Raw genomic sequence first — 57,758 nt, 5'->3', positions numbered from 1 at the left:
ATGTTGAAGGACCAGTTAGTCCCTTCCCCCGTTACAAGATAAGATCAAATATTATTTAACCATTTCCGACAGATGTTCTCTAACCTATTCTTAGAAACCTCTTCAGCTTCTCAAGGCAACCTGCTCCATTAACTCAATTTTTATGGAAAGACAGCAGTTCTAGACAGCTGATAGTTCTTGTTGGCATCCTTATTCCTCTTGGTCTACATCTTTTCTAAATAATATTTCCCACAGACAGACTCAGGTTTTGCAGGTGAGGCTTTACTTGTGCTGATTTGAGGTGAGTTATTTACTTTCTGCATCTTACTTATTACGTGTCAATGTGGTGTTTATATTTTGGCATCAGTAGGGCACCACTGGCACATGGCGGGATTGAAACCTGCCAGAGCTCCCAGAAAACATACTCCTTCTCCAAAAGAGAGTGAATTAACTGTGAATAAATACATCATATAGTTCTAATAGCACATTACCAAGGGGGCCTTCCCTTTCCAGAGCTTTGAAAACCTTATGTAGCAGACTAATTTGGATAGCAGGAATCGTGGTGAAATTTAGGTCCTTCTGTTTGGACTGAAATGGTTTAATGGGGACAAATATCACATCCCTGTGCTGAGTTCACTGCCTGAAGCCCCGGATGTGCATGGAGGAACTGGTCCACAGTGACTGGTCCTGTGCAGTCAGAGATGACCCCTTCCCTCTGAGAAGCCGGTGTTTGTGTCGTGTGTTTACCAGTGAGCAGGGCTATTGGCAACGTTCACGTGCAAGATTATCAGTTAGGTTGTACTAGGAAAGCTAAACCACCCCAAGTCCACAGATTGTTTTGTTCCATGTTGGGAATGTGTTTGCTGGGAGTGGCATGGCTTCTCGTGCTGTCTTAACCAGTTTTTATTTATTAATATTATTTGAAACAAAATAATTTGATAAAACTAGTGGAATTGTTTTATTTAAACTGTTTTACCATTGAAAAACAGGCATTTTCACTGCATGCATTTTCTTTCTGGAAAGAAAAAAAAAAGGTGTTTTTTAAAATTTCCTCTTCAGTTCATGCACTGAAATTATTTAGTTTGGACCTTGCATTCCACTTTTCTGGGAAACAGTGCAACAGTGTTTCTTTCAGCCGGGCCCAGGGAGTGGTGGTGAATGGAGCTACATCCAGCTGGTGCCTGGTCACAGGTGGTGTTCCCCAGGGCTCGGTGTTGGGGCCAGTCCTGTTCCGTATCTTTATCAGTGATCTGGATGACAGGATCGAGTGCCAACTCACCAAGTTCACAGGTGACCCCCAGCTGGGGGGAGCGTTGATCTGCGGGAGGGCAGGAGGCTCTGCAGGGGGGTCTGGGCAGGCTGGAGCAATGGGCCCAGGCCAGTTGTGTGAGGGTCAACCAGGCTCAGTGCCGGGTCCTGCCCGTGGGTCACACCAGCCCCTGCAGCGCTGCGGGCTGGGGGCAGGGGGCTGGGAACTGCCTGGGGGGAAAGGGCCTGGGGGGGCTGGTCGGCAGCCGGCTGGGCATGAGCCCCCCGTGTGCCCAGGTGGCCAAGGAGGCCAGCAGCATCCTGGCTGGTGCCGGGAACAGCGTGGCCAGCAGGGCCAGGGCAGTGCTGTCCCCCTGCACTGGGCACTGGCGAGGCCGCCCCTCGACTCCTGTGTTCAGGTTGGGCCCCTCACTGCCAGGGGGACGCAGAGGGGCTGCAGCGTGTCCAGAGACGGGCAGGGGGCTGGTGCCGGGGCTGGGGCACAAGGCTGGTGGGGAGCGGCTGGGGGAACTGGGGGGGGTCAGCCTGGAGAGGAGGAGGCTCGGGGGCACCTTGTGGCTCCCTGCAGCTGTCTGACAGGAGGGTGTAGGCAGGGGGGTCGGTCTCTTCTCCCAGGTGACAAGTGACAGGGCAAGAGGAGACGGCCTCAGTCTGTGCCGGGGAGGTTTAGGTTGGGTGTTGGGAAAAACTTCTCCACTGACAGGGTGGTGAAGCACTGGGACAGGCTGCCTGGGAGGTGGTGGAATCACCATCCCTGGAGATATTTGAAAAAACGCATGAATGTAGAGCTTAGTGACATGGTTTATTGGTAGACCTGGCAGTTCTGGGTTAATGGATGGACTTGACAGTTTTTCCCAATTTAAATGATTCTATGATTCTACACTCCTGTACTTTTCTGGTTCCCCAGGTTCCTCAGCTGAATTATATCTCCTGTGATATGATTCCTGCAATATGACTGTCTCTCTTCATCATGATGGTTGATGGTGGTATTTATGGATTGATAAACTTCTATGTAGGAAACAGCTGAAGTCCAGCTTCAGGGTTTTAAGGCAAGTGTTTCAGGGTTCAACTTCTCTGCCAATGAAAAGCTGTTGTTTTCCTCCAGAGAATATGAAATTATACTGATTTAGTTACATTATGCTGAAAAAAAGTTGGGCCTTGAGCAGCTCTAGGCTGTGCTGAGGACTTGAGAAACGTCTGTTTGCAGCAGGGAAGGTGGGATATGCCCTGCTATGATGGCACTTGCTCCTTACCAAGGAAACACTTAAATGTGCTGCTTGAAGACATCTCCAGGCACCCAGTTCTTGGAGGCACCCTGCCTTTGCAGGGAATGGGGGTCTTTGGACCTACACCTGGATGTGGGAATGATTTGGTATCCATGAGAGTGCAAAACCCTGTCTGTGTCCTCTATCAGGTCTTTCTAGAACTAGACCAAATGCCTCAAGCACAGTAGTAGTGCTTCATTCCCCCTTCCCCTTGGTAGCTGCATTCTCCCTGCAGGTCCCTGCTGGGCTCACAGTTGTGCTGTAATTAATTGGTGGTACCACTCATCAAGCTCAAAGGGCTGCAGGGGTTTCCTGTGGCAGGGGGAAGAGAGTGCAGAGGGGTGGGAGGCAAGCTTGCTGCCAGCCTTCTTTAGCCACAAGTGAAGAGTTAAAGCTCATTGGCCTTTGTGTAGCAGTGGTAGGCAAGTAACCAGTAATTTCAATCTACTTGCTAACAGGTAAATGAAACTCTGCAAGGACATTGTTGTTTTAGTGCTTGAACAGGCATTTGACATGTGGTGAAGTGGCAGGTGAGTGTTGCTAAGGTGGAGACCTAGATATCGTTTAAGGGAAAATATGCCTGGCAGGGAAAGAGAAGAAATCTGTAGCAAAAGCATCTTGCAGTGACCCAAGAGCATCCATTCACACCATGGCAAAGGGTATGGAGGACCTCTGCAAGCAGCCCCTGGCCAATTTGTTGCTTGCCTTAGGGCAGGAGAGGACTGTGTGCAGGGGGACTGTGCATCCAGGACATATCTGCCTGTGCCAACTACAAGGGCCTGGGCAGGGGCTCACACAGCCTTTCCCTGCTGTTTAATCATGAGCTCATGTCTCACACTCTCAAGGACACCAGCAAGTTTAGTGTGTAGCATGAACCAGGGACAGTTTTTGCTAGACCAAAGATGTGGCCACCCTCTTTCTGAGGGACAATAACTGAACATGAGCTTTTCTGTGTTTCTTGCTCCCAGGACACCATTTCTTCCCTGAAGAAAATGGGGATCAAATGAAAGTGTGGGATTCAGAAGACACAGCAGCCAGCTTCTGAGCTACGATGGGCCACACAGCCACTGCAGGTGTCTGAGGGACATGCACAATGTCCTCTCCTGCAGCATCTCATCAGTTGTGCTCCAGAGAAGGAGTAGCTCATCCGTGACCACAGACTGTTGTGTGTCCCCTTGAACAGCTGGATGTGTGTCCATCACATCCAATCTGGGTCACAGGGCTGTGTCAAATCTGACAGGCAATAAGAGGAGAAGGAATTTGTGTCTGTGGCCACATGGTTGAACACCTGGGAGACTGAGAAAAGGGGGCAGCTGGAAATGGCTGGCAGCACAGTTCAAATGGGTCCTGAGGAAAGACAGTGGAAGACCTGGACAGGTGACAAACCTTTCTGGGACTTACCTTTGAGGTGACCAAAGAAGGGTACTCTTGCTGTTCATGTCAACATCTGCTTTCCTGCGTCTCCCCTGAGACTCTGTCCTGGCCTGTCTTAATATCAGTTTCTCCCATGCCAGCACATTTCCATGATCTCCTTTCAGCTTCTGCGAGGCAAACATATAGCAGTGAAAATGTTTTCCCCATTTCTAAAGAAAAGACAATTACGAGGATAAATGTGATCTTTTCCATTGCCTAGTAAAGACTGACTTTTGCATGATAGAGTTATGGATACCCAAATGAAAGGGGGACAATACAGTATGCAGTAGATTAGAGGCAAGATTTCTTAACCTAGCAGTACTACTCAGTTATTTGAATAGTTGCATCTCTACACAATATAAAGGAACAACACTCATCACCTTCCTTCCTACAGCTGGTACAGTCTAGAGTTTTGAAAGTGTCTGCCTGAAGTTGTGTCCCCAAGCCCCCTGTTCAGCCATCTGAATAAGCTGTCTGATTTTCAGACATTCTGAGCCTTTTACAATTCCCACGTGATTCTGCTAACAGAAAATCTTGGCCTCCAAGCCTTGCTGTTAAGTTAAGCAGCGCCAGGTCTGGCTGTGATTATTAGAGCTGAGAAAAACTTCCATTTGTATTTCACTGCATGCCAGGCAGAGCTGGCCGGTGTCCCAAGCAGACCTGTGTGAGATTGCCTTTTCAAGCAGATTTGTGCAGCTGTGCTCAAAACAAAAAAACCCAAAATGTGGCCCCACATATAAAAATGCCGTGATAGGACTCCTATAATTCCAGTGTTGATGCAAAGCAGTTCTGAAACTGGTGTAGGTACCAGCACTGGAAGTGGTGAAACAAGCAGGGGTGGGAAAGGCTGCTAGGAAATGTCCATCTGAGGAATTTGAGATGTTCTGAGAAGTGGATTTAAATTTGCTGAGGTTTCAATTCATGAGATGGAAGAATAAGTCCTGTTTCAACACATGTTTCTAGTTTGTATACTAAAATGCTTTGCTTCGATTTTTTTTAATATCAAACATTTTAAAACTGTGTTATATCGTATGATACAAAACACAAACACTCCCTTTTTGTCAAAATGAAATATTCATAGGCTTGAGACAAGGTTTCTCTTCATAAAATAAATTTAGAAGGCTTTTTCCAGCTTCAAATGAACCAACCAGGAAAATCTTTAAATATTCTACAGAACAGAATTTTCTTCCTCCAGACATATGTCAGCAGCTGCTGCAGCTGGTGTGTCTGCCTGGATCAAAGGGACTGAGAAGGGGTGGTGAGACAGCATAGCATTCATCCAGCATATGATAGCGAGTGCAAGGGTTAGTGCCTGGAATAATGATGTCATCATATGAATTATAGAAAATCATCGGAGTCAAGGGAGACTTTTGTGTCCCTTTCTGGTTTGGAGAATATGTACTTTGCAGACTGGCTGTGGAAATATTGAAGTACGAGTTACAGTCAAGTCAAACCTTTACATTTCAATGGGAGTTTTGTACTAATCAGGAATAAAGGGCTTAAAAGTTAGACTGATATTTCTGCAGATCTGCTCTACTTGTATGCAGAGACTTGGATATTTGACTCACTAAATGGGATACTTGGCAACAACAGTGGCTTTTAGGATGACACTGTTCTTCTTGTGCTCTGTTTTTTTAAGGAATATTAAGATGTCAAGGTTATTTCAAAACAATTGAGAATTTCCCACCTCCCGGCTGGCTTAGTTTGAACATGGGCAGTGAGTTCATGTGACTTTGAACTTGTGTTGCTCTCCTTCCTCAGCTTTAGTTCTTTAATGATGTCTTTTTGTTGATCCATTGCCTGTGAGTGCAGAGATAACCTCTCTTTTTTCTTGTAGCTCAAGTCATCCATGAGCACAATATGGCCTGTACGATTCAGCTGTCTGACTATTAGAGCTCTCTGAGTTTGGAAATGAAGTTTTCCAAGCCCACCAAGTTCCAGATGGTAAAAGCATGTTCAATGGTAAAAGCAGTTGAGAAATTACAAATTACAGCCCTGATGCTTGAAAGAGAACTAAAATTGTTGCTGTTTACCTTAACGTGCCATGTTAGAGTTTACGGCAGTTCAGCAGTGTATAAGGAGTCATATAGCTGTGCCTGCAGCTGGGGTAGGAACCTCCAAAAGATAGTGGGATACACAGAGGGGGCAGGCAGGCAGGTCAGCTCTCCCGTACTTGTCATAAGCCTGTCACTGAGTCAGAGCCCTCACCCCAGCTGAAGTCATAAAAGCTTTTGTGTGTCTCTGGCAATCAGACACACAATGCAAATGTGGGTGTCAACCACTGGTGTTGCAAACCGCACTTCCTTGAACAGCCGTAGTGAACAACATGGGGTGAGCCACAGGCGCTGATTTTTATGAAGCAACATAAAAAGCTTTGCTTCCAGGACCCATTTATCAGTTTGGTTTATGTATGTAACTGCCCAATACTTTGCGAAGTATCTTTTACTAGAAAAACACAATTTTAAACAAAATGTGGTCATTTTTGATAGCAAAACTCTGTAGGTGTAATTCTCTGGGAGTGGGTTCTTTGGAAAGTGAAGGGAATGTTATTGCTGTCTGGAGTTATCTAATGGGAGGGTATGAGTGAGCCAGGCAACTCCCCTCGAAGGTGTGCACTGGTAGGACAAGAGGCAACAGACATAAGCTGGAGCATTAGATAAAAAGAAAAACGTTTTCATCAGTGGGTGAACAAATCTTGGAGCAGGGGCCAGAGATCTAAGGAATCTCCATGCTTGGGTGTCTTCAACACTTGGCTGGAAAAGTGCCTGAGCAACCTCCTCTCACCTGCTTGGAGCAGGGTGTTGAACTGGGCGGCCTCTACTTGGGTGTCATTCCCAGAATGATTATTTTTAATGATTCTATGAATGTAGCTAGCTGAAACCCACAAGCATTCCTCCAAGAAAAGCAGATTCCTAAGGAAAAAGTATCTAAAGATGAAGTTACAGATAACAGCTGACATTTCCCACCATGAAGAGTAAGAGTGGTCCTGCCCTTCTCACTCACATCTCTGCTCCTGGATCTGTTTTGCCCTCTCCATCATGTTTGTTCTGGTGCTCATCAGGCCTTTCCTGGGGCCACGCTGGCCCAGTGTTAGGAGAGGTGGCGCAGGCTCAGGGCAAGTCAGGTCTGGCAGAGCAAAGGTGGTCACAGTGTTGCAGCAGGTGGGATGTAGCAGAGAGGGAGCGTTCTCCTTCCTTTCAGCCATGGTGACCTGTTTGATCAGCTCAAGACAATGCATACAAATGCGCTCTGGTGAAGCATCCATGATGCAGGAAGTTTGGAAAAGAAAAGGCACAGCACTTTCAGTTACAGCAGCATACATCATTACCGCGATGCAACTCCACATTTATTGGGTGATCATCCCTAAACAACTCACAGCAAATCTTGGGAGCCCTACATACCGGTGTGCTCACAACACAGGCACTAGAATATATTTTACAGACTTTTCCAGCGAGCTGAGCCAGAGGAGCCCTGCAGGGACCTGGGCCATCCTAGACCTGTGGTTGCCATCTAGCGGGCTCGCTCTTCGTGCAAGCTCAGGCGCGGCCGGAGCCTCCTGGAGCGGCTTGCTGGGGACGGCTGTGCCCTCCGTCCTTTCCTGCCTTTGCTGGACAGCAAATCCTGCCCCATCTCCTCCGTGCTGTGTGTGTCCCTGCTGTGCTCTGTCCCACCAGCGTTCGCAGATGGAGCTGTGGCTGCCATCCCACTGCCCAGCTCTGTTGCTGGTAACCGAATGAGTCCCAGGGCACAGCGGGGCTTGTTCAAGAGGAGCCCAGGAGGACACAGGCTCACCCTTGTGCCGGGATGCGTGACCAAGGTGTCCCCTCACTGCATGACCAAAGATAGTGTACTTATCCCCTGTGACATGAGGCTATTGGAGAGAACAGATTTGGGAGGTCTCTTGCTCAGGGAAGGTGACACAGGGCATTTTCTGAGCAGAGCACGAAGCAGGGGCAGTACCTACAACGAAGGAGACCAGCTACACTCTGCTGGGGTGCGACACTGTTTTGCAAGCTCCTGCTTTATTGCTTTGCAAACTGCCGTGTGGGTGGTTGCCTCCAGAGATACAGGGCCGCTCTCCTCTGGCAGCAGCAGGATGGCAGGAGCCCGGACATGGCCTCTGCTAGGTCAGGCTCCCTGAGAGACCGCAGCTTTTCCACAGGGTGGCTTCCCACCATAATGAACGATGTATTTAGCCGGAACCAGAGCTCTGCCCTGAAGGCAGTGATGGGAACTGCTGGTCAGGTATGGACCTGGACTTCCCACCACGTGCTGGGGGAGCGAAAAGCCTGCCCGGGCATGGGCGCAGGGACTGGGCTCATGATCCACTACACATCCCCTTGTGTGGTATGTGTGGCATGGCTTGAGGATGAAACTGCCTTATTTCAGTCTGACCTGTAAAATTAATTGAGGCTGCTTGTCCTTCTGTGGCATCGATGGCTGAAGTCTTCCCTTCAGGAGAGGACACAGGGGTAAGAAGTTACTAAGGGAAGCTGGGGAGAGGTCCCCAGAGCCGTAAGAAGCCCTCCCAGGCTCGACCGTAAGGCAAGAGCCACACTCACATGCCAGCTGTGGTCCAGCCAAAGCTCTGCCACCCACCTCCCCACTTCCAGGCATCACTAGAGGGAGATGGAGTACTGTCTTGTGGCACTGCCCAGACGCTCCTTAAGCTCCCTTTCCACGCCTTTTCTTTCTGCTTGATATTATTGCTGGAAATACGACTTGGCAGTGTATGCTGGATTTACTGGGCCCTCTGCACCTTCTGCTGGGACCCTGGGGGCTGCCCCTGCCGACACCAGGGGCACAGAGCCCTGTGGTGGCAGCCTGCACCAAGGTGAATGCACCCAGCCTGTAAAGCGGCCAGGAGGCAGCGCCTGCACCAGGGTCTGCACTGGGTATGTCAGAGGACAGGAGAAAGAAGAGTTTGCTGTGGGGCGCTTGGCCCACTGTAAAGGAAAATCAGCAAGAGGTCCCACCAAGCAGAACTGGAAGTGATTTGCAGGAAGAAGGCAGGGTTTGAAGAAAGGAATCTGTTTTTACTGAGCAATATTTTTAGAAATACGGCCAGGAGTGACCATCCTTTCCATGCACCACAGATAGTCTAGATCTCAGGTTAAAGCGGTGGGTGGCTGGGAGCTTAGTGAAGGCAGGGGAAGGACAGTAGGTGGTGGCAGCCACTGCTGCCTGGTCACATCAGACAAAAACGGACCATCAGGCAGAGCTGGGACCCACCTCGCAGAACTTTGAAGGTTAAGTGTCTAGAAAAAGCTGTCTCATCTCCTAGTGCAAACAACAGATGAAGACACCCACATAAGGCAGCTCACCTTCTCCTGGGACTGACATCTGAGATAAATGGTGTGATTCATTCTCTTGACTTGTTTCTATTGGCTACAGAAGCCTATGTACCTCACCTAGAAAAGCTACTTCATTGCTGGCTTCTGTGGGATGGACCAAGCACAGCTTTTAATTGGATCTGCTGTGCATCTTCACCCATTCCAGCCAACCTGTTTCTCCTTCATCAAGCATAAACAAATCCATCTTCCAGCAGGATGCCTGCCAGGCATATCAAGGGCTGCGCAATGCAGTACTTTGCACAGCTTTTCTAATTTCTGGTTTGAATTCACCTGGTTTTAGGTTCTAGTCACAAGTTCTTGCAATGTGTTTCTCTCTTGGTGTTTTCTCCCTGTGAATTTATTTAATCACTATATTCAAATGCCTTCTCAATTTACATTTGGATAAAGAAGTAAAGGAAGAGGTTCTTTAAGGCATTTTGAATAATTTCATTACTCTTACTTTCTCTAGATTTTTTTGAAATATTTATAAAACATTGCCAGCAGAACAGTTTGCCTGGTTTTGGAGCTAGACTCATCAGTGCTAGATACAGGACCAAAATGACCTTCCTGATCACATATGTTCATCCCTTGGGTACAAATTCAGTTTTGCCACATCATGCCGGGACCTTTTGCTGAGCTGTTGAACAGCTATGACTGTTGTGTTGTTTCACTGCCAGAGGTTCCTAGGACAGAATCCATAGCATATGGCTGATATTTCTGTCTACACCTTTGTAAATTTGCTTTGGTTGTGTTAGAAATACAGTTTTACAGATACTTCCAAGATAAATACAGTAGCACTGGACATTTTGTCTCGGAATTTTCTATTTGATGAAATAAGGGCTTTTGGGAAAGGTTCATACTGTGTCTTCTCTATTTCACTTTCTATGTCTCCTTTATTTCTGCATTACATTTACCACCTCCTCCTGCCTTTCCTCAGGACAGATGTATGGATACAGATGAAGCCCTGTCTCTTGAACATTTGTTTCCTAGTCTTTGTCATGCGGATTGTATTCCCAATTCAAAACTCAAGCAAGCTGGAGTGTTTGCACTCTGAAATATGTATGCCACATTGTATGAGAAGATTATAGCAAACAGCATGAAACCCAATTATCATGCTGTTGTCAGCAGTTATTTTTATTTGGTACATTATACTTTTAAATTTATGTCACTACTGGTGTAACACCACAATCTTATGAATTGCTACAAATTCTATTTGAGACATTCTTCTGTTTCCTTCAAACTTTATTTTAGAGAAAATAAGATATGCCAGTCCCAGGATGGGAAGTGGCAGATGCATAGGGACTGAGGGACTTATAGCACTGGTTTTTATCAGCAGATAAATCAATTCTCTTTTTTAAATTTGATTTATCCACTTGTCAAATAATAGTGACTGCAGTGCCACACTGCGGTAGGTTATAAAATGATTTGAGACCTATGGACAGAAAGCACATTTATAAACAGGGACTTATGACTAGAAAGAAACAATTTGCATTATTTCAGCTAAGAACATGCACATAAAGGGTTGGCAAAATGCATGCAGTTCTCCTCATATTGCCATCACAGTCCTGGGCCAAAAAGTCCCTTTCTGCAGAGCAGCAGCACTGGATGAAGAGGAGTGCTACTGTCTGTGGAACAGTTGGCTCTGCTCCAAGGACCGCATCAACTGGGGATGCTCCAGGCTGGCTGGCAGCATATGAGAGTGACCTTCCTTCACAAGGCTGTTTGGCCTGGCCAGAGAAGCCTTGTGCTGTCCTCTGAGAGTGTCACTTCTGCCCCTTTAGGTCCACCAAACTTCTCACAACCTCCCCCTTCAGCAGGGTTGGGCTGCCTGCCCTGCCTGGCTGTGTCCCTGCCCTGCTGGCAGCCATCCTTCCTGCAGTCAAACCAAACATCTCATCACTAGAAATCATTGCCTTGGAGACCCGAAAAGCTACTCCCAGCTTTCTCAGGCACCATTTGAAAGGCTGAGGCACTAGAAGCCAACACTTTTCCAGCTCCAGGCAGCCAACCTGGCTAAATAGAGCCCTCCATCCTTCCCTGATGAGAGTGCTGCACTGGGTGCTACAGCCTCCCAGAGCTCTCTGCTAAGTAGCTGGTGTTGCCCTGCATGGTCTCTCCCACCTCCTCCCCCCCAAGATAGCCTGAGCTTCTCCATTATGTCTTTCAACAAACGATCAGCTATGGAATTGCCAGATTGGGTCATTAGGCGGGGGTGGGGGTCGGGGAGCAGGCGGTAGTGGGGGGGGTGGTGGCATGGGGGAAAGGAAAATAGGGAAAAGATAAAGAAAAATGAAAAAAGGGAAAGGAAAATAAAAAAGGAAAAATAAAAAGGAAAAAAGGGGGAAAAAAAGAAGAAACCTCAGTGTTTCCTCAGTGTGAAGGAGTGGAAAGCCAGGGGAAAGCTGTGTACTTTGGAGTGGCTGTGCTCCCCCAACAGTGGCAGCTAGGCAGAGACTGATGGAGGTTATATGCCACATGCACAGCTTTGCTCGTGGTGTCAGGATGCATGACTGAACTGTGGGCAGAAGGGAAAAGGGAAGAAAGATTATTGTCTTGACCCCTCCTCCTCATGCGCACTGTTTGGATTGTTACTGGTGGTGTGATGAACCCCTTAGAAAATTCTGACATTCCCCTTCTCCCTTTTTCTAAGAAGAAAATGAAGATGAGAAAATTCATGCAGCCATAATATTTCATTCATGTTTCTCCAAATTCTTGTGGAAAATCGAGAAAAATATGTAGTTAACATGGAATCAGTGCCTCAGAGCTACAGGTCCTGCATCTTCTGTGAGTGCCCCTGGCTGAGTGTGACATTTGGAGCAACATAAAATCTGAGAAATGGGAATGCTTCTGCTGAGAGTTCTCAGATGATACTCACTGTAGCACAGGACGTTGTATTTCACAGATGCGGCCAGATCCGTTCTAAGCTTGTCCATTCAAGCTCCTCCCCAGCTGCTCAAAATGCCTGAAAGACAATGAGCCATGTGTGCACCTACATGCAGGTCAAGCCCATCACCCGCTCCTGCAGCTCCCTCATGTTCATCCTCCAGAATCACTGAGAGTCATCCTCGCATCTGCTTCTCTTTCTGGGATACCTGTGACCCCCTTGCTTCCCACCTTGTGACAGGGCCGAGGCAGGGACACCCTGTCATGCTTTGCTGGTGGCACTGCTCTCCTCCATGTGTGTCCCCCATTCCCGCCTCTGTCCCGTATTAGGGTCTCTTCATGCCACTGGATTGGTTTTCCTGCAACTCCAGTTCTCCCCTTCTCAGCTCGTACTGTGTCACTGGTTGCATTTATCCTCTGCTGTGTGCCCAAGGGCCATCCTGTATCCTTCACACCTTTTTCCACCTTTAGCTCCCTGTCTGTCAGGACTGCATGCTACAGAAATCCAGTCTGGTTCATGCTTTAAGACACTCTGAAACTCAGAGATGGTTGTATCCAGGGATCTGATCACTGAAGATCATTTGTGAAACTGAGATCCTATCTGCAATATTAGACATGTCCAAATTCAGAGGACCTTAAGACATTTTCTTAGTTTTGCTCATGCCTGCCTTGAGTTAAGACTCTTGAGGAATAGCTATATGTGCATGTGATCATGCTGGCACATTCAGAGAGATGCTGGCAAGTCACTGACCACAAGCAAACTCTGCCCTTGCCAGGAGGGCCTGAAGCACTGGCCAGGCTGAAACAAGGGGGCCACAGCTGAGACAACCAGAGTTGCTTCACTGTCTGCTTATTTCACCTGTTTGCAGGGCCATGGAACTGAGGGCGTGTTGCATGCTAATACACTGTAGTACACTGGAAAGGTAGCTGAAGCATATAGTCAGATTTTTCCTCCTAATGGAAACAAGGAACCCAAGTGTCACTAATCAATCATCCTAATTTCAGGCAGTACTGTGACGGATCCAAAAAGAAGAAGAAGAATTAGAATAAATGCCTCTTTGCCAGGAGGAATCTCCATGGAGATGAGAAGGTATGGGACACATCTGGCCTCAAATACCCAGTATCGATCTGGGTATACATCTGTATACATTTTGGATAGCAGCAGCCGGCGTGTGCAGACCCATCACCTTCAAAGTAACCGGCCTGTGTATGTCTGTCACAGTGTAATTTCATCCCCTGGGTCTGATCTCTGCTCAGCTTGCAAAGCAAACCAGGGGAACCATGACTGCAGGTCATTGTGTTTCTCTCCGAACCTGCCTACCTTTGGCAACATCCACCTAAGCAGCTTCAAATACTTGCCAGAGGTTGTGGAGCATCGGTGGACATGTTGCAATTACAAGAGAGAGCCACAGGTAGTTTTTCTCGGGTTGGACCAAGCCCCGCATTAGGCTCTTCTCCAGACATCTTCTTTGAAGCACAACACCTTCTCATGTTGGGCAAAGGCAGGGTTGGTTGGCTGAGGTCCTTGTAAGCCTCCCTGCTGCGCCTGCAGAAATGAGTCACCCATATGGCTCCTTCTGATCCCCGACTGTACAGCTGGTGCTCCCCCAAAACCCCAGGATGTCTGCTTCACCCCTGCTGAGCCCCCCCAGTGCTCGTGGCTGGGATGAATGCTTCAGCCCTTTCCATGGGAGCCAGCTGAAGGTGGCCTGCTTGGCTCTTTTCCTGTTGTATGTGGTGTCTGCATCACCCTTGTGCCCCAACACATGCTGTTTCAGATGTTTTCATGGACTGCAGCATCTTCTGCTTGTTTCTCCCACCAGAAATCCAAGTCATGCCCCAGCCAGGCAGTGCTCGTGGCCTGCCCAGTACTGACACTTACATCCTGCTAATCACAAGATTAACCCATGGGTTAAGAACCCATAAAGTAAAATACCTACATGCATTGAGTATAAACTGGCCCTATGATGTGAAAAGTGGTCTTCTGCTAGCAGTTAACTTGTATGGAGGATGTCATGTGCCCTATATTTGTATGGATTTGCTTCTATTATTTTCAACACATATGCACATACTGAGTTTTGGCTCCATCTCTTAGGCAGCCCTTATGATTCACCATCACTACATTTAGTAGACCTCTGTGAACAAACTAACATTTCAAGATTCCAGGGAACAAAAAGCTATTCTATAGCCTTCATTCACAATTAGGCTTGTGCTGGATTCTTGCAATTTTGAAGTGACTTTTGACTTGAACTCTGCCTCATGTGATGCACAAAATGACTACAGGAAAAGGACTGTAAACTAACATAACTCATTATTTATAAGACAGTAGTCGTGTGTCTTATCTACATATCTCTGATCTAGGGAGTTGCTATTTCTTAGAGCCTTTGCCATAGCAAGGGAGAAACACTGCTGAGTATTATTCAATATTATTGTGTATGAACAGTGAGTTATTCTCCAATATTTTCATAACATAAGCCTGTTCCAAGTACCAACTGGAATATCCAGAAGAGTGCTCTTAAGCGATGGCTCTAAATTCCCCATTGGCACTGCATTTCAAAGTGGCAGCTACAACCTCCTCAGTCTCACATGCGTTTCTCATATCATCCGAAACACGTGTATTTGTACAGCGCCTGGCATGACTCCAAGGAATCTGTTGCGATTTATCAAGTGAATATCCTGCGTTTGGAAATTGTCTGCCTACTTACCTACACAATGGGCTCCTCTGCTACATGAACCCCCCTTGAGACAGCTCCTTTCCCAAGTCTCCCCCAGCCTCTCCTCCTGTTCCTTTTTTATGCTCCCGCACATCAGTGTTTCCAGCCATGCACCTCCGTATTCCCACACAACTTTTTTGGGAACAGCAGGTAACACTATCTGCTGAGCCATTCGCCCTTTGCTGCTTGCATGTGTGGTGCTAGAGAAACTTATCTTCATTTCACAAGGAAAAGCCCATTTATTTTTCTAGATGTGTTATGACACATGGGTGAGTGATGCTGAGGTTAGTTAAATTCCTGTTGAATTTGCAACTTCAGTTTAAGCAAGAAAAACCTTGCCTTCTGTCATGGTACTTTTGGTAACAGGCCTACAATCCTTGTATAAGTTATACTTCATTTTATATACTACACTAATTACCTAACTGATACTCCAGGAGGAGTTTTCACTAACCCAGCCCACATAAAGCTCTGACTAAATGAGTCCTGTGGCCTTTCCCCCAAAAGCTCACCGTTCCCAGGCAAACCCACTCCCAGTGTTCCTCTCCTTCCCCAGAAACCTTTACAAACACATGGCTCAACCCCGTTAAATAGTTGTTATGGTTTTATTTATGCTGCAGAAGTGAATGCCAGTGTGGCAGGACCCAGGCTGGGTACTGGTGTCACCCTCAGCTGCAGCCATGGTGCCAGCAACATGGGACATCCCTGTGGTATTCCCAGACTGGGGGCTGGGGGAGGTGAGGAAGTCTCCCTCTTCTTCAATGCCAGCAGACAGAAGCAGGGTCCATCCAGGTTCCACCTGCTGCAGAGATGGAAAAACATAGGAAAAATGCTTCTTACAGCTTTCAGGATTTCTCCCGCTTTCAGATTACCTGGCACATCTCAGTGAGTGGGAGGCAGCACCCCAGCAACCGCTGCAGGGTGGGCAGGGCACGCGTGCTGACACCCAGCAAAGCAGACATGTCAGCCAAGCGTGGGCAAGGCAAGGTCTGCGGTGGGAGCCTGAGACACAAAGGAGAGGGCAACAATTTGTAGGAGAGGCTTTCACTGAAGAAATAACCTTGTGGGTTTTTTTGAAAGGAGAGCTTCGCCTCTCAGCTGTTTGTAAGGTCAGCAGCAGCAGGTTCAGTGGGACTCCTGTTTGGGAGGTAACAGCAATTAGGCTTGGAGTTAATGATGATAAGTGAGGATGTTTACAGCTGTGCAGGCTGACTGCCCCACTCTGCTCCTGTATTCAGGTGAGTGCATCTGTGGCAATGTCAATCTGCGTTAGACATATCCCTGAGTTATTAGTGCGGCCCTATCAAGAAAGAAGGCACGTCTGTTCTTGCTTATAACAAGTCATGATTTCCAGCTTCTCTTCACAGGTGTAGGGAGCTACTTTCTCAAAACAGAAGCTCACAGATGAGCCTGGAGTTAACAATTTTATCTAAAAAACGGGGCTGCATGTATAATAAGTCTAAAGCATTTGTCCATACAGATGCATAGGACAGACATTGGTGCTGCTCTCAGCCAGCCTAAGTGACGTGAATCCCAGTCCCTGTATGTATTTCACTATGAGGGTAGCACCAAGGTCTTCTATGTTGTACTTTTTATTTCTTGACCATGGTACTGAGATGTTTAGCGCTCTCTTTCACGGGGCTGCTCCATGGGCTTGTAGCTCCTTCTAAGCTTGTCTTAACGGCTGTTAAGTTACTGTGTTGATGGATGGTGGAGGTGGGTCTTGCAGGGGTCTGAAGGTCAGTTTGAACTAGCAAGGTAGGTGTAGCCACAGCGGTTCCTTGCAGCACCCAGACTGCCCCAGGGAGAGAGATGGTTCTTCCACCAGCCACTCTTCAAGACTATTCAAAATTTTCAAAACTGTTTCATCAAACATTTCTGATGCTGATTTTCTGCTGTGACTGTGTGCGAAAGCTGCAGGGGAGGTACCTTTGTATCAGCAGAGAGACACACAAGGGGAAGAATGGTTCTTGTTAACAACCTTCCCCTTACGAGTGTGGATGAAAGACTCTTGTAGTACAAAAAGGATACAAAGTCAAAGGACCAAAAATATAACAGGTGTGAACTTGCAGATAGCTCCCCTTTCAGCCAAATTTCGCTCTCAGTTCCTCCTTATACTACTTCAGGTACTGCAATGCCATCAGTTTGAGTATTACTTGGGGTTTTTTATTTTGTTTGCATGAAGGTCTTTGACTTTGGTACGTAGCTATAGGTCTCATCACACCAGGACATTGAACATAAATGTAGGGAACAAGTAGCCAGCGGCTTGGACTCCATAATACAAGAAAATTCTTGGACATGGAAATCAAGAATATAATTATTTCCCCTTAAGAATGCATTCCTATTGCTTTGTAGAATAATTTTTATATTTACTTCCAGGACATAAATAATGTGTTAGCTCTGGATATACATGGTGAAGTGTGTGCACCCGAATTTAAGTACTGAAAAGGATTGCACTTGGACTAGTATGACAGGTTTCTCTCCAACAGCAAACGTTCTAGATATTTTCAGAGATACCAGTGCTTTGGAGAATGTGCTGGAGCTTCAGTTTGTAGTGTTTGGGCAGGACGATTGGAGCTGCTCTGGCTGCCAAGAGGAACAACATTTGCTCAGGCTGAGCTCGCAGCTGTCGTTGGTCTCTTGGGACTCCTTGAAGCCAGGCTGTGGTTTGCCTTGCTGGCAGTCACACTGACATGGAGGCGAGCCATGCTGAGTGACCAGAGATGAAAAGGTGTTGGCCCATACTGCAGAGAAAAAGACTTTGAAACATGCAGACAGTGCGGGTAAGTGTCCTGTCAGCTACAAGCAAGAACACAACTAGATGTCTACCTTTGCTTCTTTGTTTTGAGGGTTATTTTGGAAAACAGATTTCTTCTGTTGGATCTAACCAACATTTCCCACAGGGCTGGGGAAAGTGGAAGGTAAGTGGTGGAAAGAAATGGTGCAGTCAAACTGCAAACAATGTCCAAAGAAAGAAACTAGAGACAAGGTTGGAAGCTTCCCTCAGACTACTCTTTCTCCCACTCCTCACCCTTGGCTCAGAAGAACCTGAACACACAGTGGCAGATCCCCGAGGTGTGCCATGCTGGCCAGAAAGCATTGGTAGTATTGAAGAAGGTGGAGTTGTTGCATTCAGCCTACTGCCACTTCAGGTTTCTGTGTTCAGGGCGAAACAAGGTCAAGTTCACCTGTTACCACACTTAGTTAAAATAATGGGGATTTGGAGGGTTATGCAAGTGTCATGTGGTACCTGAGCCCCCAGCTAAAAGCCACCTGTGAAGCAGGGGTTGCACCCAGGTTTTTGCAATCTTCCACGTCCTAGACATACAATATTACCTGGGCATCTTTGCCAGCTTGTGAGCTCGGAATTGCTCTCCCCAGCAGTGATGTGATCTCTGCTTTATTCAGCATGTAAAATTCAGCCTTTGTGGCCTTGCTGGTTTCAACACTATGCTGTTGCACCCAGGACTCCTCCATGGAGCCTTCTGTGCTCTTTCCTGGCCTGGTGCCTCCTTCTGCAGGTCAGCCTCACTTGAACTTGTTCTTCAGATGTTTCCTGCTGCAACAGAGCACCTTCAACTGTAGCCTCCCATACTGCAGAGCTGAGGCCACACCACTACAGACTGAAGTATTTCCTTTTTTGTCTTTCTCTGAGCTACTCTTTATTTTATCTGACCATAAAAAACAGAATAGACAAAAGTAAAACACTGATGTATATACTTACTTTCTGCATTTTCCCAGATCTCACAGAGGAAGCAGCAGTGCTCCTATATAATGCACTTTTGACAGTGATGTCCTAACTTTGCATTTACTGTTTTTTCCTCCAGCAGCAGTTGCTGCCCTGATTTAGATGTGGATAAGTTAGGACGGTGTTGCTGAGCTGTGTCCCGTCTGCTGCAGTGGCCAAAGTTAGTGAGAGGAAGCCCCATCCACACCTGGCTTTGCCACAGAAAGTAATTCATGCACCGAGAGGTCTGATAAAGGAAGAAGAGCATAGTCAGAGGGTTTGATGAATTCCTCAACTTTTACCATCAGTTTTAATGCAACTGACTAGAAAATGTATTCACGTCCAAATTCTTGCTCTCGCCTGTGCTCGTCAAGTGGTACAGACATTCTGAATCGTTATTGCTAATTTCAGACATCCCCCACCTGTTCTGTCTGCATGGGAAGATATCCTCAAACAACTTTGACAAGTATTTTTTCCATCAAAGCCTGTAATGTAATTGATGTTGAAACATTTTGGGAAACAGGTCTGATATTGGACAAAAATCTCAGCATGCAAAGCGCAAACTAAGTAACCTAGTGTAGTGCTGAAATACAGACAAAGAACAAAGAAAGTAATTTTTAGTTTCACTGTGCTCTTTAGTTTACTGTTTCTGCCTTTTTGAATCTTCATTTTCCCCTTCTTTTTAAATATCTTCCCACTTTTTTCAGTGGGATGGCAATAGAAACCATTCCAAAAAAGTAGAAAGGAAACCACATTCTTTTTTCCTTTTTCTTCACATTTTAAAACTTGAAGTGAAAACTGGGACTTGATGTGAAACAAATGTCAGTTTTATTCTGATATTTTATGTAAAGAAACCAAACACTTGAGTGTGAGGAAAGAGGAGGCGAGGGGAAGAAGTCACATTTTCCGTCAGTCACCCTTAAGGTATCTCGACCATAACACTGATGGCCAATTTTCCAAACACAACTTCGAAGTAAAGCAGAACAGCAGCTGCCAGTCTCCTCTGACTCTTTCAGCACCCTCCTTTGATCACTCAGAACAGAGTAATTTATTTTCCTCACCTCATTTTCAAAACTCAGACAAAGGAAACCATGAGTGTTTGGCCTGTGCAAGGGAATAGGCAAGGGCTGCAATGGGAAGGGTGCAGCTCCCAGTCGTTCTCCGATGTGCGATGGGGACCTGGCGGCCCTGTGGTCATTGTCACCAAGCACTGAGGCTGGGCACTGGGAAGCACAGGACTGATGCAGCACTTTTGTCCTGAGTGCTGCTGCTCTGCCCTGCAGACGTGTGGATAGCACTTAACATTAGATATAACGTTACCCTACTGCCTGCAAATAAGCACACTCCTTGACATGCAAGTAACAATCAAACCTGAAGATTCTAAATAACTTGGACTGTAAGACCCTCTTTACAGCAGACCTGTTGAGATAAAATGCCCTCTTTTCCAATTTTGGTTGTGTGAGCATGCAGAGCTTGCCCATCTCGCCTTGGCTCCAGCCATCAGCACTAGCTGGGCTCCACAGGAGGAGTTCTCACAGCTAAGAGTGAGCTGCAAAAGCTAGACAAACAGCAGTGTTTGCCCCTTAAGCTGTGGACAAGGACTCCCGCCTCCGAGAAGGAACTGTGAAATGATGAACGGCACAAGTGTAACAGTCCAAAGCTCCCCGTTCAGATTTCTGCCATGGTTTGCCCACGTCTGCTGCTGAGCCTAGACCCTCTTTCATATATTGGCTCACACTGCCCTGAGGAAAGTGGAGAGAAATTTTCCACTGTTGCTATCAGGGTTCAGCCATAGCAATGTGAGAGCCCTACTGTGAGACAGCTTCCAGCTGGTAGCAGGGCTTTCACCACAGTGTCATCTAATCCTTCTGGGAGCAAGCATCAGACAAGCCGTCCAGAGAAATCCAGCGTCTCAACCAACCATATAATAATGGGTGGTGCTACTTGGATAAGATGCATCCTGAGAAATATACTCAAGATGACATTTAGGGATCAGACTAAACCTAGAAAGTATTTTCCATCCCTAGTGGTTATAATTTTATGAAGATCATTCTTACAGTGCAAGGCTGCTGGAGAAATGCAAAATCAGCACTGTTTTTACCGGGTTTTTAAAAAGCCTTATTGATTGGACATCGGTTTTATAAAATGAAAAACCAGATGTGATTCAGCATTACATGTCCAATGGATCCGGTTAAATTATTCCAGTCTAAACCCTCCTTGAAAATAAACATTTTCTTCCTCATTTAATTTCTGTTGCATATGGTTCATTTCTCCTAATCATCATTTGGGCAGACAAAAAGCTGCTGTGATTGACAGCACAGAGAGCAACAGATGGTGCTGTTTCTGTTCAAGTGAGACCTTGAGAAATAAGCCTATTCAGTGGCATTACTTTAACTTTACCTCTTTAAAGTCACTTTTTTGTGATGAACTGTAAGAAGACTCAGTCAAGCACTCAGATACACACCAACTTCAAATTAAAAAAAACCAAACAAACCAACAAAACACTTCTAGGCTTGTGTTCTTTATCAGTATTTCTCACAAGTTCACAAGTTTAAAACCAGAAGGTTTCTCACACAAGCATCAGTAAGGGTGCTGCAGTACTGACCAACACATTCACAGTACAAAATTCCCTTATGATTGCTCAAGGGTAGTACTACTCACTGCGTTGTACCATGTAATGCATATGGGAGGCTAAAACGCTTAATGAGTTTCACAGGAGCAAAAGAAGTTAGTTGCTTGAGTGTGCATCCAGAGTAATTATAGGTATTACTTTGAAATGGATTGAGATAAGAATGAATACCATGTCTGGGTAATTCAGATAAAAAGTGCTCAGCATGTTCCTACCTTGGGTTTCCCAGACACTGAATTTTCTACACCCAGAGGTTTTTTGCACAGTCAAAACACAGCAGGGCTGGGAAGCGAAGCCCCAGTAATCCTGACATGCAGGAAATCTCCTGCATAAAGGAGAATTTCAAGCTATTTATCTATGGTTTTGTTTGTCCAGACTAGTAATGTCTCTGTGTTTTTTAAACTTGCTCTTTCCTTCTGAGAATCATACCCGACCAAGGCAGTGGCTCTGACACATCCTCCTCATGTGGGCCAGAGGCAATTGTTGAGTGACCTTCACAAGCTTTCACAAGCAGCTCTGAGATGCAGCTTAGTGTCAAATTCCCAAATTCCCCCTGGCCCATGGGGCCAGTGGCAGATTCTTGAGCCCCTTGCCACCCACAGTTATGGCTCCTGATGCAGCCCCAGACCAGGAAAGCAACATAAAAGCTTTGCCAAGTTAAGGTAGATGAAAACACAGGTTTAAGGACTGTCATAAACTAGGATCAGAATTGGAAGTTTGGTGCTACACCAGCGTGGCAGGGATTCGTTTAGTACTTCAGAGGCTTCAGTCATTACCTGTGCCACTTATTTTTTTGCAAAAACGGATCTTTAAAAAATCTGAGAAAAACTAAATTTGCCATTGTTAACCTGATGTTAAAACACTTCTTGGTGTGCATTGTATTGATCAGTAATTAAAATGAACTTCTCCTTGCCCACCCAAGTGGGTAAAGCGGTTGGAGATATCCTGCTGTGTGATGTTACTTCCCAGGGATGGGATGGATGTGTCCGAGCAGAAGCAGAGGAAGTTTTATTTTCCAGGACAAGCCTTGGCTGCAGGAGCTGAAGGTGGTGAAAGCCAAGCAATGAATGCAGGAAGCTCTGCCACAACTATCACCTGCTTCACAGTGCTGCAGGTATCATTTCACCAAGGTCCTGGTGCACTCATGGGACTCTCTCCTGTCTCAAAAGCCATTTACATTGCTGTGGTCACAGAAGAGGGCTCTGCTGTCTGCTTGTGTATGAAAGAGACCCAGTACTTCAGGTGGCTTGGGCTTCCCATGTTCTTTATCAAAAAGCTATACATGAGTTAACAAAATTTTGACACAAGATCAGTGTTCAGGTCTGTGAACTTGCATTAAACCATGAGCTTTTGGCTTGTGGCAGTAGAAAAAGGCAAGTAAGTTTCGCAGTGATTTTTGCAGCCCTACTTCACACCAGGGCTCAGACCAATGTGTAAACCAGCAATGACCTGTAAATATTCAAAGGCTGTTCAGCTTCCACAGGAATGGCCATGAGCTGTCACACAAAGCAGTGGCATAAAACCTACGTGCCTCTTAGATGTTGTGGTGGGCTGATGCTGGCGGGATGCCAGGTGGATGCCAAAGCCACTCTATCACTCCCCCTCCTAAGCTGGACAGGGGAGAGAAAATATAAATGAAAGGCTCATGGGTCAAGATAAAGACAGGGACATTACTGTCACAGGCAAAACAGACTCGAGCATTGGCTCTATTGGACATAGAGGAAGCTTCTAGCAGCTTCTCACAGAAGCCACCCCTGTATCCCCCTGCTACCAAAAAAATCTTGCCAAGCAAACCAAACACAGATATAGATTCTGTTCTTTAACACATAAAGAGGAGAGAAAATTCAGATCCATGAGAGCCACAGTGTAAATCATTAGCAAGACAATTTACCTACAGCTTTCAACATCTCTGAAATAAGTTATTAAAGCCTTTGGTGGAGGGATGCACCATGGGATCGTGGGTGGATGAATGGAAGAACTGCTCTTACTACATTTATGGGGTACTAAGGAGGTCCTATGGCCAAAATGTGAAATAGAAGCTTCACATAAGGTCTCTGAATCTGAATGCTGGTTTTCTGCCCTTCAGGGTTGGAAAAAGAGTTATTTGATAGGTCAATGTGTAGCCATTCCTTTAAATGCATGCAGTTTGACATTTGGAAGTAATTATAGAATCACAGGATATGTGGTTTGGGTTGGAAGGGACCTTTAAAGGTCATCTAGTCCAACCCTCCTGCAATCAGCAGGGACATCTTCAACTAGATCAGGTTGCTCAGAGCCCTGTTCAACCTGACCTTGAATGTTTCTGGGGATGGGGCATCTACCACTTCTCCGGGCAACTTATCCCAGTTTTCCACCACCTTCATTGTAAAAAATTTCTTCCTTTGATCTAGTCTAAATCTACCCTCTTATAGTTTTAAACCATTACCCCTTGTCCTATTGCAATAGGCCCTACTAAAAAGTCTGTCAGTCTGTCCCCATCTTTCTTACAAGCCCCCTCTAAGAACTGAAAGGCTGCAACAGGGTCTCCCTGCAGCCTCCTCTTCTGCAGGATGACCAACTCCAACTCCCTTAGCTTTTTTTCATAGGAGCAGTGTTCCATCCCTCTGATAATTTTTTGTGGCCCTGTCAATCCTAGAGTATCAGATGGCTCATACAGAAACAACAGCCTGCTCCGATGCAGTCGAAATTGGGCTTGTCCCTACCTTCAATACATTTGATTGCTCCCCCACTACTAGTGCTAGTGCTAGTGCTAGTACTGTTACTAGTACTTGTACTAGTACTAGTGCTAATATTATATAATACTAATCATAATACTAATAGTAATACTAATAGTAATGTTAATATTTTTTCCATTGCCATGAATAGGCATACAGCATTGTAGATTTTGCTCCAGTCAGCTTCTTTCAAGTTAGCAAGGAAGGACACAACTTGGGAAGATGCTGGAGGAGAACGGGGGACAACTCACCCATACCCACCCCTGTGATGCACCGCGGAGCTGGCACGGGGGAGCAGCTGCCCAGCAGCTGGCTGCAGTGCTTGCCAGAGGCACGCTCCAGCTGGCGCAAGGGCCGGACTGCTCCCTGGCGACATCCTCCTGCAGATCCCATTGCCGCGTCTGACGCCAGGCTCAGCTCCAGTTTTTCCCCAATTAAAAGGGATATGTGGCACCGGGCAGGATCCACCTCCTTCACCAGCAAGCCACACACACGCTATGTGCTCCAGGCATAGGGACAAGCTGTACCTCCCTGTATTGATGCGGTTCATACCAAAAATGAGTATTTTAGATAGCTGGGTCTGGCCTCAGCTGCAACGTTCCTTTCCCCTTTTTCACCCTCCCCCTCCCGCCACTGTTCCCACTGCATCACTCCACTTCTGGGGGTGCATGCTGGGCAGTGCTGGGTGGTACTGATCATGTAGCAGCACCTGCTGCTCTGGTTACTGCAAGCATAGCATCCTGCATGCTTTGATAGTAAAATAAGGTCAAGCCACTAGAAATTCTGCTCCTTTTCGGGTTTCCCCCTTACCAAAAGCAAACATTTCCCCTTTGTGATGCTCATCATAGCAGGACCCCATGTCACACTGCAGATTCCTGCAGAGCATGAACCTCAGTTTGAATGCAGAATTAATCTACTGCAAGACGCCAGGCCAAGCAATGCAGAAAACTGTTTTATAAATAATGTTTGGATAGGTGATGGGCAGTCTCTAGCTGATACTGCCTACACCGAGGACTCAGTTCAGGCTTGCTACCAGGAAGAAGGCGGATGAGGTCCCTTTCCCCTGCAGCTGCTGTACTTGAGTGGGCTGGGAGAGCTGTGCAAACCCTGTTTGACAGAAGCTGTGCAACTAGCAAAGTGTTTGTGGCCAGCTAGACTTAAAACTTTTAGCAGATTGCTTTGGATCCTCCCAGCTCCAGCCAGGTACATGGCTGTGGGATAGAAAATCTGTGTTTCTGCGTTGTACAAGTGTTTCTCTCCTGTCAGGTTGGGTGGACACCTTTAGCCTCTGTCTCAGCTGCTCACCTTTGCTCTGCCTGCATAACCTTCTGACATACTTCTGCTGGTGGTGATTAGTTTTTTCTGGGTTTCAGGAAAATACGTGCTTGCCTGTGCCTGGGACACTGGTAAAATGTGCAACGTGGTGTTTCAGGAGACAGGGGGAAATGGAGTAAGGACCAACAGCAGAAAAAACCATCAGCTGGAGCACATGGTAATGATATCACTCCAAAGACTTTCAGAAGTTACTTGAAAGGATTTAATTTCATTTTTCAGAGGCACCCTGAGAAGCACAGGTTTTTTTCCTGAAAAATAAATTGCTTAAAAGAAACATCTGTGGCAGGTCTCCTGTATTAATTTTATCAGCAGACAGGTGAAACTAAGTCTCCAAGAGAAGCTGAAAGCTGCTGCCCTGGGGAGAGGGGGTAAAATAAGGATTTCTCCCAGCTCCACGCCTCGGACCCTCAGCCAGTGGGGAATGAGGAGGGCTGACCTTGGCCAGCCCTGTCCCGTTCCCTGCTGCCCTGGCTGGGTTGTGGTCTTCCAGCTTCCCCCTAGGCAGGCAGGCTCTGCTGGCTTTGTTGCTGTGTCAGCAGATACATCGCCAAAGGCTGCTGTGTGGTGCAGAATTTGTCTCTCTTGCACACCTCTGCAATGCTTTTGCCACCTTTCAGGCTGCACCTTTGCAGTTGCCTGCTTCACCCATGCTTACTGGCTGTGGGGTGCAGCAAAATAAATGTGTTGAATGCAATGGTAGCATTGCTTTTCCTATATACCACCCTTAGAACTCAGCCTACAGGTGAAGGCGTAGGCTGGGCTTGCTGCTTTGTGCACTGGGAGTGTCTCTGTTCAGAGATTTGCTAACAGTCCCGAGGCTGAGCCTTTCATAATAATATTCAGGTTTCTTTCCCACCAGAAACTGAATTTGACATTACTGATGAAGTTAATAGAAATTACAGATGTGGAGTGAGACTTGTTAGCCAAAAGTGCCCCATTGCAGAAGATCTCTTGGCCATAATTCAGCATCCCATCTGTTTTTCTTATGAACTAATGAGCAACATTAAAATCAGATCAGCAAATTTGATGTCTGCTTAAGCAGCTTCTGTGTCATGACGTTTCTGAGGCTTTTTCTTACAGAAAGAAGGTCTCTATTTCTTTCCAAAGCCTGTGTTGGGTAAATAAATCTAAGCCCTATACAAAAAAAATATTACATCTCCCATGAACCAATCCAGACTTCTGCACTTGTAAGCTTTAAATTGCCAAAAGTGCCAAGATGATTGACATCTCTAAAAAAAAAAATAAAATAATTAAGGTCATTTTTTCTCCTAAATAGAAACGATAATGAGTCAACAAGAAACTGAATCAATGTATACACCTTATGGATAATTGATTTAGAAAATGAGCCTTATCTCTGGTAGGTTATATTTGGCAACTGGCACTGCGTGGATCACTGCAGACTTGAGAAATAACCAACCCTTGTTAAAAGCAATGAGCCAAACAGGGAAAGAGAGACAGAAGCAGAATGTAAGAAATTGTCCAGTTCAAGGGAGTTCATAGCTTTCCCCATCTATGAAACTCAGGGAGAGCCAGAACTACTCTGTGAAGGAATGATCCATGATCCTATAACCTTATGGCCATCTCAGATGGCAACACCACCGCCTGTGGCTAGGCCATCACCAAAAATGTTACTCCAACCCATTTTGGGTTATTTCAGAGCATTAGCCTTACCAAGGAAGCATCAAGACACTACTCCCATGCTACTAGCAGAGAGAATTTGGGAAAATTTGGGGTGCTTACAGGCCTAAGGGGCAAAAAACCTTAGGTAGCTTTGCTTTCCCACTTATCACTTTTCGCACTGCTGAACTGCAGCCTACTTGATTTAGGCCCTGACAGAACATGTTATTCATCTTGTCAGTGTGCGTGGTTGTGCTCATGGAAATTGACTCACATGATGCATCTTCCCCTCAGGGTGGTGCACCAGGGTTGGAGACGCTGCCTCGCTGTGCCTGGCCTGCTCCCGTTAGCAGGAGAAGGGACTTCTCCAGGGTTGAAGGACACCCTTCACATCACCTGGCTGATGTTGAAATGAGATCATAGCTCTCAGAGGCACCCCCAGCTTTGTACAGCGCCTGTTCCTACCACCCCCATCTCCTTAAGAGACTCTGCTGACAGATCTGGCAGGTTAAAACATCACTCCCTTGATATATAGCCATAAACAGGTTGCTCAGGTCCTTAATTGCAGCCAGGAGCCCAGGAACTGGCAGACTGCTCTTGTGGCTTTGATACAGTGAAAACTTCAGGTAACATGGACACCTGAAACAGCAGAAGTAGGTATGCCTATGGCACTGCTAGAGAACTAGATGTCCAGCCAAAACGTTTAGGTCTAGCTTGCTTTTATTTCCACCTCAGCCACTCTGAGTCACCCCAGGGGCTGTCAAAGGGGCTGAATGTTTGGTAAGAAATGTGGTGGCCAAAAACTGGACAAATTCCTGGAAGTCTTGCAAGAGTCGTCCCGTCAACCAGATGGAGTCATTGCTGACAGTCCTGAGGCCGACGGCCTAGATGTAGTTGGGAACAGGTTTAGGAACAGGTCTAGGAACCATCTGTGGAGTATAGTAGGAACGTATCCATAGTTTCCTATGGATGAATAAGGAACTCCTTAACTGTATAAAGTCATAATCTTTTGCAAATTCCATTAAAAACCCACCATGGTGATATAATTTCCTTTTCAAACTATATATTTTTTTTCTTCTCCCTATGAAAGTGAACATTTAGAAACCAAATTAGGAAGGCAAACACAGCTTTTCCTTGCAGGAAGCTCATTCTTTTCTATTATAAATGGTGCTAGTTGGCTGGGCTTTTACCCAGCACAGGCTGCCAGCCCTGTAAGAAAGGTTACTCGTCTCCAGTCCAAGTGGCTCTTTCCTGGTTATTATTACAGCACATATTCTTAAAAATATTTTTACTTCAAACAGGCAGGCAATGAATGAAGGTGAATGTGCCAGATGTCCCTCTCAATTCTGTCCACTCTATCTCTTTTCTGCCTCTTCTGTGGTAAACAGATACATCTGGATGGGGTATTTATCAGAAACCTTTCACAAGGGGAAGAAATTAAGCAAAAAAGCTAGCTCTGCAGCACACTGCAGCTGATGCCTTTATACACTAGGTTGGCCTGGGTTGTTCAGATAAACCCAACCTTTTTGCCTCTTTCTAGAGCTAGCTTCCTAGCTCCTTGCAATCTAGGCCATTCAGGGCATGTATTGCTGGTAGGTAGTGCAGGTTATTTAGCAAAATCAGATGGTGATGGACACCTCTCCTCTTACCATAGTATGATTTATTTTATCTATTTCATGATCTTTGGACCCCAAGAGTGGTGACTCAGGTTTTCCCATTTTGGCTGGAGCCTGGATGCAATGCATTCACAAGCAAATGCTTGGACATTTCCTCTAATGACCTCTGCAGAGCTCACCAGAAGGTTGTAATCCAAAACTACAGTGCTGCCATTTTCCTAACAGCCCCACTCTTGATCAATGGCATCTCAATACACACATAAAACAAAGACTTTAATAATGTAATGCTGGATATTAGGGAAAATTTCTTCCCTGAAAGGGTTGTCAAGCATTGGAACAGGCTCCCCAGGCTGGAGTTATTTAGAAGCCATGTAGATGTGGCGCTTAGGGACATGGTTTAGTGGCGGACTTGGCAGTGGTAGTTTAATGATTTGACTCGATGATCTTAAAAGTTTTTTTCCAACTAAATGATTCTATGAGTCTGTGATATGCCCAGCCAAGAACTATCCCAGTAACCTGATCTTACCAGGCTAATAGATTATAGATCAGCCACAGTTCATCTTCATCCAGTGCCCAAGCAGGGTAGGCAGAACTCCTGGGAGAGTCTGGATATTTATGTAAGTCCTTTTTTTTGACTTGGTGGCACACTTTCCCAAAGACGTAACATCTTTGATACATGTTAGGAATCTGAGAGACTCTGTTAAATCTGGGCCCTTAAAAATGATTTACATGCCACCAGGTCACATAACTCTGGAATTCTGCTTACAGTCCCCAGACAAATGTTTTCTTGACCTCTCCTGGATGCAAGAGCACAGAGAGCATTTGTCTTCATGCCTTTCATTGTGCAGGGCAGAAGAACAGTCTTGGCTATTGGTGGGCCTGAAACTGTGTCTTGGCTGCCCACCCAAAACCAGAACACCTTATCTGAACTACCCACACGTCCCACACATGCCAAGCTTGACCTGAGGGTGCAGTCACAACGGGATTTCTCACAAGATGTTCTTTATTTCTTGTTGGGTAGTTAAAATAATGATCAGTTTTTTCTGTGGTATTTCAGCCGTTACACTTTTGGTCCTGGCCAGAACAGAGGAATTGCAGAGAAGACCATATTCCAAGTAATAAATCTAAACATTCTGAAACTTGAAGAAAAAAAGGTGAATAAAGTTGAAGCCAAAGATTCAGGTTAGATCTTGTTTAATCCAAACCAGGATATCCACCCCTGACAAAGTGTTGACCACGGTTATTTTTTGGCACTGTGTCTGTTCTCTCCCCACACTGCTTTCTTGGAAGTCACTGTGCTCTGGCTCTTCAATTAGAGACGGATAATTGATACATTGCAGACTGGAAAAAGCTTATCACGCTGCATTATTTGTTCCACCACCAGAGACCTATCACCACTGTGAAATCTATTTCAGCAAGTTTGAGAGAGACTTGGATAAACCACCTGGTGATCACATCTGGGACTGTTGACTGTCTGATCCAGGCAGTTTGTCACAGACCCTTGAAAATAGCATTGATGGAGTGAAGGGGTCTTGTGTCTCAAGTGCATATTTTGGAGCGAGGATTTGCGCAGACAAGCTGGCAGAGGCTGTGCTGTGTTTTGGAGGATCACCCAGACTGCAGCCCAAATTTCTGCCCATTTCTGATCCTTCCATTTAGGGGGATCCCTTAGTTTAGGCATATGGGGGGTGGGAAAGATGTTTTTTAGGCTCTAAAAAGTGGAGGGGTGAGGCAGCAGTGGCAGCCAGGGCTGCTGGAGCACATCACCCCAGGGTACCTCCCTGGGAAAACTGTGGGGGGTTGATCAGGATTTCCCGATTGATGGAAAATTCCAAGTTAGGAAGGATCCAGACTCTTCTGGAGACTCATCTGCTTTGAGTAAGGGCAGAAGCCATGCAAGGAGCTGGATCTGCCCCACTCTTCTTCCCGGCAGCTAGCGATAGCTTCCTATAACCAGTGAGGAAAACACCTACAAAACTTACCTCACTGCTATTTACCCCTGGGAACTGGTGCAGCTGCAAACTGCACATAGCTTGGGTGTCACAAAACAAACTGCCCAAAGCACTCACTGCACCATCATCATCTGCAGAGCTCAGTGGTTGCAGGAGAACAAAATATTTAACCATGGAGCAGATGTTGCACAGGCTATGACTGTGAGCCCTTTTTGGGTGTGTAACACTTGGAAAGCCCCATGAGTGTGCCTCCCCCTTGGTGGCCCATCTCTGGAGGCTCCCTTAGGGAGGAGGGTGGTGGCTTTTGCCTGAATCCCTATTACTGACCAAGAAACAAGGAGCAGGTCACACTTCAAGGATGTGCCGAAGTTGTTCCTGTGGGTTTGCAGTGGTCAGCATGGAGGTGGGAAAAGGCTTCAAAGCCATGCTGAGGTCTGAGGGCTCTGTCTGTGGCTGTTCCAGCCACAAGCCAAAGGGCAGCACAGTGCCGGGCGTTTGCATTGGCAATGGAGAGAGGAGGCTTCGTCCCCGTGTTGCTGCAGAGGTGGTGGAAGTGCCAGCCAGATCGAGGGAGTGGGCAGCTCAGCAAGAGCAGGGCTGGGGACTATATGCAGGAACTAAGAGCCAGAGAGCCCAAGAGCGGGCCGGGAAATTGGCAGTGGCTGGTGCATGGTGGTGGCACAGTGCTGGGTGGCCTTCGTCCCTTCAGCTGTGGCCTGTCTCTCTCAGTGTGGCTCAGTGGAGTTCGCCTGTGAAATAGCAGCTGCAGACCATCTCTGTGTCTGGTATGGAGGAGTTATCACTGCAAAACTGCAAACAGGATTATTTCTAAGTGAAGGAACTGTAAATGTTTTAATTACAGGTACAAGCCTGCCTGGGTCACAGAAGGCTTTCCTTTTTTTTTTTTTTAATTTTAATCATTTTGGTTTGTTGCCCCTTGAAACAGTGGCCTGCAGTTTTACATAATAACCTCACTAATAACCCACTTTCCCAATGTCAATATGAATAACACAGCAATAAGAATCCCCTTTCTCACAGGGCAGAGTTTTTGTTTGCAGAGAGGTGGGAAACAGCTTTGACCCAGCAGTTGTTGCATTTTAGCTGATATCTTGTTATCTGACAGAAACAAATCCGTGTGCTTCACTTCATCTTAAAATGTTGATTACCAGATAAAGGCATATCCTGCTGCCAGAGACCAACAGGGGAACAGTAATTATGGCTGTGCTGGATGCTGGAGCTCAGCTGGCAAAGGCTGGAAGGGTGATACTGGGTGTGCAAACACACAGCCAAGAGGTAGGGAGGGGGATCAGATTTTTATTCTCTCTGTCAGCACTCCTGCAACTAAAAGCAAAACCAAACCTCTTAGGTCTGTCCTTTTCTCATCTTCAAATCAGTGGGATCTGTTCTTCTCAGCATGAAGCATTTTCAGTCTTTTATTCCAGTACATAGTTGATGACACTGCTATTTTGATATCCTATTATTTTAGATTCAGCTCACACATTTTGATAAGTGTATTTGACCATTTGAACATCAAGAATGGAGAATCAGAATCGGTTCCTCCATTGTTTTTTACTTCTAAGTCCAAAATTTCTGCCTGTAGGTGGTGATTTTGTGGGCCAGCTATTCCTTGCTGAGGCACAGAGGAGAAAAATGGGCAGCAAAGATTTCTGCAGATGGGATTCTGTTCAAAAGATTGGTAATAAAAGAGCAAAGTCTAAACTCTATAATTAATTTGGACCAAAAAATGTGTTTAAAGTCAAACCACCAGAGCGGTGATGGCTAGGAACCAGGTGGACTCTATTAGAAAGTGAGGAAGGGAGTCTTTCTTCTTTCTGATGGCTGCCAGGAAACATGCTTGTTTCAGCTTTTGCGTGAAATGATAGATGGGGGTTTTGAAGCCAAAATCTCTTTGGTTCTACTCCTCCTCCCTTTGGGACATGGGTGCTGTGGATGTTCATTACTCACGTTAGAAACATTTGCCACAGGAAGCTCCTGGAACCGAGTTTGGAAAGCCATGAAAGCCCTAAAGGCAGCTGAAAACATCAGTGCTATCCCAGCACTTGCTGAATTGAATTATTAAGTGCCAAGATAAATTAATGTTTGTCTCTGAGTCATTCCCAATTTTACAAAGTCCAGGGTTTTCAAACTCCCTTGCTACCAAGAAAATCCTCTCTACTTGAAAAAGAAGCCCCATCTTGGTGGTAGCAGCTTCCAAATTCTGGAACTGTGTTTTCAGAAGTCCTGCTTTGCTCTCTGGTAAATTCCATTCCATCTCTCCTTGCCCAGTGAAATACCTGGAATATTTGCTTTTATTTATAAACAGGATTTTCAGTAGTCATAAAGCATAGGCTAAAAAGCCTGTTCTGTGAGGTTATTTAGTTTATTGATATTTATATATTGAAATAAAGCTCAAGAGTTAATCTATGAAGTGTTATCCAATGATCTTGAACATCTGGATTGGGGATCCAAGATTTCACACAAATTGCATTAAGATTCTTGCCATTAGAGCTTCAAAATAAGGGAGATAAATACAACAAAATCATGAAGCAAGGAGGCACAGCTCTGTCTGGCAGGCCTGTGGGCTGAGATAACCAAGAGCCACCACTGTTCCTGGGGCTGGAACAACTGGGGTGCTGCAGGCAGCAGGTCGTGTTTGTCCTCAGGAGGAACACTGAGCCCACAGCAGCTGAGTCTCTGCTCCTACACCACGCTTGGCCAGTGGAGAAGGAGAAACAGGGAAGACCTGCCCTTGCCTGCCTTCACTCCCAGTAGCCCCGGGCACTGCCCCTGTGTTGGCCCAGCCCAGACCCCACATGTCCATGGGGGCTGGCACTGCCTTTCTGGGGGAACGGTGCAGCCCCACGCTCCTCCCTGTGGGCTGTTAAATAGGGAATTACTGAGGCAAGTGGCTGGGTATCGGCCAACACTTGTGCCACCAGAAGATGTACCCCAGCTGAGCACCGATCTCCCCTCTCCACCTGCACCTCCAGCCAGTGCCTCCTCGCACGATGTGACTTGCCCTGCTGTCTCCCATGGATCTGAATGCAAACTAGAGTGCTTTCTCACCACCATTCAGCAACCATCAGCTGTGCATCCCTCCCAGCACCTACAAAGGTCTGAAGTAACAGCCTTCACATCACAGATCTCTCTCTAGGCCCATATTCCATTTAGACAGGAGACTCACAGCCTCTTTCAAAAGCCATGCTGCTTGAGCCTTATTCCCCTTACCTAGGGCCAAACCCAGGATTTCCTGTGACTTCACAAAGATTAAGATGAGGCTTAATCTCTTCACACGCTCCATACCTCACCCCCACCTCAGTAATATGCCAGGGAGCGAAGACACATGATGGATGCCCCTTGCAGCTGCAATGAATAAAGCTGGGGTGTTTTAGCAGGTGTAAGTAATTTCCCTTGCTTAGCAGTGCCTGCGGTGTTAGGCTTTGCTGCCGCAGCATGCTGGTATACTGAAGGCTTTTTACGTTACAAATAACTTAGCACCTCATTTCACTGGTGGGTCTTGACCTTCCAGTTGGTCACATCCTGGTTTGTTCCCAGGATGTCTTTTGGAGTCTACTCTTTACATCCTCAAAATTAAGCCTGGGTGATATCTGTGGATTGTTAGCTTCAGAGATGACCTTCTGGATGGATGGAACGTTCACCACCATACCAACAGGCTCCTGGTGCTCCCAATTCCATCACATCCCATACTCGGACATGCAACCTTCGCCTTGTGCTCTAAAAACATACCCTGCACCACAACCCTCACATATCATCAGGCAACTGAACAGGAAGGAAAAATAAACAAACAAACAAAATAATAAATTGGGATAATTTAGGGCCACAGGGCACCCCAGAGGTCGCAGGGAAGCCCCAGCCCAATGCTAAGCAGCGTGGTCAGCATTGAACAACTTCAGTATGAGACAGTCCATCACACTGCAGGGCCAGGGATTGTTCTCTGGGACTCCTGCCCCCTGTACTGTCGTAGCTATGTACTGGTGTAGCATTTCTCACAGGCCAAGGAGCTACTTGCTCCTGGGAAGGTTGGGCATGTGTGTGGATGTGTATGCATTTGCAGAGCTGCACTCTGCAGTTGTGGCTTTCTAGAGGATACTGGTGGGTGGTTCAAAAAATATAGTAAGGATATTATTATACATATATAATTGTATTCTTTTAGTCTGAAATAAGCCCCTGGTAAATTTATATTTACTTGGCAGTGAAGATGTAAAACTTGGTTTGGCAGTTACATTTAGGAAAACACCAGGAACTCCAGGGAAAAAATACTGCCTGGCTGAGTAGGCTGAAGTGATGCTGAGAAATGGGGCTCTGTGAATCTGAATTCAACCCAGTTTTTCAGAGCTGCTTACCCAGACTCCTTCCACTGTTGGCCAACTGACAGAAACTCAATATTTTTCTTTTAGTGAATGAAAACCATAGTCAGAAACAGCCATTGGGTCAGGATCATATGCAAAAGCTCCTCTTGTGCTTTTGTTTCCTAATTGCTCTTGGAAGGATTTTTCGGACTGGGCTGACGCAGTTGTGTGTATGAATTTCCTGGCAAATAAGGAAGGTGACTGTGTCCAAAAGACATTTAAGAGTGTGAATTCACAGGCTTTCCATGTCTAATCAAGAAGCGTAAGCCATTAGCCACATGTTCTCCATTTCCATCACATTTTTTCACACTTAAACAAAAACATGCCAAAGAAAAGGTGCTACATTTTTTAATGCCCCCAAATAGGAACCACGGGAGTCCGTTAAATGCTGTGGTCATTTCCAGCATACAAATCAATTTTCCTTGTGGTGGTGAAGTGGTGAATAATGCCTGGTTTGTTTAAAGGAGCATGACTGATTTTGGATGAAGGATCCTGTCACTTTGGCATTTTTAGTTTTATTTATTGCACACAACCGTATAAAACCTGGTACTGGTCTCAGTGCCAGGCTTACTAGTGGAAAAGCTGAAAGGACCACATAACTCCTGGTGCAGCAAAGAGGTTCTCCTCCTGCAAGGCATTTGCTGAAGTCCTGAAAAATTTTGAATAACATGGCAGAGAAGGATTTCATCAGCTGGCACCTTCTGGCTTTATTTTTTCTTCCATTTTGCCTGTGTCAAGAAGAATACATGGAGGTGAGCAGAAGATCTTATAAACCAGTGGCCAAAGTATTGCAAAGTCACCACCAGACTGGCCATAAAGGTTCCAGAAGCAGGGAAATATTGAAACAGCGGAGTCAACTTATAGAGTGGACTGCTGATAATAGCACTTCTGCAGACCAAAAAGTCCTGAGACCAGAGGTAGATGATGTAGAACTGACTACCTCAGACAGAGTCCAGGTACTCTGAATTAATCTTCTAAAGATATCTTTAAAGCTAATGAGATATTTTATTTTTTTGCTAAGATTATTAGTGATTTATTGATGAAGTAATTTTTATTACAGCTGTGTATTGGTCTGTATCCTGCTGGGTTGCTTTATAGGATCTTTTAATGAGCTGGTAGAACCAGCAGTGGTTGGGGTCACTGGTTTCAACATAAACAGAAGCCCCTTATTTTGCCGAAACTGTGAACTTGTACAATCATATGTTCTGGTCTATAGTCTCTTAATTATGTCAAGGTATTCCTTATTTAATACATTAAAGTTTTAGAAGTTTTAGATTCTGTAAACTCATCTGGATGTGAAGGAAAATTACAGAATTTCTAGAGGTATTTGGAAAGATTCAGTTATCAGAGGATAACTTTACTTGAATTTTTTTTATATAAAGTATATTTTTTGAGCTTGAGACAATGGAATTCTGAGTGTTCAAAGTAGATTTAATAATATATGTTAACTTGACAGTTTCAGAGAAAAAAGACTCATAATGAAACTCTAAATCATCTGTAGTATCTGTGTTTTAAGCTGTGAATCTCATGGCATTTCAGGTATTACAGTCATTAGCTCACAGCAAAGGGAAAATAGCATTATTTGGTTATACATAAAATATTGCAGTTGAAATCTAAAAGGAAAAATCTAAGGGCAGAAGATGAAGCTTTTTCTAGCACTATGCAAACCAAAATTCCACTCAAATTAAGTTTTTGTTGATGGATGTTTTTTAGAAACAACAAGAACATGAGTGTTTTGTTCCTATGTTTGAGTCCTGTATAGTTCACCTTTTGTCATTTGTTATTTGAAACTCTTTCAGATCAAACTATGATATTTTGAATTCCAAAAATCATGGACATGCAGATAAGTGTTGAATAATAACCTGCTTCATGATAAGCAGAAAAGAGATTTGATTTTAATTCTATCTTAGGCTTGAAGAACTGAAACACATCCAAGTATGGCAATAGGTTTAATGCACCACTATATTTCCTGTGTTTAAATTTTATAGATCTTTGCATTTCATATTTCTTGGGCAAGAGTTGTATGTTCCGCCAGTGGACACAGCAAAATAGATATTTAACTGTAGATATGTTAAATTGCACTTGCACTATATAAACAGTGTAACCCATGAGGTACATAGTACAATGAGCCACGTAGTGTGTGTGTAACTCTTTACTGCGGAGAGAACTGTGCAGCTGCATACTACAGACCATGTATTACTGGTACTTAAAAAAGATTCCCCTTTAACTCAACATAATTTCAGATAATGCAGCACTTAATATGAAATCACAACAGAAAGTGTCACTGTTTTGGGGGTGCATGTGTCTCTCAGAGAGTTTAACGCAACACTTTTGGAGTCCTCTGCTGAGCAAAAAGGCTGTGAGATTAAAACCGAGACTGGCAAGTCTGAGCACAACTGATGGCAGCCATTTACCTGCCAGACCCTCTCTAAGAAGATCTTTGCTGGGGGAATGATGCAATTTTTGCCTGACTGAAATGAAATGGCGCACTAGCAGATGTGTGACAGGGATAATCCATCACAGAGTGGCTGACGCAATAGGTATTTTCCATTGCCAAGACTCCAGGAATTTCCAGGTAGAGGAGGAAGAAAGGTGGCACCAACATGTTTTAATTCATGGGAAACACCTCTCTTCCCCTTGAGCTATCTGAAAACTGTTTCATGCCTAAGTCCCTGCTTTCTTGATTATCTTGGCTCTGGCTAGAGAATTTCACTCTCTTGCTAGTGTTTTAATGGTCCCGTTCCCTGTTGTGGAATAGAGACAACATCATTCGCCTTCGCTGCAGTAGGTACAAGGTCAATTTCCAGGCTGCTGGTAACTTACATAAAACACAATGTGCATTTCTCAAGCACAAAAAATCTTAGTGACTGGGGATAGTTACACCAGACACATTCTTCCTTTTCAGGTTGCTTTTTGAAAACTTTCAGGTACCCCTCAACCTACTGGCGTGTTACCTTGAAACCTGGCAATCTGGGTTTGTTTAATTCTTTGCAAGGGAGGGGTATGAGGGCCTTAGTGCCCACAGAGACATGCTATTTTGCATTCAGAATGGAAGCCAAGAACAGTGGATGTACATTACTTGTCCTCTATATTTTCTTAGACAATATAATGGACACTCATAAAATTAACCATGAAGTGAAAAAAGGGCTGGGTCTCCAACTATGATTCGTTCACAGCTGTAAGTTAAGGGAATTTTATAGACCATTGGTTGCCTACAACTGCCTCCTACATACTAAATCATATGAAATTATGTGAATAGCCTCAGAAATATTTCCAGTTTCCTATCTGTATTACGATATCAATGTGGCAGATGCATTTCTCAAGCTTCTAAATCATATTCATGTCCTGAAAGCAATGCCAAAAATTCATTGCGTACTAAAATTTATGTGTTAATGTCTACATAGGCAAGTAGGTTGTAATTAAACTCTGTCCCATTTGAGTGTATTTTTGCTTTAGGAGCGGGTTTTTCCTTTAAATGTACTCTTCATGAAGTTCTCTGGTTTTAGAGATTAAAAGACTATCTTGAATATTTATTGTTCTTGGCAGCTGACTGTGAACATTTTTTTCCTCCTAGTCAAAGGATTAGTAAAGATAAGTCAATACTACTTTATGACTCGTGTTAAGTAGTTATTTTGAAGTCAGTGGAACTGTTCTCATACAACCAAGTTGGCAGGACTTGCCTCACTTCACACATAATAACCTGCTGAGCTTTTTGAGAGGTAATGCCAAATAGCATTTGGTTATGACCAACACTAGTAGCTATTTTATGATAACGTAGCTGGTTAGCAAAAAACATCGTTCAGGATTGCAGTGTTGGGTAAAAAAGACAAATCATACCTGCACAAAGAGAGTCTCACATGTAGTCCAGTTTGCTGGATTCATGCTGTCACTTACCTACAAGTCCACAATTCTAAGTTTTTGGGTGTTTCAAGGCTGATACGACTTACTTGCTCTTTGCAGTTATGTATATAGTTTGTCTTCACATTTAACATGGATATGAAGCACTATCAAAAAGGAGCTGGAGATTTTAACCTCAGTGCAATGCTCAACATCAGCATTTCAGGTGGTGAAAAATGCTTGAGCAATTCCAGTCTTGTATTTGGCTCCCCTTCAAGGACTGAAAATGAGCTGAAAGCAGGGCTACTCTTCTCTCATATTAGGAAGCTTTAAACAGCATGTCTGGTGATTGTCAGTTACGTTTTTCCTAACAGCTAGGAGAGATAAAGCAGAAAGAAAGATACATACAGGTTCTCCAGGAACAGGCAGTCCAACAAGCAGAACTAATTTTTCTCATGAAGTACAGACCTTATCCAGAAATAAGGTAAAAATCATAGTATTGACCAAACCCCATAAATATGAGGTCCTTCTGCCCATTGACAAGTCCTAACATTTCCATAACTCTCTGAATGTGAAGCATATTTGTTGAGCTGTCAGGTCAGTCTTTATTCCCATGGTAGCTCCACCTTCGGTGGTTCCAGCTGTAAAGGACATGTTTCCATCCCATCGGAGGAGTTGCAGTATTTCAGTGGCATGAAAGGGTTTTTCTGTATCCGTAAACATAAACACCCAAGCCTCTTGAAATTAATGAATTCTGAGTGTGCTTGGTATTGTATATAACATGGGTATAACATGGGCAGAAAGCTTTAGTGTTTCAGATCAAGCCAGTTGATGACCTTGAGGGCAGGAATGCAGCACATCTGCATGTTCATTTGGCAGCTGCCATCCCACCAGAGGCTCGATTGCTGCCGTTAAACCAGTAGGTCTGCGTTAGGCAAGTAATTTGAGGATGATAAAGATGAGTGGAAACAAAGACAAAGAAGATAAATAGTAGAATGATTAGAGAAAAGCAGTAGTTGGATTGGTGTAACTATTCCCCCCCATCCCCAACAATTTAAGAACTGCAGACCTACACCTCAGGATAATAGCAAAGAATTGTAGGGGGAAAAGAAACAAAGAGGGAGAAATGAGAAGGAGGTAGAGTAATAAAATCAAACCCTGGACCTCTACCTCAGCTGACCCATCAGAAGATTTGTGACTGCTAAACCATCCCAAGAGCCTAGTTATGAAGTCAAGCCAGGACTGAATGAGATACCATTAGTATAAATAAAATAATACAGAAAAGTACTGCAACTAAACTATTATCAGACTATTGTTACAGTAGCTGAGCTGTGTGTAATAAACCTTTTAGTTTATTTATGCTGCTATATTAGTTTCAGCATATAAATTGGTTTTCCTAGTTGTACACCCTCAACTACAAACACTCAAATGCCCCTAGTACCAGGTGTTGTGATCAGTTCAAATTTTTGTCATGTATCTTGGCACTTGTTTTAAGTTGTCCCAACTTAGTAGCCTGTAAACATACAAGTCTGGAGCCATGAACAGGAATATGCTGCACAGACATTTTTTAATGTCTCCTTCAGGTGGTTCAGCGCAGTTTTCATTACTTTTAGTGGAGGGTAGTTCATTGCTGAAGGTCAAATGAAGTCCCTTGTGTCCTACCATTTGTTGTACATAGGCTTGTTTGTCAACACAGGTCAACTGAAATACGAGATCAAAAAAAAGCCAGATAGGAACCTAACTGAAATATTCATCTAACTTTCATTACTTGGTATTATTTTATTTTCAAAACCCTCATTATCTGACAGGACAAGCTGCTTTTTAATATTCATATAGTTCTTAGAACACTGGAAGAGCTACTCCCTTAAATTTTGCAAAAATAACATCTTCAGGGATGACCCAAGTATGGGAGATTTCAGCTCAGATAAGAAGTGTTTTGAAAACTTATGAAATGTATAACAGAGAATATATAATGAAGACCCCATAATCAACATGTATATGATTGATGCCCTCCATGAATGAGCTACTTAAAGGTTATTTTTGTGCACTTAGCCCCCACAAACCGGACCACAGAATCCAGACTGCAGTTCCTGCTGCCGTGGTGACTTTGGAGTTCGACTCTACCAAGGGCCCCCAGGACCTCCTGGGCCCCCTGGGATGCCAGGTGAGGATGAAGTTTAATTCATTTTTTCATCAGTCTAATTACAGGCTATTCTATGAAATATCTGAGATTGGTCCAGACATCAGTATTTGGTGACAGGTTCAGCAAAAAGTTTTTCTATAATTTCTGGGGAGACAGAGATTTTCAGTTAGACTCTAATGTCTTTTCCAGTGAAAACCCATTTGTTATTAAAATTCAGCTTTCAGAAATTTATATGGAAAGTAACCTTATTACATTTCTAGGGCAAATTGGTCTATCTTCTTAAAGCAGCATGAAGCTTCCATTAAAGTTGGAAGAACTTGTTCCCTGGAGTTGATTACTGCGATCACCTTTGAATATCCAGCTATGCTACTGTGTAGTGTTTCCAGGAGCTTTTTTCCATCTAGCACACTGCTAGCTGATATTTTACAGAGAAACACATGCTTTTATTCTCTCACAGGAATGTCTTCTTTTCCTTCTTTCTTCTTGTCTTCCATAATAAAAAGTACCTTCAACCATCCCCTCACCCCCATTAAAAAGGCAAAGAGAAGAATATGATACATGAGAAAAGGGTATACTTCGATCTGGTAATTGGTATGGAAAAAGAGGAGCATGTTGGTCTAAATTTGTTACAGCAGCTACCTCCGGGGATTTGGAAATCATCATTATTAAAGTGGACGTATACCTTAAATGAACATGTCACTGACTGACAGATTTGTCTCACCTTCAAAAGCTTACGTCTTCTGTTATCACAATAAAAATGCAATTTCATAATCCTTCTGTGTCACAAAGGTACTGACAGTAACAGACATTACAGATAACCGTACACCAAAAAATTTAATGTAGTGATTTTTGGTGGAAACAGTTGACAGTAACAGTTCAATCTCACTGTTATGAAGTTAAATCTGAGTTTTGAATTTAAACCTGAATGAAATGTTTCAAGAACTAGTTCAGTTGGAAATATATTGAAATAAATTGTTACTTTGATGTATTTTGGAAATTAGGCAAAATAAGGTCATAGGCATATTTGGTACTAGTGTGCTGTGAGCTATTCATGCATCAACCCTTTATAAAAATACCTATGACCATTACAGAAGTAAGAGAAATCTAACAGTGTGGCCTCTTGTGCAGAAATATTGCATTATGGATTAATAAACTGTTGGCTTCTTAGAAGCAGGACATAGTTTTGTTTTAGACCCACACTTTCAAGGCAGCAGTGGACATACTGGGACACTGCCCAGCCCCAGCTTTGCCCTTTCTTCATGTGAGGATGTGTCTCAGTCACACTGTCTTGTCAGCACAGGATGCCACAAATGTATGGGTGACAGCAACATTCTGCACCCTGGAATCTGTCTGTCTCCTTCATCTGCGGCATTTCATATTGTTGTGCCATAAGGGGAATTACAACAGCTCCTTTTCCCTTTATTGAATCAAAAGTTGCTTGCAGACTTCTGTTCCGAACTGGTAGAGAAGCAGTTCTGGCTTTACATGAGGGATCATTCTTGTTATTTTTAAAGAGTTATTGATTTCTTTATGCAAACAAAAAACTGCTTAGTTTCTTCCACCATTTAGCTTCCTTGTTTGAAGTAAACCTTTTTCTCGCTACAGAAATTCTGAAGAATCACTTAATCATTAGATTTGGTCTCAAACACCATTCTTCTTCTGAATTACCAGAGCAACTAGTAACCATAACCAAGGTGACTAATCAGAGAACAAGCAGAGTGGCGAAGAATCTCACTTCAGTTTAGGCAGAAATAGAACAATGATGACACTAATTAATCCCTAAGTAATTGATTGAAAGGTCAGTCTTTTGCTTCAGATGGGCATAATAATTGCTCAGTAATTCTAGCCAACTTTAAAATTTTGTTAGTCACATAGACATTTGCTTAGTAATTTCCTCAGCAAATATCAGGAAGTAAGTAATACTGCAGATGCAGGTATACGTTTTTATACTGACCCTTTTTACAAGAAGCCACCTCAGAAAAGTTTCATTATAAAAATTTTGTCTTTCTTTAAATCTAGGAACATGCAATCAATCAACCCTTCAAGCTAACCAGCACCCTGAGAATGCACAGTCTCCCATTTTTGGCACAGATGGGTCATTTGGTTAGTTTAAGGCTACAGCCATTCTTCATTTGTGTAGACATGTTTTAAAGTTAGCAAAATGTTATTCAAAATTATTCAAAATTATCTTATCCTATCCCAGTTAACTTAAATTATCAGTATATAAGTTTTTACACAAAAGGAAAATCAAGAGTGCTTATGCAGGCTATCTGGTATGTGTCAAGTCAGTGGCTTTCACTTTCTTTGAGCCACACATCCACAGAAATCTTGTCCTTGCACATCTCCCCAACAATGCGATGACTTCAGACATCAGTCTGTACAGCAACACCCAGTCTGTACAGCAACACCCAGACAGCATGAGGGTTAACTCTGAAACATCAATCTACGTCATCAAAACCTTCACCTTCAGCTTAACCACACAGCTGTTTCTTATCCGTTGCAGCTCAGTCTGGTTTTTATGGTACTGAAAACTCCACGTGTTGCAAACTGGTGGAAAAGGATGCTATCACAATCCTCTGTTAAAATGTATTATATGAAGTTATTTAAGTTAAACAGAAAGCTCTGTTTCCTTTAAGGAAATCATGGAAACAATGGAAATAATGGAGCAACTGGCCAGGAAGGAGCCAAAGGTGAGAAAGGAGACAAAGGAGATATGGGACCGAGGGGTGAGCGTGGCCATCATGGACCCAAAGGCGAAAAGGGTTACCCTGGGATTCCCCCAGAGCTACAGGTACAAAATCTCTGACCTGTGTTGGCTGCAGCTGTTCTCAGGTTATGGTTTTCTTCTCTGAAAAACAGCACCTAACTACTGTGATATACTTAAGAAGAAAATCTGCCTGTAAATTAATACAGTGAGAGACATATGTAGTCTTTGTCATGACTGACAAATGCGCTTTGCCATATCTTCCTGGAAAAAAAAGACACTGGGGTTTAATCTTTTTTTAGAGTAAAAATCCAGCTGGGAAATGGGCAGGAAGAAAGATACACGGTTCCCTTTTAGGTCAGAGAGCCCGTGTCTGGGTCATTAAAGGACAATAGCAAGGACTATAATTTTTCTATCCAGCTGCAAATACATAACTGCGTCTCCTATGGCACATGGAAAGAGTAGAGGAATCACTCAGGCGCATGCTTCTCAGGTCAATCAGGCTTTCTGAGATTCTCAGAAGCATATGTACCCAACTCCTCAAATTATGGGGTCAAAACTTCAGTGCAGACAGAAGTCCTTGGGTTTTGAAAAACACCCCTCAGTAGCTATCTATGGTTTTGTATGTCCAGATACCTTAAATATGTTGAGAAGCATGTAGGTTCTGCCTGTGAATGAACTACCCAAAAGCCAGATCAGCATAAAAACATGGGTTCAAACCTGAGCTGAAAGGTTCTGCTGAGGGATGGTATGTAGTTGTTTGGGCATAGTCCCATAGCTTTTGCATTAGAGCTTCTTTGTGTCCCAGGAATCTGGAAGATGTCCTTATGAGAGACCTTATATGTGTCTCTCTATATATACCTGCAGTACAGCAGAAATACGGTGTAGTCCTGTTCCTAAGGCAACCAAAAGTAAATGGGACTTGGATAAATGAGACCCTTGGCTGCCATTGCAAAGAAGATGTAAAAGAGTTGTCTACACTGTATACCGCAGTGTAGCAGTGTATGTGCAGTTCATCTGCAACAGCAGGAAGAGTTGACTACCTCTGGGATGTAGCGCAGCTAAGGTGCTAAAGACAAGATTTAAATGCATGGTAAGCCTTTGAGATGTATCGCTCCTAGTCTCCAGCTGCCACTGTGGAAGGGGCTCCTGTAGGGAGCCAGCCCTTTGTGGGGGAATCCTAAAGCACTTCAGGTGGCACCAGAAGTATTTATATGGGCAAGTGATTGCAGCCAGATTCAGTTCCAGAGAGTCTACGTGTGAGGTAAGCACCTATGTTCCCATTATGATTACTGAGGACCTAGAAGAGCAAGTCAGCTTAATCTGACAGTCACTGCTGCTTTTGGGTATATGGGACTTCAGACACCGCATAGTATATAGATCTCCAGAAACTATAAAGGAGTTTACATCCTCAATCACACGCACACACTTTAATGGAAGTGTCTTAGTCTTGACCTGATTCATACTCCCAAACCAAGCTCACCACTGAAGGGACAAAATGGTACTTAGCAAATATGCGCGAAAAGAAATCCCAGTTTCAAACTCTGATCATGTGGAAAACTGAAGTCCTCATCTACTTACAGATCTACACCTTTTAACTGAACGGTACTGTTTCCCAATAACTGTCATTCCTGTATGTTTTATATCCTCATAAAAGTCATGCAAATTAACAGAAAAATCAAGAGCACAACCAATGTCTGCAGTGTGGGAAAATGACTTTGGGTTTCTTTGCATTGTGTATGTTTGAGTTCTCCACCCTGCGTTGCATGAAGATGAGATAATTGCACAGAATAAAATTCACAATGAAAACAGTTTTCAAAATTACCAGACTTCTGTAATAAAGCAGATTTTTTTTAGTATTCTTGAAGAACTAACTGGAATTAACATTACAGCTGAATGTCTTAAAAACATATTTGTTGTAATTACAACATATACACATAAATCCTTTTGCCATTTTAAAATAAGCTATCAGCAATTTTTTCTTACATAAAGACCATGGTAGTAATTTAAATAAAAACTGAATAACAGCAGAGGATGAACAAAAGAAGTTCATATTGCAATACCTATTTCCAAGTAAATTCTGTCACTGGTTTTAACAGATGTGTTTAAACATTCTTCACACAGTATAGCATATCATTTCTCATTAACATAGTGCTTAGGAATTTTAGAGTGGGGTTAGGTAGAGGAGAAAACACTCTCAAATACACTACTGGTTTAAATACAAGATTATTTTGAAAGACCTCGCATGTCCATGTTGATCTGCTACTCCCAAATGAGACCTAGGGTAAAAGGACACTTTTTCCAACTCTTCTGATCAGCCCGAGAAAAGTAGCTTGGGGTCAGAGAGAATGTGAAATGGAATCTAGACAAAAAGCAATAATTCCTTGCAGCTGCTTTCCTTTAACACATGATGAACTTCGATGTGATCCTGGCTGAGAAGCAAGACGTTAACAATTTGCCTTCATAGAAAATGCATCCATGCAGGGACAAGGAAAATCAGCCCAAGCTTTCAGCTCACATCTGGAGCTCCTCAAATTTCCGAGCAGATGGCTAATGATTTGCATTGTTGGACCGCTGCTTGCATTTGATTTTGCCTGTTTTGATTTTTTTCTTGTTTGGATCTGGAATCAAAAGAAGTCTGGTGTGGCTTTTTTTTAATACCAGTATAGCTGGAATCTAATGACAAATGTCATTTTTGTGAGGGGAAATAAAAACTGTAATTGAACACTTCTCACCAAAGAAGTTGAGGGAGAGATAAAGTGCCAAGTCACTCTGTGACCTTCTGGCAGGCATCCAGGTGAAATTCCATCTGTACCCCCTTTACCAGCAGCGAGCTGGGAGGATACTAGACTCACAGAAGAGACCAACCCCTTCCCTGCCCACCAAGCTGGCAGGGTCATTCCCTGGTGTCTTGCTGAGGGTAATCTGAATTCTCCAGTGTGGGAGGTTTTGCACAGCTTCCTATGAAACATTTTCCACGGCCAATATATCTCACTGCAAGAAGTGTAACGTGAAGCTGAAGCACAGTTTTCACTTTCTCTGTTTTCCTCTTCTGGTCTCTGCCACCCTTTGTTGTCATGAACGAGGGTACAGGGCAACTGCTAAGAGACATAAATCACTGAAGGTTGAATCCCAGCAACTGTACTTCTAGACGACCTCTAATAAAAAGGGTTACTGTGTCTCTGAAAGTAGTTAGCAAGAAACAGTAATGTGTGTGGATTTTACTGAGCTTTATTTATTTCACACATTCTCATAAAAGCAATATCCAGTCTAAATGCATTGGGGAATATATAAAAACAAATTAAATCACTTTTGTTGGAAACACCATCCATTTTAATACCAGTTTTCTGTTGCATCATTCTAGACAGACTTAACAGTAAATAAAACCCCAAACGAAGGTCCTGACCTGCAAACACTTGCCCATACACTTACTTTTACAGTCATGAATAGTCCAATTGAATGCAAGAAGCCTAGTCCTCTTCCAGTTTCATTCAATGGGAGTTTTGTTACTGGAGTTTAATGGCCTTGGAGCAGGCCCTAGAAGAACATCTCTGTCAGTAAAATAAACAGACCACAAATACAAGAAAAAATTCTGTAGCTGATTCTTGTACACATGTGCATTTTGTGAATGACTGCCTGAGTAAGAACTGAACTTTTGCAGGTCGCATTCATGGCTTCCATGGCTACTCACTTCAGCAACCAGAACAGTGGGATCATCTTCAGTAGTGTTGAAACCAACGTTGGGAATTTTTTTGATGTCATGACTGGGAGATTTGGTGCTCCAGTGAATGGTAAGTGTTTGCAAACCAAAAAAATGCAATTCTGGGAGATACAGATAGAGAGAAGTATGGTCAATAATGACGACAGACTAGTTAACTGCCTTTGCACAAGGCACTGATGAGACTCACTCTGCATAGCTCTTGATACCTACTTTCAGGAAAAATGAAACTGGAAACTGAGCAAGCCAAGAGAGGGATGGCCAGCCAGCGAGACTAGTGCTGGCACAAAGGCAGGAGGAGGTGGCATGGCCAGAGCTGGGGAGGGAGCAGGACCAGCTGCTTTGTGACCTTTAGCCCTTCAGTCACTGCAGTAAGATAACTACGTCCTTGATGTTGCAGCAGCAGCTTCACAGTCGCCTCCTCCACCTCCTGCCTCCAGCCGCTCTCTTCATCTCCATCTTCCCTCATGCCAGTTCAGCTGTGAGCTGGCCTGTAACAGATGGGTGGCTGGAAATGAGGTATTACAGTTTTTTCTGAGTTATTTTTCAGCTGCATCAGTCTCCCATCTTATGCAGCTGTGGTGCAGGAAGAACAGTAGGAGACAGGGGAGTCAGGGCCATAACCAAAATTGTGTCGAAGCAAAGCCTGAAACCACCTTCCTTCACTTGGCCTTTCTCACCCTGCCATTCATTTACTCACAGCTATGGGAAAAGGTATGAAAGTCGGGCCCCCTGAGCTTGCTGTAGCACATCTTACTGACAGAGAGGTGTGTCCTCACAGCTACTTCCTTTCGAGGTTAATGTATACGTGGATGTCAATAAACTTTGACATATTTATATGTCATAATTTAATGACTTTGATGCAAACTCCAAGCTCCCATTGCAGGGTCAATGCTACAGACTTCAGGAACCGGGAGCTCGTCTTCCTGCCTGGGGGAGTCTTGTAGAGCTCATGACATGGTTGCACTGACAACATTGTTGGCACCTTTCAGACCAAGAAAGAGCTAAAAAGAAAAAGGGTAATGGTGTGTTGTGCAAGAAGAGAAAGTGTTCACATCGTACGGCCAAGCGAACAGCAGTGAGTGCTGCTAAAACCACTCATGTCCTGCCTGACCTGGGCAATGTGGTGGCTGTTTGACAGCCTCTGTGGCTGAGCCCTGGCTGGCCTGGAGGCTTCCCCTCTGAGGGCACTAGGCTCAGCCTCTGACAAATTTCCCTTTCAGTGAGAACAAAGGGGTGAGTGGTCCTGCCATGTTCAGATAGAGCCATTTCTCTGGAATAGTACAGGGCAGAACCCCTGCCATATGCAGAATTACAATTAATCAGATTTTGGCACACTGTAAGTGGAAGCAAAATACTCACTGAACAACTGGAAGCTAATTGTGCCTCAGCTATTATGTTTTCTGAGTAAGAAGCACAGATCTGTAGCATGACTACCTCCCTCTATGAAGCAAACACATTGTATTTGGTAATCTTTTCAGGGGTATATTTCTTCACCTTCAATATGATGAAACATGAAGATGTGGAGGAAGTGTATGTGTACCTGATGCATAATGGTAACACAGTTTTCAGCTTATATAGGTAAGTGAAGAGCCAGGCCATTTTAATGCAAAACACATGTTTGCACAGAGGTAATAGCCTGCTCACATTTCAAGAAACACAAAATTGTTCATTTTTTAAAGAAATTCTACAGGGTAAAATAACCAACAAAGAAAAAGACTGTATTTCACCCTCCTCAACTTGCAAATTTGGGTGATGCTGGCCACAGATCCTGCACCTAAAATTCAGCATTAAAACAAGTTCCTCAAAACTCAGGGGAAAGGAATTAGCACTGCAAGTCGTGGTTGCAGTCCAGTGCCAATGTGTTGCCATTCTGCTAAGCCATATCTTCATCCTTTTTTTGCCTGTCAGAGAAAGGGCATGTTGAAGTGTTCAGCAACTACTTACAGTCTTGTTAAAGACCAGGGGAGAGCAATTTACTTTAAAGACGGAAAGCATTTCAACTGCAGTAGTAAGGATGAGTTAGAAGCAATGGTCCCCTATTTACTGGCTTTGTCACCATTAGCACATTTTGAATATAAAGTTTCTATACTCTTCATATTAGCTAGAGGATCATCAAGAACAGGATCCGTTTCGAGTTTATCAACTTCTATAAGAACCAGGTCAAAAAGCTTGTAGCCAGATGGATATTTGGAAAAGATATGTGTTTGAAGAGAATATTATTTCTTTAATATCAACCAGGGGTCTGATGCCAAAACCAAGCTTATCCCCTGAGCCTGAATAAACAGACACAAAAGCTTAGATTGATCACACCAGATTTTAGGTACTGAGATGATACCAGGTTCATTTAAGCTGTCAAGGTTTCCTCAACAGCCTGTACCATAAGCACCACCAAAGGTGCTTCATTCCCAACAGATTTTTCCTGCAAAAGGAAAAAGTGTCTTTTTTTTCCCCCTGAAGCACTGGTATCAGAAAGGGCAACAGGTGGAAGAAGGGAAACCAACACTCAGGCAGAGCCAGAAGGTTAGCCCACTGAACCCATCTGCATTCCAATGAAAGGTGTCAGGATGGAGTGAGCTGCCTGTCTCTGCCCTCTGCTTGTGCTAGGAGCACAGGGGGTCAGCTCACATGAGGCTCCTGACCTGGAGGCGTTTAAAGTTAGCTGGTGTGAATCCAAGGAAAAAAGCATCAGAGGAAATCTGGAGTGTTGTGATGAATGAGCAGTTTTATTTTAAACAACGTTATTTGTTCATGTGCACTGGAAAAAAATACATAAGTTAAAATTCCAGAATTTCAGAAAGGGAGGAAATGATGCAATTAGGTAAGGTGCAAAATTTGACCAGAAGATCAAATGCAGAAAGATGCCAAAATTTCCTCATAAAGCTGGAAAAGTGTTGGCAAGCCTTTCAAGAAAGTTTTGCTTAGGATAACAATGTGTTTTCTTGGATTCTTTTTGAAAGTTGTTTGCTTGATCATTGTTGAGAAACAAAAAGCTGACTTGTTAAAATATTCATCTTTAGCTATGAATCAAAAGGGAAAGCAGACACGTCAGGGAACAGTGCAGTCCTAAAACTTGCCAAGGGAGATGAAGTTTGGCTGCGAATGGGAAATGGAGCCCTCCATGGGGACCATCAACGCTTCTCCACCTTTGCTGGGTTTCTTCTTTTTGAAACCAAGTAAAAAAAGAAACAGCCTGATAGATGTTTATCCGAGGAAACTTCTTTTTTTGGAACCGGTATTTTTCTCTGGACTGTGGAATAGCGTTACAATAATGAAAAATCAAGAAGGCTTGTTCTGATGCAATGCATTGCTATTTGTGTCTCAGAGGTGAGCTGAATCAATTGGGTAGTTGACACAGATTCACAGATGTATTGTCATCTGGGTTATGTCTAGTGAATTGTTAAATGTTGCTATTGCTCTCTTCTCCAAAGTGACTGAAAAACAAAGGAAAAGGATTTAAAATAATTTAGAGAGCAGTTTGCACAGTAAAGTGAGTTTTGTCTGTAGATATACTTTAGTCAAGTATATGCCAGGAACTGAACAATTGACTCAAGTTTTTCTGTTCACTTATTCAGTTCTTATTACATGTTCATTTAAGTTTGCATCATGGAAACAGGCCTGAATGAATTACAAGTAGGCTCAGCTGAGACCACATTTAAAGGAAGAAGTTTTTACTGGACTAGGATGAACTTTACAAATAGAAGAAAAAAAAATGTGAAAATAAAGATATCAAAGATTCAGGTTTATTGCATTTCCATCTCAAACCTCTGAAGATGTATCTGGTATCATATTTCATAGATTTTTAGTATGTATTTATGCTCACTCTCTTTCTCTTAAAAAAAAAGTAGTAGTAATTCTTGCCTTAGTAGCAGCTTGAAGCTAAAGTAATTTAGCCTACAGTGTGCAGGGGATCAGGCAAGGGAAATGTAATGTTTCTTCTAGCCTTCAAACTGTTTAAACCTGATGTAACCGAATGCAAGGTGTCAAAGCAGAAGCATATACACTGGAGAAGTTGGGATATGTCAACAGCACAAACAGAGAAACACAAGCTTTGTGGAGTTTGGAGCTCTTACAGAAGGATGTACCTTTGAATATTGCATATTTACTTAACAGTGAAGTTGTTGATAAAGTTTTCCTAGCAGCCTTCCAAGAACTAGTATTTCAGGAAAAGACATTGCAGCCTGGCAAAGCAGCAGCTACCCAGTTCAATATTTAACTGGTGAAAGCAAACGCTGTCTGGCTCAGAAGTTCTGGTCACAGTAAATTGGGCCATTCTTCAACATTAATATTTGCCGCCAGCTTTTCAAAATTCGGGTACCTGAAATTCTGTCTTGCTATTTTCTTTTCATCGGAATCAGCACCAAATATACTAAGACAATACTGAAGTCTGATTGTGTCTTCTGCTCACTCTGGCTCTCCACACACAAGCTAATGAAATATAAATTACATTTTAACACACATTATGTTTTAACCTGACATTACCTGCCTTTAATGTATAACAAGTAGGTGGGGTTAGGAAAAATTTATTTGGTGTTCTTTTATATTTGATACAGACATCAGTAGCGCAACAATAGAGCGAACCAATCAAAATCTGCCCTATGAATTTGTATGTTCTTGTACACGTTCCTAGTGTATGTAAACCACACCTTATGAAAAATGCATGCTGATGCTTGATGATGATGACTTGTGATTTTTTTAGTTTTATCTATCAAACACAGAAAATATTAGCTTTAATGAATGGTTGTCCAATGAGTGTTATTGTTTCTTTCTGATCTTGGGTCAGGTTTGCACCACTTAAGTTTTCAAAACCTGAGACCACGTTATTTCAATAAATTCTGTAAAATTCTGGCATGCCTTTGAACTAAGACTCACCCACCAGGTAATCAGATAATGTTATTCTTTTGGAATAAGTGCACAAGTTGTGTGAAATACACAACATCACAAGCTAATGTTAACAGTAGGAAAAATCTTGAGAAAAGTATTTCCTGTTGTGTTAGGAATCTTTACTTACTTTGTAAAACATACATTTACCCAATAAAGAGTAATAGTCATAAAACTATACTGCTTTGTTTATACCTATATTTACCAGGGACCTTACCATTTGAAGACTATGGAGATATATTCTTAATATGTATTTCCCAAGCATTCATTTTGCTATTGAATGGGAGAAAGCCAGCAAAAAGGGTCAAAATATATTTACTTTATATATGTGTGTGTCTCTCTCTATATATATATATACATATACATGAAATTTAAATCCCCAAGGTTTCCTCTGGGGACATTTTTCCTTTATGGCATGGCCATTTTAATCCTTTTCAGCCAGAATAAAGCACTTAGAAACTATGATACATACACTCATTTTAAGCTCCTTTACATTATTATTTCTTGTGATAACCATGATAAAAAAGAGAGCCAAATGTTGCCATCCTCATTTTATGTTGTTTTCACAAGTTTTGTGAAACTTGGTTTGCTAAGAGTGGAAAGCAACTAAGAATTGCCACAAAAGCTTCTGACAAACAGCAGCATGGTCTCAGTTCCAACATTAAAGCTAAGAAGTTTTTTACATCGAGGTTGAAAATTCCTAGCTTTTGCATGAAATCTCTGTGGTCTCTTCTCTGCAAAGTTACTGCATGCAATCTCTGCTGAGTGTGTAATACTTTACAAGTACATTGTTAACTTACATATTCATTTCAAAGATCCTTCAAAAATATAGCAGCTGATGTAAATTCTGTGTGTGTGTGTGTGTGTGTGTGTTCCTGCTCCTCAAAATTATCATTTTCTATTCAGTAGATCATGTGGAATGTATGGTTTTCCTCAGCAATTTTTATGAAAACTAGTCATCTTCCCATTGCTGCTGATAATGGAAAGCTTCTTGCTTAGTAGATGCTCAAGACAAAGTGTCTACTGTCAAAGACTTTTGTCCTTTTTTATAAAGTAGATGGTATCCTGTAATTTGTTACGAGTGAGAAACTTTCTGAAAACTCAAAAGATGCAGCTTGGAATACACTTAATGGTTTCTTGTCTGCTAAGCTGAGTTTATGTCTCTTTCCTCCGCTCCACGAGCTCTCAGATTTAACCAAAACTTGGCAAGAGCTGCAAGCCCCTGCCTGCCACGAGAGCTGTGGTTTGGTAGGCGATATCCTGCCCCTGTGGTAGGAGCTGGCATCCTAGCAGAAGAAAACACTGCCCCACACAGAGACAAGTTGAGTTCTGCTCTGTGTGAAACACCAGCCCCCACTCTTTGTTCCCCCTTGCCCCTGAGACCCATGGACCGCTGTCCTTCCCTGTGATGTCCTTGCAAGGCAGCAGCTCTCATCTCCAGCTGTGTTAGGAGCATTAAGGGCTGCATTTTGCAAAACAGGTCTGTGCGCCACTTGAGAGATGCTGGCCAGACCCCCTTGGCTGAGGGAAAACACAACTTTTGCGTGAAAAAAATGAACTAGAATGAAACCTAATTGACGGAAAAGGTCTTAAGTCTGGGTCCCAGTTTCATGCGTGGTGTATTAAAGAAAGCAGAAAGCAGCTCAGCCTAATTAGAAATCCCGGAGAAAAAGAACTATCTGTGGTTTTAGTTTCAGAGACTAGTACATGGCCTGAGGGTTACTGAGTTGATTCTGAGGAAGCAATTCAGACTGACAACAGTTTGCAGCCTCAGTCCCACCAAAAACCTTGTGAGGCAAAGGGAGAGCTTTAAAGGAACATTTTTCTAAAGGGAAAATAAGGAACACACCCTTCACTCACATCTTTCATCTTCCCCATGAAATTTTGTATTGTGTTTCCTCCATCACACCCTACCTCTTTCTGAAGCAGTTTTTAATAAAAGTGTTCTTTTATTAAAGCTTCTTTCTTCTACATACTTCACATTATCAAAATGATGTTTTGTGCTCAGAAGCAAAAAAATCACACTAGGACAAAACATGCAGGGAGTCGCTGAGTGGTGTGTGAAAAGGCCCACAGTTTTTCAAAATTTTTTTTCTATTTTGTAGTTAGTTCTGCTTCAGCAACCTAAGGAAATAAAAAACAATAGTGACCACTTCAAATTTAAAAATCTGAGGCAACAGAAGGAACTGTGCAAAGCAGCGGTCCAAGCTGGGTATTCTACTTGGATACCAGTAGAGGCAGACACAAACTCTAAAAGCTATCGTCATAAATTAAAAGAACTCAATACGGTGTGCACTTCTTAGTGTGACCAGGTTCCCTTTTACACCAAAGGGCGACAGCTCCTTCAGTCTTTGGGCCAAACCACAGAGTCCTAGTAGGCGTTAGAGGATCTGCAGTGCTCTGTTATATTCATTATCAAATAGTTTCCTTGAGAGAATTATGCAGCACAGGAGTAGCAGCAGAGAACAGCCATACTTTCCAAGCCTCATCCTCTTGCTCTCTGGTTAAACAGCTACATAAAAACCAAAACAGTGCCAAAGTGTATTCTCCAGCCCAGAGTTATTATGTGACTATGTTAATGCTAATTAAACTTTCTCAGCCTCCATAGCAGGGTGTTTGATTGTGAAGCTGTCTGTTGGGACTAGTCCCTGGCTTGCACTAACTCTCAAGTAGTACCCAAGAAAAGTTGGGGAGATTGCTCCTCGTCATGGGCTAAAGGCATTTGCAGGACCATTCTGCTAACATGGTTGCATAACCCACCCATTTTGGTAACACAACGGTACAATCCAGCAATTCCCAGGCATGGAAAGTCTTCCTGCTGTTTAATTCACTAGTGTGTATATCATCCCTGACTACCTTGCAGGCTGAACAAGGACGAGTAATAGGCATGGGAAGAGACTGTGCTGGCTTCTCGACATTGCAAATTCCTCCCAATAGGATTGGTGAGGTCACTCTTTTCTACCACTGGATTGATGAAATAAGTACACAGATGTTGGCATGAAGACCAAAGACGACAGTGAGAGAGGTTCAGTATTGTGCATCTGCATTTGAAATGGAGCAGGGCATCCTCCATGAACACATTCACAGAATAACAAAACCCACGTGGTACAAGGTTTTATTAAACAAAGAGACTTCTTGTGTTAACTGGGGAAAAATTGCACAAATGGAGTTTTACCCCTCTGCTTTCCTGAAAACAATCCAGCAGACATAAGAAATTCCACAAAGAGCAGTGTTTTAAAAGATTCACATTGTTACAACACCAAGAATGGAAATGCTAATCTTAAAATCATCTTTGACATCTCAGCTCCTGTTTCCTGTGAACGTGTCTCACAGTATGTTTCTCACATTACCTAGTCACATGCTGCGTCTCTGCCTCATCCAGCAGCAATTATGTGGTGCTTTCTGAATAAGGCACGGGCCATATACTGGAATGTGATAGCAAGAGATGAATATAGAACAGCTTTATTCGGTAACTTCATCCAAATGCATCATTAATAAAGCACTGTTACTATAAAAAAATAGACCAGACTAATATATAAGAAAGAACAGCAGCATTAAATTTACCACAGCAACCTTCATTTAGCATTTTTTTTTCAGTTTCTGAGAGCTTCGTTTTTCAATCTTAGTCTTTGAAATAAAAACTCTCCATGCTCTCACAGCATACTAAAGCTGATGAGAGTCAAGGAAGTCTATAAAGACTGGAACTTCAGTCCAGGAGATAGGAATTCAGAGTTTGTGCCATTCCATCATGTGAAAAGTCCTGGTCTGCAGCTGAAAGGGCTAGATGGACTGTAATTTGTTTCCTCTTCATCTTTCAAAGTAGAAAGCAGCAGAAGTATGATTGTTTTCAATAAAATCTTTCAGATACTGCATCACTTCTGATCAATGCTTTCTTCACTCCAAGGCTACCTGCTTCTCAGAACAGTCCATGTTTTCTTTGTCATATTATCAAAGGCACACAAAATAAAGAACATGAATTAGGTATGCCACAGATAAGGCACAAATAAATGGCTTATGGGCAAGCTGATGGAAACAGTTCATAAAAACAAAGGCTTATCAATCCGTCACACTAGCAATGCAAGAAATTGCCTTAATGAATGCAGTGAACACCACTATCCAGCAAGAATGGTTCCCTGGAAATAAATTTAGGGCAGGATGGCCAAGTGGTAGTATGTGTAGTGCCCAGCACAGAGCTGAAGCTCAGTATCCAGGCAAACAAAATCTGGGAATAACCCTGGTCTAAAGTTTCCAGTCTCTACGATAGTGGTTAATGATAAACTTGCAGGAAAATATTTATTCACTACTGATTAACCGATATAAAGATTATATAAAGCTACTTGCCAGTCTTTTCATCTAAATCATGAAAGCACGCCATAAGCTGTGACTCAAAGGAAATAAAAGATGAGTATTTTGGTTCAGGTACAAGGGTGAAAGTCCAAAGTACAGATATCACCGTCACAGGCACCAGTGGTTTGTTATCCTACTAACAGAGTATCAGGGGCCAAATTTCTGACACTGTGGAAGTTAATGGCAAAGCTTTTCACTGCAGCAAGGCCAGATCATCACCCCAATGACTGACTGGACTAAACTCACAAACAGTAGCTTTTCTAGGATATGTCAGTTTAAATGAAGTAACACGCAACAGCCTATACGATTACTTTCTGTGGATGAGGCTAAGATTTAATTTCTAATTCTATAATTCATAACTTCAGAGCCAGATTTTCAGGCAGAATGAATTCCCAACTATTTTAGAGGAATTTATCAATCTCAGGATAGATTCACTTTGGGGCTTTTTGCTGGTGTGTGATGGGATGTACACTTAAGAGAGTGAGCAATAATGTGTGAATCTACACTCACACAGAAGCAGAGAAACACAGAAAGGCAAAGAGATGCTCCAAGCTGAAGAACCTACTGAAATTCCAGAGATTAAGCTGCTGCATTTGATAAGCACATTGTATGAGGGACAGTGTATCACCACAGCACACAATATGAGGTCAGAAATGTGGAGTACCACCGACACTGTGGATATTGAGAAGTGTTATGAATGCAGCACAGCTTCTATTCAGGGCAAGGCATAAATGCAGGCTTCAGGATAAAGCATCCAAGCTTGAAAGCTTTGGTAAACTTGGGACCCAAAAATACCACCACAAATTTAATGAGAGTCCTTAAAGTTCTTAATTTCAGATTAATACAGATATTTTTGAATTGACTAGAAAAGTTTCACCCTAAGTAGTGACCTACCACTTGCTTTTTTTAGGCAATTATAATTATCAAGATTTGACATAATGTAACAGCTGTGAGCAATTTTTGCTTTCTCAGTTAACAAAACCAATACAAACCGTACTGATACCGGTATCTCTTTAACCATGTATTAAGATGGACTGAACTGGAAACAGCATACACGTGAAAGGGGAGAATCAAGGTTTTGTGTACAGCTGTAACCTCACATTCCTGCCTTGGTATTTTTCCAAAGGACTGAAAAGTAAGAACAATTGCAAACAACAAATCTGATACAAACTGTCAAAGTGGCACGAAGCGTATCCAACCTGTATCACAGAAGTGCCTGCACCCCTGCAAGAAATGTTGATACAACACATAATATATATAATTTCATTTTTCTAACACTGACTGTAGAATAAACTGATTTCATTACAGGGATTAT

The 57,758-nt window shown here is 43.5% G+C and overlaps 1 protein-coding gene across 2 annotated transcripts; it reads left to right on the top strand.

Annotated features, from left to right (window-relative positions):
- The first annotated feature begins 35,270 nt into the window (after positions 1-35,270).
- On the top strand, positions 35,271-53,049 carry C1QTNF3 (C1q and TNF related 3). Of its 2 annotated transcripts, none has more exons than XM_005432887.3 (6): positions 35,271-35,565; positions 40,703-40,814; positions 43,430-43,584; positions 47,159-47,288; positions 48,697-48,796; positions 50,236-53,049. In XM_005432887.3, exons 1-6 carry the CDS (start codon positions 35,482-35,484, stop codon positions 50,393-50,395), a joined length of 741 nt encoding a protein of 246 aa, XP_005432944.1. In that variant the 5' UTR covers positions 35,271-35,481; the 3' UTR covers positions 50,396-53,049. The 2 variants fall into 2 exon arrangements, with proteins under 2 accessions (XP_005432944.1, XP_005432943.1); XM_005432886.3 differs by having other exon boundaries at positions 35,271-35,769.
- The last annotated feature ends 4,709 nt before the right edge of the window (positions 53,050-57,758 follow it).

This window comes from Falco cherrug, chromosome Z (genome assembly GCF_023634085.1).
Source record: "Falco cherrug isolate bFalChe1 chromosome Z, bFalChe1.pri, whole genome shotgun sequence".
Taxonomy (NCBI): Eukaryota; Metazoa; Chordata; class Aves; order Falconiformes; family Falconidae; genus Falco; species Falco cherrug.
Note: the sequence above shows the minus strand (reverse complement) of the source record. Positions and strands in the feature narration are given on the sequence as shown.

Bases quoted from the DNA above. Each gene is read 5' to 3' on its own strand.
- C1QTNF3 (XM_005432886.3), top strand. From the start codon at position 35,482: ATGGCAGAGAAGGATTTCATCAGCTGGCACCTTCTGGCTTTATTTTTT. The intron at 43,585-47,158 runs GTACAAAATCTC...GAACTTTTGCAG, and splicing joins GGATTCCCCCAGAGCTACAG to GTCGCATTCATGGCTTCCAT. The intron at 48,797-50,235 runs GTAAGTGAAGAG...ATTCATCTTTAG, and splicing joins ACAGTTTTCAGCTTATATAG to CTATGAATCAAAAGGGAAAG.